The sequence below is a fragment of the Pseudophryne corroboree genome, unplaced genomic scaffold (assembly GCF_028390025.1).
Source record: "Pseudophryne corroboree isolate aPseCor3 unplaced genomic scaffold, aPseCor3.hap2 scaffold_1972, whole genome shotgun sequence".
In the NCBI taxonomy this organism is placed as follows: domain Eukaryota; kingdom Metazoa; phylum Chordata; class Amphibia; order Anura; family Myobatrachidae; genus Pseudophryne; species Pseudophryne corroboree.
In genome coordinates this window covers 929-73017 of record NW_026968613.1, presented here as the reverse complement: position 1 = coordinate 73017, position 72089 = coordinate 929, and the positions used below count along the sequence as shown (strand labels likewise).

At 48.8% G+C, this 72089-nt stretch overlaps 1 protein-coding gene across 2 annotated transcripts; it reads right to left on the bottom strand.

The window, feature by feature from the left end:
• Positions 1 to 28400: 28400 nt before the first annotated feature.
• On the bottom strand, positions 28401 to 67068 carry LOC135005155 (cytochrome P450 4B1-like). Of its 2 annotated transcripts, none has more exons than XM_063951907.1 (3): positions 67002 to 67068; positions 50159 to 50241; positions 28401 to 28669 (listed from the first exon to the last, which is right to left on the bottom strand). In XM_063951907.1, exons 1-3 carry the CDS (start codon positions 67017 to 67019, stop codon positions 28486 to 28488), a joined length of 285 nt encoding a protein of 94 aa, XP_063807977.1. In that variant the 5' UTR covers positions 67020 to 67068; the 3' UTR covers positions 28401 to 28485. The 2 variants fall into 2 exon arrangements, with proteins under 2 accessions (XP_063807977.1, XP_063807976.1); XM_063951906.1 differs by lacking the exon at positions 67002 to 67068 and adding an exon at positions 65175 to 65332.
• Between the last annotated feature and the right edge of the window lie 5021 nt (positions 67069 to 72089).

The following is a 72089-nucleotide window of genomic DNA, read 5'->3' as shown; positions in this document are numbered from 1 at the left end:
GACCTGCTGGCAACAGGCTCACTGCATCGAGGGACTAAGGGGAGAAGAAGCGAACTCACCTGCGTGCAGAGTGGATTGGGCTTCTTAGGCTACTGGACACCATTAGCTCCAGAGGGACCGAACACAGGCCCAGCCTCGGAGTCCGGTCCCAGAGCCGCGCCGCCGGCCCCCTTACAGAGCCAGAAGCAAGAAGAGGTCCGGAAAATCGGCGGCAGAAGACATCCTGTCTTCACCAAGGTAGCGCACAGCACTGCAGCTGTGCGCCATTGCTCCTCAGCACACTTCACACTTCGGTCACTGAGGGTGCAGGGCGCTAGGGGGGGGCGCCCTGAGCAGCAATAAAAACACCTTGGCTGGCGAAAATACATCACATATAGCCCCCAGGGCTATATGGATGAATTTTAACCCCTGCCAGATTCCACAGAAAAACGGGAGAAAAGGCCGCCGAGAAGGGGGCGGAGCCTATCTCCTCAGCACACTGGCGCCATTTTCTCTCACAGCTCCGTTGGAGGGAAGCTCCCTGGCTCTCCCCTGCAGTTACTACACTACAGAAAGGGGTTAAAAAAGAGAGGGGGGCACTAATTAGGCGCAGTATAACAATACAGCAGCTATAAGGGGAAAAACACTTATATAAGGTTATCCCCGTATATATATAGCGCTCTGGTGTGTGCTGGCATACTCTCCCTCTGTCTCCCCAAAGGGCTAGTGGGGTCCTGTCCTCTATCAGAGCATTCCCTGTGTGTGTGCTGTGTGTCGGTACGTTGTGTCGACATGTATGAGGAGGAAAATGATGTGGAGGCGGAGAAATTGCCTGTAACAGAGATGTCACCCCCTAGGGAGTCGACACCTGAGTGGATGAGCTTATGGAAGGAATATGTGACAGTGTCAGCTCTTTACAAAAGATTGATGACATGAGACAGCCGGCGACTCAGCCTGTGCCTGTCCAGGGGTCTCAAAAGCCATCAGGGGCTCTAAAACGCCCGTTACCGCAGATGGCAGATACAGACGCCGACACGGATACTGACTCCAGTGTCGACGATTAAGAGACGAATGTGACTTCCAATAGGGCCACACGTTACATGATTGAGGCTATGGAAAATGTTTTTACACATTTCTGATAATACCAGTACCACTAAAAAGGGTATTAGGTTGGGTGAGAAAAAACTGCCTGTAGTTTTTCCTGCATCTGAGGAATTAAATGAAGTGTGTGATGATGCGTGGGTTTCCCCCGATAAAAAGTTATTAGCATCATACCCCTTCCCGCCAGAGGATAGGGCACATTGGGAAACACCCCCTAGGGTGAATAAAGCGCTCACACGCTTGTCTAAACAGGTGGCACTACCGTCCCCGGATATGGCCGCCCTTAAGGAACCTGCTGACAGAAAGCAGTAAAATGTATATACACTCACACGGGTGTGATACTGCGACCAGCAATCGCCTCAGCCTGGATGTGCAGTGCTGGGGTGGCTTGGTCGGATTCCCTGACTGACAATATTGATACCCTAGATAGGGACAGTATATTACTGACTATAGAGCATTTAAAAGATGCATTTCTATATATGCGTGATGCACAGAGGGATATTTGCCGACTGGCATCAAGAGTAAGTGCGCTGTCCATTTCTGCCAGAAGAGGGTTATGGACAAGACAGTGGTCAGGTGATGCTGATTCCAAATGGCATATGGAAGTATCGCCTTATAAAAGGGAGGAGTTATTTGGGGTAGGTCTAACAGACCTGGTGGCCACGGCAACGGCTGGGAAATCCACATTTTTACCCCAGGTAGCCTCTCAACATAAGAAGACGCCGTATTATCAGGCGCAGTCCTTTGGGCCCCATAAGGGCAAGCGGGCAAAAGGCTCCTCATTTCTGCCCCGTGGCGGAGGGAGAGGAAACAGGCTGCAGCAAACAGCCAGTTCCCAGGAACAGAAGCCCTCTCCCGTTTTCTGCCAAGTCCTCAGCATGACGCTGGGGCTTTACAAGCGGACTCAGGCACGGTGGGGGCCCGTCTCAAAAATTTCAGCGTGCAGTGGGCTCACTCACAGGTGGACCCCTGGATCCTGCAGGTGGTATCTCAGGGGTACAAATTGGAATTCGAGACGTCTCCCCTTCGCCGTTTCCTAAAGTCTGCTTTACTGACGTCTCCCTCCGACAGGGAGGCGGTATGGGAAGCCATTCACAAGCTGTATTCCCAGCAGGTGATAATCAAGGTACCCCTCCTACAACAGGAAAAGGGGTATTATTCCACGCTGTTTGTGGTACCGAAGCCGGACGGCTCGGTGAGACCTAATTTAAATCTGAAATCCTTGAACACTTAAATACAAAGGTTCAAATTCAAGATGGAGTCACTCAGAGCGGTGATTACAAACCTGGAAGAAGGGGATTATATGGTGTCTCTGGACATCAAGGATGCTTATCTCCATGTCCCAATTTACCCTTCTCACAAAGAGTACCTCAGGTTTGTGGTACAGAACTGTCACTATCAGTTTCGGACGCTGCCGTTTGGATTGTCCACGGCACCCCGGGTCTTTACCAAGGTAATGGCCGAAATGATGATACTCCTTCGAAGGAAGGGAGTTTTAATTGTCCCTTACTTGGACGATCTCCGGATAAGGGCAAGATCCAGGGAACAGTTGGTAGTCGGGGTAGCACTATCTCAAGTAGTGTTGCGGCAGCACTGTTGGATTCTTAATATTCCAAAATCGCAGCTGATCCCGACGACACGTCTTCTATTCCTAAGGATGATCCTGGACACAGTCCAGAAAAAGGTGTTTCTCCAGGAGGAGAAAGCCAGGGAGTTATCCGAACTAGTCAGAAACCTCCTAAAACCAGGCCAAGTGTCAGTGCATCAGTGCACAAGGGTCCTGGGAAAAATGGTGGCTTCCTACGAAGCAATTCCATTCGGCAGATTCCACGCAAGAACTTTCCAGTGGGACCTGCTGGAAAAATGGTCCGTATCGCATCTTCAGATGCATCAGCGGATAACCCTGTCACCAAAGACAAGGGTGTCTCTCCTGTGGTGGTTGCAGAGTGCTCATCTTCTAGAGGGCGCAGATTAGGCATTCAGGACTGGGTCCTGGTGACCACGGATGCCAGCCTGCGAGGCTGGGGAGCAGTCACACAGGGAAGAAATTTCCAGGGCTTGTGGTCAAGCCTGGAGACATCACTTAACATAAATATCTTGGAACTAAGTGCCATTTACAATGCCCTAAGCCAAGAAAGACCTCTGCTTCAAGGTCAGCCGGTGCTGATCCAGTCGGACAACATCACGGCAGTCGCCCACGTAGACAGACAGGGCGGCACAAGAAGCAGGAGGGCAATGGCAGAAGCTGCAAGGATTTTTCGCTGGGCGGAAAATCATGTGATAGCATTGTCAGCAGTGTTCATTCCGGGAGTGGACAACTGGGAAACAGACTTCCTCAGAAGAAGTTTTCCACATGATTGTAAACCGTTGAGAAAAACCAAAGGTGGACATGATGGCGTCCCGCCTAAACAAAAAATTGGACAGGTATTGCGCCAGGTCAAGGGACCCTCAGGCAATAGCTGTGGACGCTCTGGTAACACCGTGGGTGTACCAGTCAGTGTATGTGTTCCCTCCTCTTCCTCTCTTACCAAAAGTACTGAGAATTATAAGACGGAGGGGAGTAAGAACTATACTCGTGGCTCTGGATTGGCCAAGAAGGACTTGGTACCCGGAACTTCAAGAGATGCTCACAGAGGACACGTGGCCTCTACCTCTAAGAAGGGACCTGCTCCATCAAGGACCCTGTCTATCCCAAGACTTACCGCGGCTGCGTTTGACGGCATGGCGGTTGAACGCCGGATCCTGAAGGAAAAAGGCATTCCGGATGAAGTCATCCCTACCCTGATCAAAGCCAGGAAGGATGTAACCGCAAAGCATTATCACCGCATTTGGCGAAAATATGTTGCGTGGTGCGAGGCCAGTAAGGCCCGATGGAGGAATTTCAACTAGGTCGATTCCTGCATTTCCTGCAAACAGGAGTGTCTATGGGCCTAAAATAGGGGTCCATTAAGATTCAAATTTCGGCCCTGTCAATTTTCTTCCAGAAAGAACTAGCTTCAGTTCCTGAAGTTCAGACGTTTGTAAAAGGGGTACTGCATATACAGCCTCCTTTTGTGCCTCCAGTGGCACCTTGGGATCTCAATGTAGTTTTGGGGTTCCTAAAGTCACAATGGTTTGAACCACTTGAATCTGTGGAGTTAAAATATCTCACATGGAAAGTGGTCATGCTGTTGGCCCTGGCCTCGGCCAGGCGCGTGTCAGAATTGGCGGTTTTATCCTGTAAAAGCCCTTATCTGATCTTCCATTCAGACAGGGCGGAATTGAGGACTCGTCCTCATTTTCTCCCTAAGGTGTTTTCAGTGTTTCATCTGAACCAACCTATTGTGGTACCTGCGGCTACTAGTGACTTGGAGGACTCCAAGTTGTTGGACGTAGTCAGGGCCCTGAAAATATATGTTTCCAGGACGGCTGGAGTCAGAAAATCTGACTCGCTGTTTATCCTGTATGCACCCAACAAGCTGGGTGCTCCTGCTTCTAAGCAGACTATTGCTCGTTGGATTTGTAATACAATTCAGCTTGCACATTCTGTGGCAGGCCTGCCACAGCCAAAATCTGTAAAAGCACATTCCACAAGGAAGGTGGGCTCATCTTGGGCGGCTGCCCGAGGGGTCTCGGCTTTACAACTTTGCCGAGCAGCTACTTGGTCAGGGGCAAACACGTTTGCTAAATTCTACAAATTTGATACCCTGGCTGAAGAGGACCTGGAGTTCTCTCATTCGGTGCTGCAGAGTCATCCGCACTCTCCCGCCCGTTTGGGAGCTTTGGTATAATCCCCATGGTCCTTACGGAGTTCCCAGCATCCACTAGGACGTCAGAGAAAATAAGATTTTACTCACCGGTAAATCTATTTCTCGTAGTCCGTAGTGGATGCTGGGCGCCCATCCAAAGTGCGGATTGTCTGCAATACTTGTACATAGTTATTGCCTAACTAAATCGGGTTATTGTTGTTGTGAGCCATCTATCCAGAGGCTCCTCTGTTATCATGCTGTTAACTGGGTTCAGATCACAGGTTGTACGGTGTGATTGGTGTGGCTGGTATGAGTCTTACCCGGGATTCATAAATCCTTCCTTATTGTGTACGCTCGTCCGGGCACAGTATCCTAACTGAGGCTTGGAGGAGGGTCATGGGGGGAGGAGCCAGTGCACACCAGGTAGTCCTAAAGCTTTACTTTTGTGCCCAGTCTCCTGCGGAGCCGCTATTCCCCATGGTCCTTACCGAGTTCCCAGCATCCACTACGGACTACGAGAAATAGATTTACCGGTGAGTAAAATCTTATTTTTTTACATATAGAAAGATTTCACATTCATGACATCGCTGAGTGACCTGTAACCTCTTTCGTTGAGAGGTTTCATATTTATGTCATCACTAAGTACCATTTTCTATATTACAGTCACGTTAACAAGAGATGTTTTCCTTTGGTCATTTTTAGATTGTCACATTACACTGTTGATATAATTGAAGAAGTGAGGGAGACTGAGGTTTTTCAAGGTAGGTGCTAGTCACACCCCCTGTGCAGACCACACCCTCACAACATCAACCACACCCCTAACATTACTAGTCACACACCCATGGTGTTTTCACATCCCCTGCCGTGGCATAAAATAGGCCCTTCATAAATTTCAGCTCCAGGCCCATATGGACCTTAATCTGGCACTGCTTGTTAGTGAGCTGGGGGAATCACGTAGTGCTCATATCTTATTGCTGGTACTTGTTAGTGAGCTGGGGGATTTATGTAGTGCTCATATCTTATTGCTGGAACTTGTTAGTGAGCTGGGGGAATTGTGTAGTGCTCATATCTTATTGCTGATACTTGTTAGTGAGCGAGGGAATCGTGTAGTGCTCATATATTATTGCTGGTACTTGTTAGTGAGCTGGGGGAATCGTGTAGTGCTCATATCTTATTGCTGGTACGTGTTAGTGAGCTGGGGGAATCGTGTAGTGCTCATATCTTATTGCTGGTACTTGTTAGTGAGCTGGGGGAATCGTGTAGTGCTCATATATTATTGCTGGTACTTGTTAGTGAGCTGGGGGAATCGTGTAGTGCTCATATCTTATTGCTGGTACTTGTTAGTAAGCTGGGGGAATCATGTAGTGCTCATATCTTATTGCTGGTACTTGTTAGTGAGCTGGGGGATTCATGTAGTGCTCATCAGTGCTGTAACTACGTGTGTGCAGGTGTGCCTGGCACACAGCGCAGTTGCCCTGAGGGCGCAATGGCCCCCATTCCCTAAAGTCAGCAGCTTGTAATGAGTCAAATTGACTCATTACAAGCCACCTGTGCCGGAGGATGAGAGGAGCAGCGGAGAAGGAAGAGGAGGAAGGAAGAGGAGGGAGGGAGGGAGCCGCAGCAGCGCTATGTAATTGGTGGCGGCACTACTGAAGCAGTCCCTCTCCTTCCGCATTGGCTGGCCGCTGCTGCTGTGAATGCTGGGATGAGGGAAGCACATTCCAGCATTCACAGCTGCGGCGGCCAGCCTATGTGGAAGGAGAGGGACAGCTGCAGCGGCACCGCCGGCAATTACATAGCGCTGCTGCGGCTCCCTCCTCCCACTCATTCCTCCTCCTTCTCCTCTGCCACCCGGAGCTGCCAACACCGAGGAGGCTGACTGCCGGAGAGATGGTAAGTATTCTATTCTATCTGTCTGTCTATCTATCTATCTATCTATCTATCTATCTATCGGTCTGTCTGCCGTAATGTGTAAAAAGGGGATGCTATCTGCCGTAATATGTAAAAAGGGAGACGCAGTCTGCCTTAATGTGTAAAAAGGGGAACTGTCTGCCATAATGTGTAAAAAGGGGGACACAGTCTGCCGTAATGTGTAAAAAGGGGAACTGTCTGCCGTAATGTGTAAAAAGGGGGACTGTCTGCCATAATGTGTAAAAAGGGGGACGCTGTCTGCCGTAATGTGTAAAAAGGGGGACGCTGTCTGCCGTAATGTGTAAAAAGGGGGATGCTGTCTGCCGTAATGTGTAAAAAGGGGACGTTGTCTGCCGTAAAGTGTAAAAAGGGGATGCTGCCTGCCGTAATGTGTAAAAAGGGAAACTGTCTGCCGTCATGTGTAAAAAGGGGGACGTTGTCTGCCGTAAAGTGTAAAAAGGGGATGCTGCCTGCCGTAATGTGTAAAAAGGGAAACTGTCTGCCATAATGTGTAAAAAGGGGGACGCTGTCTGCCGTAATGTGTAAAAAGGGGGACTGTCTGCCGTAATGTGTAAAAAGGGGGATGCTGTCTGCCGTAATGTGTAAAAAGGGGACGTTGTCTGCCGTAAAGTGTAAAAAGGGGATGCTGCCTGCCGTAATGTGTAAAAAGGGGACTCTGTCTGCTGTAATGTGTAAAAAGGGGACGTTGTCTGCCGTAATGTGAAAAGAAAGGGGGACTATCTGTCCGTAATGTGAAAAAAGGGGGACGCAGTCTGCCGTAATGTGTAAAAAGTGGATGCAGTCTGCAGTAATGTGTAAAAAGGGGACGCTGCCTGCTGTAATGTTTAAAAAGGGGGACACTGTCGTAATGTGTGAAAAGGGGGACTGTCTGCCGTAATGTGTAAAAAGGAGGACTATCTGCTGTAATGTGTAAAAAGGGAACGCTGGCTGCAGTAATGTATAAAAAGGGGGATGCTGTCTGCCGTAAATGTGTATAAAGGGGACACTGTCTGCCATAATGTGTAAAAAGGGGGACGGTGTCTGCCGTAATGTGTATAAAGGGGACACTACCTGCCATAATGTGTAAAAAGGGGGACTGTCTGCCGTAATGTGTAAAAAAGAGGACTGTCTGCTGTAATGTGTAAAAAGGGGGACTGTCTGCCGTAATGTGTAAAAAGGGAGATGCTGTCTGCTGTATTGTGTAAAAAGGGGGACTGTCTGCAGTAATGTATAAAAAGGGGGATGCTGTCTGCCGTAATGTGTATAAAGGGGACACTGTCTGCCGTAATGTGTATAAAGGGGACACTGTCTGCCGTAATGTGTAAAAAGGAGGACTGTCTGCTGTAATGTGTAAAAAGGGGGACTGTCTGCCGTAATGTGTAAAAAGGGGGATGCTGTCTGCTGTATTGTGTAAAAAGGGGGACTGTCTGCCGTAATGTGTAAAAAGGGGACTGTCTGCCGTAATGTGTAAAAAGGGGGACTGTCTGTCGTAATGTGTAAAAAGGGGGACTGTCTGCCGTAATATGTAAAAAGGGGGACGCTGTCTGCCATAATGTGTAAAAAGGGGACTGTCTGCCGTAATGTGTAAAAAGGGGGACTGTCTGCCGTAATGTGGAAAAAGGGGATGCTGTCTGCCGTAATGTGTAAAAAGGGGGACGCTGTCTGCCGTAATGTGTAAAAGGCGCTCTCACTAGTGTAGTGGCGCTACTGTGCTGCGTAACTTAAATAATGGAGACTACTGTAATATGTAATATGAATTGGTACTATTTTGTGGCCACATCCCTTCCCCTATATTTTTTGCACACGCCTACGGCGCGCACTGCCCATGTTTTACATAGAGGAGCGAGAGGAATGCTGATGCCATATCTTGCACACAGCGCTAAAATGTCTAGTTACGGCATTGGTGCTCATATCTTATTGCTGATACGTTAGTTAGCTGGGGGAATCATGTAGTGCTCATATATTATTGCTGGTTCTTGTTAGTGAGCTGGGGGAATCGTGTAGTGCTCATATCTTATTGCTGATACTTGTTAGTGAGCTGGGGGAATCATGTAGTGCTCATATCTTATTTCTGGTACGTGTTAGTGGGCTGGGGGAATCCTGTAGTGCTCATTTCTTATTGCTGGTACATGTTAGTGGGCTGGGGGAATCCTGTAGTGCTCATATCTTATTGCTGGTACATGTTAGTGAGCTGGGGGAATCCTGTAGTGCTCATATCTTATTGCTGATACTTGTTAGTGAGCTGGGTGAATCGTGCAGTGCTCATATCTTATTGTTGGTACTTGTTAGTGAGATGGGGGAATCGTGTAGTGCTCATATCTTATTGTTGGTACTTGTTAGTGAGATGGGGGAATCGTGTAGTGCTCATCTTATTGCTGGTACTTGTTAGTGGGCTGGGAAAATTGTGTAGTACACATCTTATTGCTGGTACTTGTTAGTGAGCTGGGGGAAACATGTAGTGCTCATGTCTTATTGCTGGTACTTGTTAGTGAGCTAGGAGAATCGTGTAGCGCTCATATCTTATTGCTGTTACTTGTTAGTGAGCTGGGGGAATCATTTAGTGCTCATGTCTTATTGCTGGTACTTGTTAGTGTGCTGGGGGAATCGTGTAGTGCTCATATCTTATTGCTGATACTTGTTAGTTAGCTGGGGGAATCATGTAGTACTCATATATTATTGCTGATACTTGTTAGTAAGCTGGGTGAATCGTGTAGTGCTCATATCTTATTGTTGGTACTTGTTAGTGAGATGGGGGAATCGTGTAGGGCTCATATCTTATTGCTGGTACTTGTTAGTGGGCTGGGGGAATCGTGTTGTGCTCATGTCTTATTGCTGATACTTGTTAGTGTGCTGGGGGAATCGTGTAGTGCTCATATCTTATTGCTGTTAATTGTTAGTGAGCTGGGGTAATCGTGTAATGCTCATATCTTATTGCTGGTACTTGTTAGTGAGCTGGGGGAATCATGTAGCGCTCATGTGTTATTGCTGGTACTTGTTAGTGAGCTGGGGGAATCGTGTAGTGCTCATGTCTTATTGCTGGTACTTCTTAGTAGTGATGAGCGGGTTCGGATCCTCGGGATCCGAACCCGCCCGAACTTCACATTTTTTTACACGGGTCCGAGCGCCTCGGATCCTCCCGCCTTGCTCGGTTAACCCGAGCGCGCCCGAACGTCATCATCCCGCTGTCGGATTCTCGCGAGATTCGGATTCTATATAAGGAGCCGCGCGTCGCCGCCATTTTCACACGTGCATTGAGATTGATAGGGAGAGGACGTGGCTGGCGTCCTCTCCGTTATATTATGTCAAAGTCAGAAAAATATCATGATGCACACTGCCATATTAGCACCTCATGCGTGTCCCCGCTGCGCGTACATGCGCTCTCCCGTGCGTATGCATACTCGCAGTCGCGTGCACCCGCAGGCGCACGGTATGCGGATTTACGGTAGAGTTTGTGTGCGTCTAGCGGGCGACTCAATCGTTACATATTTTTACCATATAATGTATTTTGTAGATTATGGTCCCCTTGATAGAATCTGAAAGTTTAGTTAATGTAGCATGTTCATAGACAAAGAGATCCCTCTTTGTTTGATACGAAGGGTCAGACAAGGGTTATACAGTGGTGTTTAGTATCCATCGGAAGAGTATTTAATTAGCAATATTCCGGTGTTGGTTTGAAGCGGATTAATCGCTCGTGCGAATAGTTATGGACATAAGAAGTTTATGGACTTTTACTATTATTTGCACTTTATTATCCATGCGGCGGGAAACCTAGTTTCCCACCCACCTGAGCAGTTGGAAATAGTCACAGCCCACCTGTATGAATCAACCTATGACCTTTTGTTATAATGCGAAGACGAATTCCTGTGTCCAATGAACAATGAGATTGTAGGGACCATTGTACTGTATTGTGTGTAGTGTATAAAAGGACAAGCCGATCTGATCCAGCTCTCTATTCTCTTCAACGGTTCTCACCACTGATAATCGGGAGCTGGATATCCAGAGGCGCATACGATTGTTTCCTTTGTGCGTAAGTTTTCTCCGCAATCATATTGTCTTTATTGTTATTGTGAGCCATATCTCTCTCTCTCCTCTCCTCTTTCTCTCTCATTTTCCCTCAAACGTAATTGTATTGTATTGTATTTCATGTGTAGTTATCTGGTTAGTTAGTCTATGTTATATTGGTAGTGTATGACTTGTATTGTATTATTCTCTTGCAAATAGAACGTTCATATAAGGTGTTAGAACCTAAGATCGGTATCTGTGTATTTCTTATATTTCTAAGTATTCTCAGAGCGTCGGAGACGCTCGTACAGCTTTTAAGTTAATAAGGTTACACTGTGTTACATTTACACCCTGTCACTACACCAAGGTTTACTGCATAATACATTGTTTTATGGTATAGTTATAAAGGTTTTACACTGTGAGCGTCAGCGCCGCTTGTGATCTCCTCGTGGTCCCGAGCGTCCGCTACGCTAATAGCGTATCATTACGTTAGTCGGCAGCCAATAGCGTGCCTGCCTGTGATCTCTTGGCCGTGAGCGAACGTGACGCTTGAGCGTCTCGACTACGGCTAAGCGATTGTTACGCAACGTGCGTACCCTTACGGTATTCCGTACGCCAATAGCGTACTGTGTTCTTTGACCTCTTAAAGGGTTTTAAGTAAGATAAATATTTAGCTTTATCAATTGGCGGCTCGTCCGTCCTTCACATATCTGTACTGGGTAATTTCAGCTGACATTATCCATCAGCAAAGGGCGGGAGATCATATTCCTCGTAGTGCTGCCTGGATAAGCGTCTGCTTCGCTTGGTAAGGGGTGCTGAAGGAATCCGGAACCGGAGGTAAGAACAACAATAGTGCTTTTTAAAACAGTTTTTTTCTGTTTTGCGTACGCACGCACGCATATATCTGCATTTCTTTTCATTCGTGTATTTTCATATCACTCTCCTGTCTGCCATTTTATAATTGATAAACGTGCTGAGAGAGATTTGTCGCTATTTAATAGTTAAAGAGTAAAAGTAATACATTAAGGGGTAAATTGTAAAGCACGCACACAGCTCTGCCTAAGGATACAAGGAGAGACCGGTGTGGTGCTCGGTAGATGATCGAGGGTCACCTACATTGATAAACGTGTTAATTGTGTTACGGTGGATATCTGCTTTGCGTACACGTGTCTCTAACAAAAGGCTGAGACCCGCGTGCGCAACCCAAAGGCCGACGCACGCAGCGTATATTACGCAACGGAGCGTCTGGGTACGCCCACGTAACAAATCACACGATAGTGTTATTTTAAACAGGCGAAAAGGTGGCAACGCGATAAATAGCGCAAATCGATTTTAGTGTCCGAAATTTAAGTTAATAGATCCTTCTCCAATTTACGACTCATCTGGTCTAAAGGGAAGAAATTTCTGCGCAGAAATAGAAAGAAATAGAAACAAAAGTAAAAGTGTACATGTGGTGAGTGAGTGTTTGCATATATAAGTTTCTACAATTTTTGGGATTGAACCACAGGAAATCATCGAGTTCTCGTGAGGTACATACGTGTAAGTGACATGCACGGTGGCTAGGGAGGCATCCCTTGTTAAACATATAAAATTTGAGCATTAGAGTGTAACAGACCAGGAGGTCATACTGTAGCAGACCAGGAGGTCAGACCAGGAGGTCTTATAGCAGACCAGGAGGTCTAGGTACAGCAGACAAAGAAGTCCGCTATAGAGACAAGTAGCACAACACCAGGAAGGGTGGGTGCGAGACCCATATAGGCCATAAAGCTCAGGCTGAAGGAATTCGCAGCTGCTGAATGTCGATTCCACTGGTCGCTCCGCACATAAGATTAGTTGCTTATGTGCTGAACGATTGTACCGCACGTAATTGTGTGCATTAGTTAGTAATTTGACCCAGTACCATTTGCGTACGGAAGGGGTCATAAACGCTATTTGTACATTCTAACGTGATTTGTGTAATTTTTTGTTTTAAGGGAAGTTCGCTGGTCACTAAGGAACTATCCAGCAACCAATAGTTACTGGAAAGAGTAAGTGCTCTTCGGATCACCCTCACATGTTCCAGTAAATAGAGGTTCAGGTCGCAGGGGCCCTGGGTCGAGTACGCCAGCGCTAAGGCAGTGTGTGGGCGTATTGGTCGGCGTGGGCGAGTGAGTGGGGTACTCGGTAAACCACCACCGTCAACCTATCTTGAACATCTTGGTTTTTGTAAGGGTTCGCTGAAGACCCTGATATAAAGGTCAGAGGTAGTGCAAGCAACACCTGCAAACTATGGGGGCCAGTTGTTCAGGTAGGGGGCGATCAACCTCGGTTCGGGTTGATTTAGTAAACCGACCAATCGGGTCGGCAAGGTATGTAATGTGTGAAAAATACGGTTCACACACAGAGGTTTTATGTGATGAATGGGAAAGAATGACTGTACATGACGGGGAGAAGTTCCCAAGAGTAGGCAGCTTTAGCCCAGATGTGTTACTGAATCTAAGGAGAAGGATAGGTCTTATTAAATCAGCAAAGAGACGGATCAAACATTATGATTGTTTAAAATTGTGGCAACAGGAAAGTGAAATGCAAAGAGAGTTAACTGACATATCTGACTCTCATCTTGGGAGGAGAGACATGGCAATGGAGAGGATTATGGTTGCGGAGAAAGGCACAAGGTTGTACAATAAAAATGCACTTAGCAACTGTATTATAGATGATAAGAATAATTGTAATAAACATAACCATGATAATTGTAATACTATTAAATGTACAACTATTAACCTATGCAAGTCGCACCCCATGTTAAACTTCCCTCAGGACTACAAGCAAGAGAGTGAGCCCAGCACGATGTCGGCACCTTTACCAGCAGCCATCACACAAGACATCCAGGTGGACGCGACCAAATCGGTAAAGGCAATAATCAAACCCCCTAACGGAGGGTCAGGTGAGGTCGTGTCCACAGGTACGTACAATGTTTTATATCACGCACAAACAAATGTACCCCATATTGTAAGACCAAAACAAGGTGATGTAATTGAGTTTAGTCCTGTCAGGGTGATCACAGTCCCCAATGGGAAGACTGACGATCAGGGAACCATTCCCGTCAAGGACAGTGCAATGCGCTGTCCCTGGTCCCGGACCGAATTGAGATCAATTATGTCTGAATTCCCTGATCCTAGGGAAGATCTAGTTACATGTCAAAGATTTATTAAACAACTAGGAAACTCCACAGAACCCACCAACAAAGAGTGGCGGACAGTGCTGAGGGCATGTTTGCCCTCCAGTGTTGACCCTGCGAAATTTATTGCTGATTGTAAATTAGACACGGAGGTACCTTGTACGGAGGAACACAATCAGGAATGCATTAAGCAGATCAACCGACAGTTAGAAATATATTTCCCAGCCATTGTCGAGTGGAACAAAATCTTCTCCATAAGACAAAGCAAAGGCGAAAGTACTTCTAATTATTTCCACCGGGCATTGCAGGACATGACTAGGTATACGGGTATAGAAAACATCGAAACAAGTGCACCGCACAGAGAAGTAGCAGTATCTGTGCTAATGGATGGTTTAAAGGAAGTGTTGAGAGCAAGGATACAGATCACCAATCCATACTGGAGAGATAAATCAGTAACTGCATTAAGGGACTCTGCTGTTGGGCATGAGCAAAACTGCATCAAGCACGGGGAAACAAAGAAGCCTCAGATCCCTGTGGGTAAGTTAAAGGTGAAAAGCTGTTACAACTGCTTAAGGGAAGGTCATGTTGCACGAGATTGTAGGTCTAAAAACACACACAAGGTATATACACCCCCTAGACAACAACATGACCATAATAGTCAAAGAACCAGAGAAACACAGAAAGAGCGGTTGATGGCGATGAGCATCCAAGCATTAGAGGAGACATCAAATCAACCAAAACCCCAGGCCATTGGCACATGGAGGAACTCAAGGATTTGTTATCGTTGTAAAAGAGAAGGGCATTATGCCAGCAACTGCAACAGCCCACATAAAGTCAGACCCCCTAGACATGAAAATGAGCAAAAGTTAGGACACACCAAATTGTAACCAGGGATCAGATAGGAAGAATTTTGGCCCACACTCATGATATGTAGCCAGGAAAGGTGATCATTAGGACTGATGGTAAGCCTGAGGTAACGGTTAATAAATTGGGAGGTCATTCCCTGAAGACACAGGAATGACCGGGTGAAACGTTGTAAATGTATCTGTGAAATGTTTCTTTTTCTCTCCCCATCTCTGACGATTATTGGTAGGACTCAAACATTGCATATCTGCTTGGTCTTTGCAGAAGTCTACCAAACCCCAGCATGACCTATCCGCATCAATGTATCCTGGCCAGATACAGAGGGTGGAGTATGGAGGTGCTGGTGGGAGGGACTGCGCAAGGAAACCATGGGACATGTAGATATGACAGCCTGATGATGATCTGACAATGTTTTAAAAATGTTTGAAAAATGTTTTTTTTCCTGTGGTTGTTTATTGTTGATTTATGTGATATATACATATATGAACGGTTCTCTCTCTCTCTTGTTGTTTTTTTTCTCCTCTCCCTCTTCTTTCTCATGTTTTCATGTTTTAAAGATGGTATGTCACACATCAGTTAGACAAATGGTAATGCAAGATTTTTGCTCCTTACAGAAAGATCGCTGGTTTGGAAGGAATATTGCATCACCGGAATGTTCGGTTGGAAGACTGAGAGACAGCACCTTTGAGATGACAGCAGAACAAGAAGAACAACAAGACTAGAGAACTAATTATCGTAACAAGTTTCTCTCCCCCTCAAACTGTTTTCCTGTACCCCCATTAAAAATTTCTCCTTTTCTCCTCCTGTAAGATGGACTTGCCCCAAGAGACTGTGATACGGATTTTCCTGTTGACCATGATGTTGACCAGAGCAGTCTGTTCCGGCGAGAGTACCAGTGAGGTCGAGAAAGGATCCAGAAAGGTTCTGATGACTGAGACGGAGGTGTAAATTTCCAATAGCAACACAACCACCAAGCAAAGGCGAGTACCGGAAACGATCTAGCAGCCATGTTATTTGTAAACATTGTGAAGGATTGTTAGCTGAAAAGAGAACTGTATCTGTAGACTCTGTGACAATGTAGTTGAGGATGGGTGCATCAAGAAATGTCAGTCCAGTTTTAATATCCACATGGACCGGCATCCATTGAGTGACTATCACTCCTTAGTGGGTAATGTGTTAAATCAGACAGATTGTTGGGTATGCTCTCAAGTACCTCAAGGCCATAGCAAATCAGGATTAGTACCATTCCCTTTAACGGTAGGGGAGGTACTTGAGCTAAAGGGTGGGAGACCGGTGGACAGGAGGTTTAATATCTCCAGTCCTCCTAGTTTGAAGCTCCACCAATATCATGTGGATAGGTCCCTAATATGTTTTAACATTTCCAATCCCCGAAAGCCGGGAAATTGGGAAGTGTCATGGAGTAACCTAACCATGACCTTTTCATATAGAGCAGATAGAATGCCTACAGATACAGAGCTTATACGCCACATAGCCGGTAAGGAAAAATCTTTCCGATATAGGTATACCCTAGGAAATAGGATCATGAGAGTTGGAGAGGTATCACCAGGATACTGTGCACATATCATACAAACAGATACGTGTACTAGACAGATGGGAGAATTAGGGTTAGGAGATTTCGCATGGAAGATGTGTAATATGGTTATGTCCTACTCCGTCCCATATGTTCTCCCCGATGATGCATATTTCATATGCGGGAGGAAGGCGTATAAGTGGCTTGCCCCAAACTCTGAAGGATTGTGTTATATTGGAAAAGTACTGCCTGAGGTAATGACTGTATCACATGCCAAAATGAAAGATATACACCGTGGTGCCCAAGCTCCTTATACTCACACTCATTACGAGCACGTAGTTAAAAGGCAACTGACAGAAAGGACAGAGCATTCGGCCTCTGACATGATCCACGAATCCACCGGGATTCAGGTTCTACTCGCGTTAAACTTCACTCGCACCGCTAGAGGAGTGTTGAACTATAGATACATATCTGCGCTTGCAAATTTGTTAGACAATATCGCTGAAATGTATGACGACACTTTTAGGTATACTGGAAGGGAGCTCCAAGCTTATAAAACAGAACTGGTTCAGCATAGGATGGTTCTTAATTATCTCACGGCAGTGACAGGTGGATATTGTGTCACACTGGCAACGCAGTACGGCGTGAAATGCTGCACTTATATTACGAATAGTACCGAGGACCCGGTCGAGGTCATAGACCAAAAGATGGACGACATTCTCCAATTAAAGTGGGAATTTCGCAGGAGACACAATCTCACCCTTGCTGCTGTGGGTAATGAGCTGACCGGTTGGGTGTCATGGTTGAACCCGCAAAATTGGTTCTCTGGTTTAGGAGAATGGGCTCAAGGAGTCATAATGGATGTAGGGAAGTTTCTTCTATGTATCTTAGGTGTCGTCATAACGATTGGCTTGATATTTAGATGCGTTCAGGCTTTAACGAAGTGCAAACGTAGTACCAGGGTAATGAGTCTAAGGAGTGAGGAAATTGTAATTCCAATGGATTTGATTTATGACCCAAAGATAGAGACAATGATGTGATGAAAATGCGATTCTACGGTCCGTTTCTTTCACCCGTTTCTCCTTTGTTTTTCTCCAAGGTAAAAAGACCCACTTGGAAGAGGAATTTGGCGATCCTGTATACAGACAACAGATGGATTAAAGAAGAAGTTTTGACAACCTTGTACACAGATAATTGATGAACTATGCCATAGACCCCCAGTTTCCCTAGAAATTTTAAATTTACGCTAGCCCAACACTTTTGTAAGTCTATGGACATTGACAAAGCTTTTGCTCGCATTTTTTTGCAAAATCCCAAAGAAGACTGCATTCAACAGACACCAGACAAGACTTCAACCGGCAAATGTTCATTAACCTGACATAGAATACCACTGCATTTACCATAATTGTTTCTTATCTTCATCTCTACAACCTTCAGGTAATAACACACATAGTCGATAGGGAATACAGGCACAGATATCAGCAATCACATATTCCCCCATTCATATATCATCAACTAAAATGTGCTCCCCCATTTTGTTGCAACCAAAAGCCGAAAAGAGCTTGGTAAAGTTTGACAGCCCATCCACAGACCCTTAATATGGGATAAGAAGGAATTCAAATGTATACTTCGCAATACCTCGGAGCTTGATTTAAAACACGTACGGCACGATGATACATGACCCCCCAAACATGGATTCATACACACATGCTTCTGCTATCTCACTAGGTCATACCCTTTTCTCACCTTCTTCTCTCCTCCCCTACCCAACCATGGAAATGTATTTACACATGACATATATTTTTCTCTTTTTGAAATGTTTTAGGAAGTGGCAGTTATTTGTGACTGCCAAAGGGTGGACTGTCAAAGTCAGAAAAATATCATGATGCACACTGCCATATTTGCACCTCATGCGTGTCCCCGCTGCGCGTACATGCGCTCTCCCGTGCGTACGCATACTCGCAGTCGCGTGCACCCGCAGGCGCTCGGTATGCGGATTTACGGTAGAGTTTGTGTGCGTCTAGCGGGCGACTCAATCGTTACATATTTTTACCATATAATGTATTTTGTAGATCATGGTCCCCTTGATAGAATCTGAAAGTTTAGTTAATGTAGCATGTTCATAGACAAAGAGATCCCTCTTTGTTTGATACGAAGGGTCAGACAAGGGTTATACAGTGGTGTTTAGTATCCATCGGAAGAGTATTTAATTAGCAATATTCCGGTGTTGGTTTGAAGCGGATTAATCGCTCGTGCGAATAGTTATGGACATAAGAAGTTTATGGACTTTTACTATTATTTGCACTTTATTATCCATGCGGCGGGAAACCTAGTTTCCCACCCACCTGAGCAGTTGGAAATAGTCACAGCCCACCTGTATGAATCAACCTATGACCTTTTGTTATAATGCGAAGACGAATTCCTGTGTCCAATGAACAATGAGATTGTAGGGACCATTGTACTGTATTGTGTGTAGTGTATAAAAGGACAAGCCGATCTGATCCAGCTCTCTATTCTCTTCAACGGTTCTCACCACTGATAATCGGGAGCTGGATATCCAGAGGCGCATGCGATTGTTTCCTTTGTGCGTAAGTTTTCTCCGCAATCATATTGTCTTTATTGTTATTGTGAGCCATATCTCTCTCTCTCCTCTCCTCTTTCTCTCTCATTTTCCCTCAAACGTAATTGTATTGTATTGTATTTCATGTGTAGTTATCTGGTTAGTTAGTCTATGTTATATTGGTAGTGTATGACTTGTATTGTATTATTCTCTTGCAAATAGAACGTTCATATAAGGTGTTAGAACCTAAGATCGGTATCTGTGTATTTCTTATATTTCTAAGTATTCTCAGAGCGTCGGAGACGCTCGTACAGCTTTTAAGTTAATAAGGTTACACTGTGTTACATTTACACCCTGTCACTACACCAAGGTTTACTGCATAATACATTGTTTTATGGTATAGTTATAAAGGTTTTACACTGTGAGCGTCAGCGCCGCTTGTGATCTCCTCGTGGTCCCGAGCGTCCGCTACGCTAATAGCGTATCATTACGTTAGTCGGCAGCCAATAGCGTGCCTGCCTGTGATCTCTTGGCCGCGAGCGAACGTGACGCTTGAGCGTCTCGACTACGGCTAAGCGATTGTTACGCAACGTGCGTACCCTTACGGTATTCCGTACGCCAATAGCGTACTGTGTTCTTTGACCTCTTAAAGGGTTTTAAGTAAGATAAATATTTAGCTTTATCAATTAGAAAAGAAAATAGTAAACTGACTCAGTGACTTAGTTATAATTGTGGGAAGGATTGGGGACGGGGAGCAGCTGTTAGGGACTCGGAGTACAGTGCAGTGAGTTTAATCCTTTGTTTCTCTGCCTGAAAAAAACGCTCCACCATATCTGTGCTCAGTGTGCTGCACTGCTGCATGATATATCTGTGCTGAGTGCACTGCTCACACTGCCTAATTGTGGGGACTGGGGAGCAGTTATAGCAGGAGTACAGTGCACAGTTTTGCTGACAGTGACCACCAGTCCAGTATACGTTTGTCTGCCTGAAAAACACTCCTGTGGTTTTTTTTTTCTTCTTCATACTAGTTTAGCAGTCTGCTGACAGTGTCCACCAGGTCCGTTATATACAGTATATTATATATATAAGCAGTACGGTAGGCCACGGCTGTACTTACCTCTGTGTCGTCAGTGCACTCGTCGTCCATAAGTAATATAATACTATACTATCCATCCATCTACATTGTATACCTGTGGTGTTTTTTTTTTTTTCTTCATACTAGTTTAGCAGTCTGCTGACATTGTCCACCAGGTCCGTTATACAGTATATTATATATATATATAAGCACTGCAGTACGGTAGGCCACGGCTGTACCTACCTCTGTGTCGTCAGTGCACTCGTCGTCCATAAGTAATATAATACTATGCTATCCATCCATCTACATTGTATACCTGTGGTGGTTTTTTTTTTTTCTTCATACTAGTTAAGCAGTCTGCTGACAGTGTCCACCAGGTCCGTTATATACAGTATATTATATATATAAGCAGTACGGTAGACCACGGCTGTACCTACCTCTGTGTCGTCAGTGCACTCGTCGTCCATAAGTAATATAATACTATACTATCCATCCATCTACATTGTATACCTGTGGTGGTTTTTTTTTTCTTCATACTAGTTTAGCAGTCTGCTGACAGTGTCCACCAGGTCCGTTATACAGTATATTATATATATAAGTACTGCAGTATGGTAGGCCACGGCTGTACCTACCTCTGTGTCGTCAGTGCACTCGTCGTCCATAAGTAATATATAATACTATACTATCCATCCATCTACATTGTATAACTGTGGTGGGTTTTTTTTTCTTCATACTAGTTTAGCAGTCTGCTGACAGTGTCCACCAGGTCCGTTATATACAGTATATTATATATATATAAGCAGTACGGTAGGCCACGGCTGTACCTACCTCTGTGTCGTCAGTGCACTCGTCGTCCATAAGTAATATAATACTATACTATCCATCCATCTACATTGTATACCTGTGGTTTTTTTTTTTCTTCATACTAGTTAAGCAGTCTGCTGACAGTGTCCACCAGGTCCGTTATATACAGTATATTATATATATAAGCAGTACGGTAGGCCACGGCTGTACCTACCTCTGTGTCGTCAGTGCACTCGTCGTCCATAAGTAATATAATACTATACTATCCATCCATCTACATTGTATACCTGTGGTGGTTTTTTTTTTCTTCATACTAGTTTAGCAGTCTGCTGACAGTGTCCACCAGGTCCGTTATACAGTATATTATATATATATAAGCACTGCAGTACGGTAGGCCACGGCTGTACCTACCTCTGTGTCGTCAGTGCACTCGTCGTCCATAAGTAATATATAATACTATACTATCCATCCATCTACATTGTATACCTGTGGTGGTTTTTTTTTCTTCCTCATACTAGTTTAGCAATCTGCTGACAGTGTCCACCAGGTCCATTATATACAGTATATTATATATATATAAGCAGTACGGTAGGCCACGGCTGTACCTACCTCTGTGTCATCAGTGCACTCGTCGTCCATAAGTAATATATAATACTATACTATCCATCCATCTACATTGTATACCTGTGGTGGCTTTTAGTTGTGCGCATTAAAATATGGAGAACAAAAATGTGGAGGTTAAAAAAATAGGGAAAGATCAAGATCCACTTCCACCTCGTGCTGAAGATGCTGCCACTAGTCATGGCCGAGACGATGAAATGCCATCAACGGCGTCTGCCAAGGCCGATGCCCAATGTCATAGTACAGAGCATGTAAAATCCAAAACACAAAAGATCAGTAAAAAAATTACCCAAAAATCAAAATTAAAAGCGTCTGAGGAGAAGCGTAAACTTGCCAATATGCCATTTACGACACGGAGTGGCAAGGAACGGCTGAGGCCCTGGCCTATGTTCATGGCTAGTGGTTCAGCTTCACATGAGGATGGAAGCACTCATCCTCTCGCTAGAAAAAAGAAAAGACTTAAGCTGGCAAAAGCACAGCAAAGAACTGTGCGTTCTTCGAAATCCCAAATCCCAAAGGAGAGTCCAATTGTGTCGGTTGCGATGCCTGACCTTCCCAACACTGGACGGGAAGAGCTTGCGCCTTCCACCATTTGCACGCCCCCTGCAAGTGTTGAAAGGAGCACCCGCAGTCCAGTTCCTGATAGTGAAATTGAAGATGTCAGTGTTGAAGTACACCAGGATGAGGATATGGGTGTTGCTGGCGCTGGGGAGGAAATTGACAAGGAGGATTCTGATGGTGAGGTGGTTTGTTTAAGTCAGGCACCCGGGGAGACACCTGTTGTCCGTGGGAGGAATATGGCCATTGACATGCCTGGTGAAAATACCAAAAAAATCAGCTCTTCAGTGTGGAAGTATTTCAACAGAAATGCGGACAACTGGTGTCAAGCCGTGTGTTGCCTTTGTCAAGCTGTAATAAGCAGGGGTAAGGACGTTAACCACCTCGGAACATCCTCCCTTTACGTCACCTGCAACGCATTCATAATAAGTCAGTGACAAGTTCAAAAACTTTGGGCGACAGCGGAAGCAGTCCACTGACCAGTAAATCCCTTCCTCTTGTAACCAAGCTCGCGCAAACCACACCACCAACTCCCTCAGTGTCAATTTCCTCCTTACCCAGGAAAGCCAATAGTCCTGCAGGCCATGTCACTGGCAAGTCTGACGAGTCCTCTCCTGCCTGGGATTCCTCCGATGCATCCTTGAGTGTAACGCCTACTGCTGCTGGTGCTGCTGTTGTTGCTGCTGGGAGTCGATCGGCATCCCAGAGGGGAAGTCGGAAGACCACTTGTACTACTTCCAGTAAGCAATTGACTGTCCAACAGTCCTTTGCGAGGAAGATGAAATATCACAGCAGTCATCCTGTTGCAAAGCGGATAACTGAGGCTTGATAACTATGTTGGTGTTAGACGTGCGTCCAGTATCCGCCGTTAGTTCACAGGGACCTAGACAATTGCTTGAGGTAGTGTGCCCCCATTACCAAATACCATCTAGGTTCCACTTCTCTAGGCAGGCGATACCGAGAATGTACACGGACGTCAGAAAAAGACTCACCAGTGTCCTAAAAAATGCAGTTGTACCCAATGTCCACTTAACCACGGACATGTGGACAAGTGGAGCAGGGCAGACTCAGGACTACATGACTGTGACAGCCCACTGGGTAGATGTATTGCCTCCCGCTGCAAGAACAGCAGCGGCGGCACCAGTAGCAGGATCTCGCAAACGCCAACTCGTTCCTAGGCAGGCTACGCTTTGTATCACCGCTTTCCAGAATACGCACACAACTGAAAACCTCTTACGGCAACTGAGTAAGATCATCGCAGAATGGCTTACCCTAATTGGACTCTCCTGGGGATTTGTGGCATCGGACAACGCCAGCAATATTGTGCGTGCATTACATCTGGGGAAATTCCAGCACGTCCCATGTTTTGCACATACCTTGAATTTGGTGGTGCAGAATTATTTAAAAAACGACAGGGGCGTGCAAGAGATGCTGTCGGTGGCCAGAAGAATTGCGGGCCACTTTCGGCGTACAGGCACCGCGTACAGAAGACTGGAGCACCACCAAAAACACCTGAACCTGCCCTGCCATCATCTGAAGCAAGAGGTGGTAACGAGGTGGAATTCAACCCTCTATATGCTTCAGAGGATGGAGGAGCAGCAAAAGGCCATTCAAGCCTATACATCTGCCCACGATATAGGCAAAGGAGGTGGAATGCACCTGTCTCAAGCGCAGTGGAGAATGATTTCAACGTTGTGCAAGGTTCTGCAACCCTTTGAACTTGCCACACGTGAAGTCAGTTCAGACACTGCCAGCCTGAGTCAGGTCATTCCCCTCATCAGGCTTTTGCAGAAGAAGCTGGAGGCATTGAAGGAGGAGCTAAAACAGAGCGATTCCGCTAGGCATGTGGGACTTGTGGATGGAGCCCTTCATTCGCTTAACCAGGATTCACGTGTGGTCAATCTGTTGAAATCAGAGCACTACATTTTGGCCCCCGTGCTCGATCCTAGATTTAAAACCTACGTTGGATCTCTCTTTCCGGCAGACACAAGTCTGCAGAGGTTCAAAGAACTGCTGGTGAGAAAATTGTCAAGTCAAGCGGAAAGCGACCCGTCAACATCTCCTCCTTCACATTCTCCCGCAACTGGGGGTGCGAGGAAAAGGCTACGAATTCTGAGCCCACCCGCTGGCGGTGATGCAGGGCAGTCTGGAGCGACTGCTGATGCTGACATCTGGTCCGGACTGAAGGACCTGCCAACGATTATTGACATGTCGTCTACTGTCACTGCATATGATTCTCTCACCATTGAAAGAATGGTGGAGGATTATATGAGTGACCGCATCCAAGTAGGCACGTCAGACAGTCCGTACGTATACTGGCAGGAAAAAGAGGCAATTTGGAGGCCCTTGCAGAAACTGGCTTTATTCTACCTAAGTTGCCCTCCCTCCAGTGTGTACTCCAAAAGAGTGTTTAGTGCCGCCGCTCACCTTGTCAGCAATCGGCGTACGAGGTTACTTCCAGAAAATGTGGAGAAGATGATGTTCATTAAAATGAATTATAATCAATTCCTCCATGGAGACATTCACCAGCAGCAATTGCCTCCAGAAAGTACACGGGGATCTGAGATGGTGGATTCCAGTGGGGACGAATTAATAATCTGTGAGGAGGGGGATGTACACAGTGAAAGGGGAGATGAATCGGAGGATGATGATGAGGTGGACATCTTGCCTCCGTAGAGCCAGTTTGTGCAAGGAGAGATTGATTGCTTCTTTTTTGGTGGGGGCCCAAACCAACCAGTCATTTCAGTCACAGTCGTGTGGCAGACCCTGTCGCTGAAATGATGGGTTCGTTAAAGTGTGCATGTCCTGTTTTTACAACATAAGGGTGGGTGGGAGGGCCCAAGGACAATTCCATCTTGCACCTCTTTTTTCTTTCATTTTTCTTTGCGTCATGTGCTGTTTTTGGAGTATTTTTTGGAAGGGCCATCCTGCGTGAGATGGGCCATGTGTTTGTGTCGGCCACTAGGGTCGCTTAGCTTACTCACACAGCTACCTCATTGCGCCTCTTTTTTTCTTTGCGTCATGTGCTGTTTGGGGAGTATTTTTTGGAAGGGCCATCCTGCGTGACACTGCAGTGCCACTCCTAGATGGGCCAGGTGTTTGTGTCGGCCACTAGGGTCGCTTAGCTTACTCACACAGCTACCTCATTGCGCCTCTTTTTTTCTTTGCGTCATGTGCTGTTTGGGGAGTATTTTTTGGAAGGGCCATCCTGCGTGACACTGCAGTGCCACTCCTAGATGGGCCAGGTGTTTGTGTCGGCCACTAGGGTCGCTTAGCTTACTCACACAGCTACCTCATTGCGCCTTTTTTTTTCTTTGCGTCATGTGCTGTTTGGGGAGTATTTTTTGGAAGGGCCATCCTGCGTGACACTGCAGTGCCACTCCTAGATGGGCCAGGTGTTTGTGTCGGCCACTAGGGTCGCTTAGCTTACTCACACAGCTACCTCATTGCGCCTCTTTTTTTCTTTGCGTCATGTGCTGTTTGGGGAGTATTTTTTGAAAGGGCCATCCTGCGTGAGATGGGCCAGGTGTTTGTGTCGGCCACTAGGGTCGCTTAGCTTACTCACACAGCTACCCTTATTGCGCCTCTTTTTTTCTTTGTGTCATGTGCGGTTTTTGGAGTATTTTTTGGAAGGGCCATCCTGCGTGACACTGCAGTGCCACTCCTAGATGGGCCAGGTGTTTGTGTCGGCCACTAGGGTCGCTTAGCTTACTCACACAGCTACCTCATTGCGCCTCTTTTTTTCTTTGCGTCATGTGCTGTTTTTGGAGTATTTTTTGGAAGGGCCATCCTGCGTGACACTGCAGTGCCACTCCTAGATGGGCCAGGTGTTTGTGTCGGCCACTAGGGTCGCTTAGCTTACTCACACAGCTACCTCATTGCGCCTCTTTTTTTCTTTGCTTCATGTGCTGTTTGGGGAGTATTTTTTGGAAGGGCCATCCTGCGTGACACTGCAGTGCCACTCCTAGATGGGCCAGGTGTTTGTGTCGGCCTCTAGGGTCGCTTAGCTTACTCACACAGCTACCTCATTGCGCCTCTTTTTTTCTTTGCGTCATGTGCTGTTTGGGGAGTATTTTTTGGAAGGGCCATCCTGCGTGAGATGGGCCAGGTGTTTGTGTCGGCCACTAGGGTCGCTTAGCTTACTCACACAGCTACCTCATTGCGCCTCTTTTTTTCTTTGCGTCATGTGCTGTTTGGGGAGTATTTTTTGGAAGGGCCATCCTGCGTGACACTGCAGTGCCACTCCTAGATAGGCCAGGTGTTTGTGTCGGCCGCTTGTGTCGCTTAGCTTAGCCATCCAGCGACCTCGGTGCAAATTTTAGGACTAAAAATAATATTGTGAGGTGTGAGGTGTTCAGAATAGACTGGAAATGAGTGTAAATTATGGTTATTGAGGTTAATAATACTATGGGATCAAAATGACCCCCAAATTCTATGATTTAAGTTGTTTTTTAGGGTTTTTTGAAAAAAACACCCAAATCCAAAACACAACCGAATCCGACAAAAAAAATTCGGTGAGGTTTTGCCAAAACGCGTTCGAACCCAAAACACGGCCGCGGAACCGAACCCAAAACCATAACACAAAACCCGAAAAATTTCCGGTGCACATCACTACTTCTTAGTGAGCTGGGGGAATCGTGTAGTGCTCATATCTTATTGCTGGTACATGTTAGTGAGCTGGGGGAATCATGTAGTGCTCATATCTTATTGCTGGTACATGTTAGTGAGCTGGGGGAATCATGTAGTGCTCATATCTTATTGCTGGTACTTCTTAGTGAGCTGGGGGAATCGTGTAGTGCTCATATCTTATTGCTGGTACATGTTAGTGCTCTGGGGGAATCATGTAGTGCTCGTATCTTATTGCTGGTACTTGTTAGTGAGCTGGGGGAATCATGTAGTGCTCATATCTTATTGCTGGTACTTGTTAGTGAGCTGGGGGAATCATGTAGTGCTCATATCTTATTGCTGGTACTTCTTAGTGAGCTGGGGGAATCGTGTAGTGCTCATATCTTATTGCTGGTACATGTTAGTGCTCTGGGGGAATCATGTAGTGCTCGTATCTTATTGCTGGTACTTGTTAGTGAGCTGGGGGAATCATGTAGTGCTCATATCTTATTGCTGGTACTTCTTAGTGAGCTGGGGGAATCGTGTAGTGCTCATATCTTATTGCTGGTACATGTTAGTGCTCTGGGGGAATCATGTAGTGCTCGTATCTTATTGCTGGTACTTGTTAGTGAGCTGGGGGAATCATGTAGTGCTCGTATCTTATTGCTGGTACTTGTTAGTGAGCTGGGGGAATCATGTAGTGCTCATATCTTATTGCTGGTAATTGTTAGTGAGCTGGGGGAATCATGTAGTGCTCGTATCTTATTGCTGGTACTTGTTAGTGAGCTGGGGGAATCATGTAGTGCTCATATCTTATTGCTGGTACTTGTTAGTGAGCTGGGGGAATCATGTAGTGCTCATATCTTATTGCTGGTAATTGTTAGTGAGCTGGGGGAATCATGTAGTGCTCGTATCTTATTGCTGGTACTTGTTAGTGAGCTGGGGGAATCATGTAGTGCTCATATCTTATTGCTGGTAATTGTTAGTGAGCTGGGGGAATCATGTAGTGCTCATATCTTATTGCTGGTACTTGTTAGTGAGCTGGGGGAATCATGTAGTGCTCATATCTTATTGCTGGTACTTGTTAGTGAGCTGGGGGAATCGTGTAGTGCTCATATCTTATTGCTGGTAATTGTTAGTGAGCTGGGGGAATCATGTAGTGCTCATATCTTATTGCTGGTAATTGTTAGTGAGCTGGGGGAATCATGTAGTGCTCATATCTTATTGCTGGTAATTGTTAGTGAGCTGGGGGAATCATGTAGTGCTCATATCTTATTGCTGGTAATTGTTAGTGAGCTGGGGGAATCATGTAGTGCTCGTATCTTATTGCTGGTACTAGTTAGTGAGATGGGGACAACTTTTCTCTTTGTGTCTTGTTTAGAACACTATGCAGGACTGACCTATGAGCCTATTTCAGAGATTGACGCTACCCCGAGATTTTGCAATGTAGCGATCATCGGCGGTCTGCGCAGGCATCTTAAGTCACACTGCTCATGTGCTGCAATGGATTTGGGGACGGTGTTGAAAGAGACAATTTATTTGCAAAGTGATTGACAGTCAGGGACTGTGGGGAAATACGCAGGTGTGTCGCAGCCATCTTCAGCATGCGTTTGAGGCAGAGACTGCGATCTCCTGCAGCTGCAATGTGTCCAGCGTCTTACTTATTCCGGCCGTGTTGCGAGACCACAGGCGATAATGGTCTATTCCTCTACAGATGCTGCGTGTTTGTATGCAGCTGCTGGGACTCACAAAGCTGCCGGTGGCGCCTCAGTACAAGTCCAGGTGGCTGTGACGTTTGCATATATTCGCACAGTCGTTGCGTACACATTCCCCGCTGGAAATACATATTGGTTCCGTCCGTCAGGCCCGATGTTTCTGGTTACAGTAAATAAGGACATCAGGCATTGTTAGTACATCACATTCACATTTACTGATCTCTCTGACATAGAAGCAGAACATACAATAACAGCACAGAACAGCCTCCTGCGTTCACGATTTACTCTGCAGTTTCCTCAGATTCACGTGAATGCCGTTCAGAGAGCGCAGCACTATCAGAACGGCTTTCAGTGGCTCTTTGTCCTTGTCCAGATCTGGAGTCAGCTCAAATCTCTGTAACGTCAGAGCGACGGCGACTTTCATCTCGTGCATGGCAAAGTTCTGTCCAATGCAGTTTCTGGGAAATAGGATACAGAGGTTATATGTTATTCCGTGTAATTATGTACATTATATCCCCCATCACGCAGCACCGGGCAGCTACACGCAGCGCCGGCGGCCATTTTGTGAGCTCAGTCTGTGTTGATGAGGGTGTAGCCTAGCTTTCATTAGGAGCAGATTGGGTAACGATATCCCCCAGTAATGGTGCTGGTTACTAGTGACATCAGAGGCCGCAGTCACAGATACGCCTGCGTATCTTCCCAATGCTGCTGTGAGGATGAGAGCCCGGAAAGTGGAGCATTCCCAGAACTCCCGGGCAGTAGGGTGGTATCGGGGTCAGGGGGGAATAACACAAATGGCTTCCACCAATGAGTGCGTCAGTGCATAAATACCCCATTTCCAGACCGCGCTTATACTTAAGAAATATAAGTGAGGTTACTGAAATGAGATAAAGGTTTGTTGAGGACTATTATTTTGGGGTGTTCCTTGGTGCACAGAGGTCTATTTACCATCATCCGCAGGTGATAATCCCGACCAGACTCGCACTGCGATCATTGAGTACATCACATGGATGGATCGGTTATCGCATGGAGGGACAGAGCTAGCAGACAAGCCCTATCCCTGCGGGGCCTCATCACAGCATCATCCGGGTATTTTCCATAAAAATACCCGATGTCCTGCTGCGCATGCGCCACCGCCAGTCTCACCCACTGCCACCGGGTTCCCCCCTCTCCCGCACCGGAAAAACTTACCAGTCCCAGGAGCCGGTGTCCGCTGCTCCAGGAGGCTGCCGGGCGACGGAACCTTCTTCTGTGCTGTGACCCGCGGTATGTAAAGTGAGCTGCCGGTTTCAGCGTCACTTTACTGCAGCGGAGTCACAGCGCAGCACATTGGGGACCCGGCGCCCGGCAGCGCTCACCGGAGCAGCGCACACCGGCTCCTGGGACTGGTAAGTATGTTTTGGGGTTTTTATACTTTTTTGTTATTTTTTACACTGTGATCAGTTTGTGTGACCATCGGACACACATAGAGAAAGCCGGGCAAAGGGTGCACATCGCAGCGCTGCCCTGTGATCTCGCCAGCCTGAGCTGTTATTATCACAGGGCACAGGCCCTCATTCCGAGTTGATCGCTCGCAAGGCGATTTTAGCAGAGTTGCTCACGCTAAGCCGCCGCCTACTGGGAGTGTACAGATGTGTCCACTATTACCTTTCTGAAAAGAGTGCAATGGCAGTAAATTTGGCATGACATGAATTCCTTTTGTTGTTGGGCCATCATGTTGTGCAATGACAATTCATGACAATTCATAGTTTCACCACTGGGTGTCCAGTGCATCACGTAACGTAGCTTTCCACCAACATTGCTGTTAAATAGACACTGTAATCAGGTCGTTCTGATTTATGGCCAGCTTTAGAGTCTAATTGCTAATTGTGTAGGTGTGAAAATCTCAGTGTGAGAGGCCTTTGAAGTAGACTCCTTGGTGGGTACAGATTTTATCCTGGCTGGGGGATGTTACTATACAGTATGTTGCTCAGAGCACAGAGGTTAATTAAGTTTAAAGTGAAATTAAATAATAAGTTAAGAAAAACTTTAGTGCTATAGAGTAAAAGAACATATACGATTTTGCAATGATAAAATATTTCCAAATAAAGGGCCTCATTACGAGTTGATCGCACGAAGCTGCTTTTTGCAGCCCGTATCTCCGCCTATGAGGGTTGTTTTTTCCCCATAGCAAGGCTGCAATCGCTTGTGCAGGCCTGCTATGGTAAAAAATGTTGTGCAGTTTCTAAGTAGGTCTGGACTTAAGCTAGCCATACATCAGACCAACTTTTCTCCAACACTCCAAACTTCCAACCATCCAACTTGTCTGTTCAACTAAAACAGTGCCCCACACATCTCACCAACTTTTTACCAGTGCTCCACACATCTAACCAACTTTTCATCAGACCAACCAACCTTCCAACTTCTGTCCAACTTGTGATGTCACCGAAGTAGGCGGACAGTGCCTGCCTACAGTTCTTCAGTTTTGTTTTGTTTTTTCATTTCAAAACATGCAGAAGTGTCTTTTTTTCAGTGAAACTGGGCTTTTCTTTCACCACCATACATTTATTAGATTTACTTATTTTTATACTGAACTATGGATACCAGCATGGTTGGGCTGCCAAGGCAAATAAATATATATATATATATATACCAGATGTAGATATTTGGCACTCCCAATGTAGTAAAATGTACAGCTTGCCTGGTGCCCTCCTGAGCTTCAAAAAGCAAACATATCACAAACGATAGGCGGCACTCTAGGACTTTTCAAAAATCAAGAACATACGTGACCCTGTTCTGCCAGCTTAACGTTTCGGTTTCGGTCATTTTCAATCCGCCACACTTTGCTGGCGGAATCTAATAAAAAAATTTAAAAACATGTTTTTTTTGGTGTTTTTTTTTTTGGGTAATAGCATATCTATTTATATTAGAAGGGATTAGGTACTTGGTTTGTCTTTTTTGGAGGCACAAGTATTATTTATATATTTTTAAAAAGATTATTATTATTTTTTTTTGTTCAAATGGAATGGGAAAAACCCGAAAAAAAATTGCGTGGGGTCCCCCCTCCAAAGCATAACCAGCCTCGGGCTCTTCGAGCCGGTCCTGGTTCTAAAAATCCAGGGGAAAAATGGACAGGGGATCCCCCGTATTTTTAAAACCAGCACCGTGCTCTGCGCCTGGTGCTGGTGCAAAAAATACGGGGGACAAAAAGAGTAGGAGTCCCCCGTATTTTTTACACCAGCATCGGGCTCCACTAGCTGGACAGATAATGCCACAGCCGGGGGTCACTTTTATACAGTGCCCTGCGGCCGTGGCATTAAATATCCAACTAGTCACCCCTGGCCGGGGTACCCTGGGGGAGTGGGGACCCCTTCAATCAAGGGGTCCCCCCCCAGGCACCCAAGGGCCAGGGGTGAAGCCCAAGGCTGTCCCCCCCGTCCAAAGGCTGCGGATGGGGGGCTGATAGCCTTGAGAAAATTGAAAGAATATTGTTTTTTCCAGCAGTACTACAAGTCCCAGCAAGCCTCCCCGCAAGCTGGTACTTGGAGAACCACAAGTACCAGCATGCGGGAGAAAATCGGGCCCGCTGGTACCTGTAGTTCTAATGGAAAAAAAATACCCAAATAAAAACAGGAGACACACACCGTGACAGTAAAACTTTATTTCACACATGTCGACACACACATACTTACCAATGTTGACACAAAGCAGTCGGTCCTCTTCTCCAAGTAGAATCCACGGGTACCTGAAAATAAAAGATAATTATACTCACCTGATCCAGGGTCCAGATTATAATCCACGTACTTGGCAAAACAACAAACCGAACACCCGGACCAAACGGACTGAAAGGGGTCCCATGTTTACACATGGGACCCCTTTCCACGAATGCAGAGACACCCCCGTGACAGCTGTCACAGAAGTGTCTCTTCAGCCAATCAGGAAGCGCCACTCCGTGGCACTCACCTGATTAGCTCTGTGCGCGTCTGAAGTGACAGAAGGCTGGCGCGGGGGGGGGGGAATTAGCGATGTGGGAGCCGGTGCGGGCGGAGGTAGGCTGGCGGACGGGTTGGGGGGGTGAATTAGCGGTGCGGGAGCCGGTGCGGGCGGAGGGAGGCTGGCGGGCGCGGGGGGGGGGGGGTGAATTACCGGTGCGGGAGCCGGTGCGGGCTGGAGTTGGCCCTGGTGGTGGTGAGGGGGAAGGGGTGCCGCGATCTTGGGGGGGCAGTGACTGCAGGAGGGGAGCAGAGGTGCTGCGATCGTGGGTGATATGCGGGGGGTGCCGCGATCATGGGTGATATGCGGGGGGTGCCGCGATCGTGGGTGGGGTGCGGGGGTACCGCGATCATGGGTGGGGTGCGGGGGGTGCAGCGATTACGGGTGGGGTGCGGGGGGTTGCCGCGATCGCAGGTGGGGTGCGGGGAGTGCCGCAACCGCAGGTGGGGTGCCACTGCTGGGTGTCCTGCGATCGCGGGTGATATGCGGGGGGTGCCGCGATCGCGGGTGATATGCGGGGGGTGCCGCGATCGCAGGTGATATGCGGGGGGTGCCGCGATCGCGGATGATATGCGGGGGTACCACGATCGTGGGTGGGGTGCGGGGGTACCGCGATCGTGGGTGGGGCGCGGGGGGTGCAGCGATCGCGGGTGTGGTGCGGGGGGGGGGGGTGCAGCGATCGCGGGTGGGGTGCGGGGGGTGCAGCGATCGCGGGTGTGGTGCGGGGGGTGGGGGTGCCGCGATCGCGGGTGATATGCAGGGGGGTGCCGCGATCGTGGCTGATATGCGGGGGTGCCGCGATTGCGGGTAAACTGCGGGGGGTGGCGCGATTGCGGGTAAGCTGCTGGGGTGTGTGTGGCACGATTGCGGGTAAACTGCGGTGGTGTGCGGGGTTGCCGCAACCGCAGGTGGGGTGCCAGTGATCGGGGGTGGCGTGCGGGGGTGCAGCAATCATGGGTGGGGTGCGGGTGGTGCCGCGATCGTGGGGTATCGCGGGAGGGGTGCCACTGCTGGGTGTCCTGTGACAGCGGCAGCCCGGCAGCAGTGATGTGCTACCGTAGCTGCCCTTGGTCCTCCTCCCGCTCCTCCGCCGCCGCCACTCCACGGGGTCCCGCTGTGACCGGGGCAGCCCGGCAGCAGTGATGAACTGCCGCAGCTGCCCCTGCACCTCCCGGCTCGTGCTGCCCAGTAGGTAGTGATGGGGAAGAAGTAGTTGGACACTGCTGGTTAGTGTCCGCCTGCTTATCGTTCAGTTGGGGGGAAAGTTTCCCCTACACCTGAACGATTAGTTGGGAAAATCAAACAAGTTTGATTTTCCCAACTAGTTGGACAGACCGTTTCTGGACGTTTTTCAGCGTGTGGGAGCAAACGGCTGATAATCGTTTGCTCCCACACACTGCCAGATTATCGCTCCAACCAGCCAACTAGTTGGCTGGTTGGAACGATATCTTCCTGATGTATGGCCAGCATTAGGCGGACATTACTACTCGATCGCAGCAAGTTGTCGTGCACGCATGGCCATCGCCGGGCAACGACGCTGGGACCGAAAAAAAACGATCGCAGCGCCGATCGCATGAAGATCGACAGGCAGAGGGCGTTCCTGGGCAACTCACCGTTTGTAGCCGTTTTCGGGGAGTGGTAAGAAAAACGCAGGCGTGGTGAGAGAAACGCAGGTGTGTCCAGGGCGGGTGTTTGACGTCAGAGCTAGGACCGAACAGGTTGAAAACATTGCAGCAGGTAAGTAAGTCACCGGCACCCCTGCACTGAGCATACTGCCAGCACTGCCGACACCCCTGCACCGAGGACACTTCTGGCACTCGTACACTGCCGACACTCCTGCACTGAGGATACCGCCGGCACAACTGCACTGGGGATACTGCCAGCACTCCGCCGGCATCCGTGATTCTGCTGACCGGAAGTCGGACCCGGTCACATGCTCATTGCCAGGGGTTACATGCTCGTTGCCAGGGGTTACATATGCTTGTTGCTATAGGGGTTACATGCTCAGTGCCAGGGGGTTACATGCTCAGTGCCAGGGGGTTACATGCTCATTCCGGGTAGCGCTGGGTAATGGTCTAGTAATACCTCTAGTATATGTTTCCTAGAAGGCAGCTGCCATTTTTAAAGGGCCATCTTCCATGCTGTCTGCATGGAATCTGCAGCTTCCAGTAGTAGGTAGAGCCTAAGCATCTATTGTGCCGGTGCTGCGCCTCCCCCCAGAACTCAGACATCCAGGCTGATCAGGCCCTGGGTCTCATGTTTCTTCACCCGCTTGTATGGCAGACAGAGCACTGAGTGACTTATTATCGAGCACAGCTACAGCACTGGACTGATTTATGCAGACAGACGCAGCCCCCACTTGTATGGCAGACAGAGCACTCAGTGACTTATTATGGCAGCATAGCCCCAGCACTGGACTGATTTGTGGCAGACAGACACAGCACCCATGTGTATGGCACACAGAGCACCCAGTGACTTATTATGGAGCACAGCCACAGCACTGGACTGATTTATGGCAGACAGATGCAGCACCCACTTGTATGGCAGACAGAGCACCCAGTGACTTATTATGGCAGCATAGCCCAAGCACTGGACTGATTTGTTACAGCACAGGACAACAGCACCGACAGCAGAACCAGCACCCACCCCACGCCACCCTTCCCGCCACCCTCCCACAGACAGACAACAGACTTGTCCGTCCTGTTCCCTCTGCAATGCTGGAGTGATAATTGCAGCAAGAAGTGTGGAATAGCATATAGTCCAGATCTCGCGAGAATCCGACAGCGGGATGATGACGTTTTGACTTGTTCCGGGATCTGAGTCTGGAAGGAAAACCCGAGCCGGACTCTGATCCCGGCTCGGATCGGGAAGTTCGGATGGGCTCGGATCTTGTAGATCTGAGCCCGCTCATCCCTACCTACTATAAGTATGAACAGCATTTGATGATGAAAGAGGGAGAGAACGCAGTTATTTTTTTCTCAATTCAGTGTGTAATCCAGAGATTATTATGGGTTCATGAACAAAGCCTAAATTGTCTCAGTTACTGTATTGCTATAACCTATTGCTTCTCTTTAATCCAATGGATATATTATACTTTTCTTTTCTGCTGCTGAATAATGGGGCCTACACACGGGGTATTAGATTGCTCAGATCGCTCAGCACACAGCGCTGCACCAACAATGTGTGCTGAGCGATCTGTCACTGCACGAGTTCTCAATAGAGAAAACACGGGAGATGACTAGATCTTTCACACATGCTTGAACTAACTAGATGGGCGATAGTGAAGCGCGGGGATGCGCATCACTATTGCTATAGTCCACGCACAGAGCAATTTGTGCTGAATTTCTAAGCGATTCACTCAAATCACTTAGAAAAGCAGCCTAAATCGCTACGTGTGTAGGTCCCAGTAGTCAATTTTTCCAGGCACGTCGTATGGGTACAAAGCGGATCGTTGCTGTGCACTGGTTCTAGCGAAGAATCCATTCGCACAGCCGATCGCAAAGAGATTGATAGGAAGAGCGCGATTGTGGGTGTCAACTGACCATTTTCTGGGAGTGTCTGGAAAAACACAGGCGTGTTGAGGCATTTGCAGGGTGGGTGTCTGATGTCAATTCCGGGCTTGAATAGGCTGAAGGGATCGCTGCGGCTGAGTTAGGTCAGAGCAACTCAGAAACTGCACAAGCTGTTTTTGTACAGGGCGGATGCACACGCGTTCGCACACTTGCAAAGCTAAAGTACACTCCCCTATAGGTGGCGTCTATCTGTTCGCAGCGCTGCAAAAAATAGCTAGCAAGTGAATAGATCTGAATTAGAGAAAAAAAAACAATCGAGAGAGCGCTATTCACATCTGTTGTGGATATTTAAAAAATATTTTTATTTCTATCAATATTCCTTTTCACAATTATACTTAGTGCCGGCCGGCATCACATAAAAAATAAAAAAATTGAGGAAGCGGCCGATGCTATTGAGTAGGCTGGGAAACGCGTCTGTCACCATCTCCATACACAGACTGCAGCGGATCATTATCCATCAGCTGGCTGGCTGAATCACATCCCCAAAGCAGGGAAATGGCTGTGTAACCATCTGCCCATTGACTCCGGATAAGGCCAGGAGTGAAAGTACCGGCCGGGAGGACAAGCGGTCACATTGCGGTTAAAGCGAATAAGATGTCCACTCCAACTAAAAGGCTACCGGTAGGAGCATTAGCCAGGAGGATGACCGCAAATACTGTGACTTCAACAGAGGCATCTATATGGTATGCTTTTCAACATTATTCACAAAAGCAGCTCAAACAACCAAAAGGGAGCTGCTTTCAGCTCAAAATCGCTGGAGGAGAGAACACCGATACACAGAGCTAGATTAAAGGGGGGGGGGGGAGTACGTACCCCGGGCCCCCCTTTCCAAAGGGCCCCCTGCCACACCACAGATCGGATCTCTCTTCCGATCCAATGTGCGGTGCTGGGCTCCCGGCTCACGTCCTCGCTGCATAGGCGGCCGCACAGGTAGGACAGCTGAGCTGAGCGACAGCTCAGCTGTCCAATAATATATGAATGAAGCAGCCAGTCCCTGCAGCCTGCGTGCCCATCCAATGACTGGCTACTTCATTCATACATTATTGGACAGCTGAGCCGTCGCTCAGCTCAGCTGTCCTGTCTGTGTGGCCACTGCTGCAGTGGGGACGGTAGTGCAGGGCAGGTCAGCAGGTCCGCCGTGTGCTGCTTGGGGAGCTGCCTTCTTTTTATTAGAGGCTCCACAGTATTAAGAGCCACAGGCCCCCCATGGTCTTAATCCGGCTCTGCCGATACACATACAGTACGATACACCCTTGTCATTTGTGTTTATTTAAACTCTTTGACAATACTGTATTCTTGCTGAATTGGCATAGATATACTATAGATAGTACTTTACATTTTGATTATAATCTCTAATTTTTCATCGACTGTACTTTAGGAGAGTCAAGAAAATAGTAGATGAGCTGACTGCTGATAATGATGAGCTTACTGCCATAGAACTCCGTCGTATTCTGCAAGCTGAGTATGGCCTTGACATCTCCTGTAGTAGCATAAAAAGAATGCGGAGGCAACTTGGTTGGACTTATGCCGGTGCTAGGTACTGTACAGTAAATTGAAATTTCAATTACAATTATAATACAATTTCTATACAGTTTGTATACAGTGCGGTAAACTAATTACATCTCTGAAATCAGCATCTGATTTTTCTTTAACATTATCTTAGTTTGGACGCTCAATTATCCTATTTCCACTGTAAAATGTATCCCATTTTACATTCCTTTCACAGGATGACTCACATGATTAGAGATGTTAACAAGGAAAAGAGAGTTCAACAGGCTCGTCAATGGATTGCTATTGGAGAAAATTTTGACAATGTCATATTTACAGATGAAACTTCTGTAGCACTTGAGAGGTTTGCAAGGAGGTCCTTCCGCAAACGTGGCCATTTATCATTTAAGCCATCTCCAAAGCACCCATTAAAAGTACATGTGTGGGGTGGTATCTCCCGCAGAGGCCCAGGACCAATTTTAATTTTTGAAGGTACATATAAAGTACAGTAGTAATGTACATTACTATGTTGTTTTTCAATATTTTCTATTTAGAACTACTGTCCAGTGACTACTGTAAGTCTATGGACTACGAGAAAATGATTTACTGGTAGGTATATAAAATCCTGTTTTTTTTATTGTTCTACGTCAGGTATCATGGATAAAACATTCTTCCAGTCCATGATCATTAATGATACTTTAGTGCCGTATGTAAGAAAGTATTGGTCATCTGGACATCGAATGTTCCAGGACAATGATCCAAAACATAGTGCTTCGGCCAAATTCATAGAGGAAAAAGGCATCATTTGGCAACGCACACCACCAGAGTAAGTACAGTTTTGCCCTGTAGACTGATGCTTCCTGTAAAGCATGAAATGCCAAATATTCCATATTTAAATTCTCTCCCTTTATTGACTTTTCACAGATCACCGGACATGAATCCTATCGAGCTAGTGTGGTCTCAAATGAAAAGTTATATTCGTTCTCAATGTAAGCCAAGGACAAAAGAGCAACTGATTGATGGCATCAATACATTTTGGAAAAACGTACTTACATTGGAGACCTGTAATAATTATGTAGACCATTTATTTTCTGTGCTGCCAGTGATTATAGAAAGAAATGGACAAGCCAGCTGCATGTAATTGGAATGGATCATATTGTCGACAAAAAGAAGGTCAACAGTCATTAGGTCGACCAATATTGGTCGACAGGCCATATGTCGACACATCAAAAAAGACAGTACGCAAACGAATAATGCATATAATTTGCATAAAGGGCCCTTTACCTATCGTACTCATCCTTTCTGCAAATGCTTGAAATATCAAAATTAGACTACCTGCTTAAATTAATTAATTTATTATATTTTATCTGTAACATGTACTTCACCCTAGTATTACATTTGTTATGCAATCTTGAAAATTGTTTAAAAAAAAAAAGTAGTCACCTCTGCAACACTGTATTCTGTAATTGTGTATGGATTGTACAAAGCATCCAAGTGATTGCATTCAGTTTTGTCTAACTTACAGTATATTTATACTATTTAGTTGGAATTATTTTATCATTGCAAAGTCTTATAATATGTTCCGTTACCTTGTAGCACTATTAGGTTTTAATTAACTTATTCTTTAATGTCACTTTAGACTTCATTCACCTCTGTGCTCTGAGTAACAAATAACCCCAATTTTTGCATTAATAAACTGAGGCTCTGAATTGCTAAAAGTTCACTGTTTATTTCAAATTCCAGGACAGCAGCCCTTCCCCCACCCAGAATACACGTTACTGTGCTGTAACTCTATTCCCCAAGGAATCTACTTCAAAGGCCTCTCACACTGAGATTTTCACACCTACACAATTAAGAACTGGACTCTAAAGCTGGCAATACTGTACATCAGAATGACCTGAATACGATCACACACACATAGCGATTTGGGCTGCTTTTCTAATTGCCTCACAATTCCTTTCACATGTGGTATCCCATGTATTTCAGACAAATGGAATCCATATATAGGGAAGAACAAAATTCCAAATTTCCCTCACAATTCCTTTCACATGTGGTATCCCATGTATTTCAGACAAATGGAATCCATATATAGGGAAGAACAAAATTCCAAATATAGTGTAGTATGTTAAAAGACAATAACAAAATTTTTAATACAATCAAATGCAAAATCTCCAAAAAAACATTGTAACAATTGATATGGCGATCAAATGATGATGAATGGCAAATTACCAGAATATGGTGCAAAATAAGCCTTAAATGATGCCTATAGCAATGTGGTTTGCTGCTGAATTATCCACAAATAACTTGAAAACAGAAAAGTGAAGATGGAGGTTTACCAGAATTCAACAGGGTATGTGCCTTAAAGATGTCAATTTATGGAGGCAATGGCTCCGGAACCTGTCTCCAAAGATCACGCTACTCCGTCAGTCTGGTGAATCTCCCTTCAGCAGTAGTTCTCCTGTCAAACAGAGCCAACGCGTTTCGGGAAATCTCCCTTCCTCAGGACTGAAACGCCTCCATAAATTGACATCTTTAAGGCACATACCCTGTTGAATTCTGGTAAACCTCCATCTTCACTTTTCTGTTTTCAAGTTATTTGTGGATAATTCAGCAGCAAACCACATTGCTATAGGCATCATTTAAGGCTTATTTTGCACCATATTCTGGTAATTTGCCATTCATCATCATTTGATCGCCATATCAATTGTTACAATGGTTTTTTGGAGATTTTGCATTTGATTGTATTAAACATTTTGTTATTGTCTTTTAACATACTACACTATATTTGGAATTTTGTTCTTCCCTATATATGGATTCCATTTGTCTGAAATACATGGGATACCACATGTGAAAGGAATTGTGAGGGAAATTTGGAATTTTGTTCTTCCCTATATATGGATTCCATTTGTCTGAAATACATGGGATACCACATGTGAAAGGAATTGTGAGGGAAGTATCATTCTAATTATATTCTAATTATATTCTAATTATATTCTGATTAGCGCACTACATTTGGTCTAACCTTTATTTTGTCACGTTAATTACTTTGGTATTGGGGATACCGCTTGACCTATCTGTGTGCAGCTTATCTCTCTTTTTGGCGCTGAGGTACTTTTCTGTTACATATAGCATTTGCTTTTCTAATTGATTTGCTGAGTCACTTAGAAATACAGCACAAATCTCTATGTGTGTATGGACTATAGCGATAGTGATGTGCGTCCCTGCATGCTTGAAAGATCTAGTCATCACCCATGTTTTCTCTATTGCAAACACGGGCAGTGACAGATCGCTCAGCACACATCGCTGGTGCAGCTCTGTGTGCTGAGTGATCTTGCTGAGCCCGTGTGATCACCGATATCGCTGGGCAGAAAACAGTCAACATACAGTGGCGTAACTACTGCCCCCGCAGCCCTCGCGGTGGCTTGGGGGCGAGGGGCTGCGGGGGCGCCACTGATTTAGTGCAGACTGACATGCGGACGAGCGTCCGCATGTCAGTCTGCGGTCTCGTTTCCTCCCTGCTGTTAGGAGGGACACAGAGAGCACAGTGCGCGCCTCTCCTGTGTCCCTCCTGGGTCTCCGGCGGCCGCGGGTCTCATAAAGGAAGTGCCGTTCGTGAGCACTTCCTTTATTACAATGACCCGCGGCTGCCGGAGACACAGGAGGGACACAGGAGAGGCGCGCACTGTGCCCTCCGTGTCCCTCCTAACAGCAGGGGAGCGGTGGCGGCTGCGGCGGAGGAGGAAGGGGGGGGGGAACGATGCACTGAGGGGGCATATCTGGCACTGATGGGGCATATCTGGCAATGGGGGAATATCTGGCACTGGGGACATTTATGGCACTGGGGGGAATATCTGGCACTGGGGACATTTATGGCACTGGGGGGAATATCTGGCACTGGGGGCATATTTGGCAGGGAGGGGGGGGGGAATATCTGGCACTGGGGACATTTATGGCACTGGGGGGAATATCTGGCACTGGGGCATATGTGGCACGGGGGGGGATATCTGGCACTGGGGCATATGTGGCACTGGGGGGGGGCAATATGTGGCACTGGGGGGGAATATCTGGCACGGGGCATATGTGGCACTGGGGGGGAATATCTGGCACTGGGGCATATGTGGCACGGGGGGGGATATCTGGCACTGGGGCATATGTGGCACTGGGGGGGCAATATGTGGCACTGGGGGGGGAATATCTGGCACGGGGCATATGTGGCACTGGGGGGGAATATCTGGCACTGGGGCATATTTTGGCACTGGGGGCATATGTGGCACTGTGGGGGAATATTTGGCACTGGGGATAATGTGGCACTGGGGAGGTATATGTGTACCTGGCACATGGGGGGGGCTATATTTGGCACTGGGGGCATGTGAGTACCTGGCACCGTGGGGGAATATCTGGCACTGGAGACATATGTGGCACTGGGAGCACAGCCCTAGCAACAAGGACTACCTCCTAGCAACGAGCATGACACCCAGTGCATGAAACCCCTGGCAACAAGCATGACACCCAGTGCATGAAACCCCTGGCAACAAGCATGACACCCAGTGCATGAAACCCCTGGCAACGAGCATGACACCCAGTGCATGAAACCCCTGGCAACGAGCATGACACCCTGAGCATGAAAACCCCTGGCACCGTGCATGGAACCAAGAGCATGAAACCCCTGGCAATGAGCATGACACCCAGTGCATGAAACCCCTGAAAACGAGCAGGTAATTGAAAAGTAATTAGAAGCCTTACTGTAGGACTTAATGTGTAATGGGCATTACGGTGTGTGGCATAATGTATCACGGACATTGCGGTGTGTGTCATAATGTGTCACAGGCATTACGGTGTATGGTATACTATATCGCGGGCATTGTGATATGTGGTATAATGTCTCAGGGTCATTGCAGTGTGTGGCATAATGTATCACGGACATTGCGGTGTGTGTCATAATGTGTCAGGCATTACGGTGTGTGGTATACTATATCACGGGCATTGTGGTATGTGGTATAATGTCTCAGGGTCATTGCAGTGTGGCATAATATATAACGGACATTGCGGTGTGTGGCATAGGGTATAACGGGCATTGCGGTATGTGTCACAGGCATTACGGTGTATGGTATACTATATCACGGGCATTGTGGTATAATGTCTCAAGGTCATTGCAGTGTGTGGCATAATGTGTCACAGGCATTGTATGTGCTATAATGTATCGGGCATTGCAGTGTGTGGTATAATGTATCACGGACATTGCAGTGTGTGTCATAATGTGTCACAGACATTGTATGTGCTATAATGTATCAGGGGCAGTGCAGTGTGTAGCATAATGTATAACGGGCATTGCGATTCCTGTCATAATGTGTCACAGGCATTACGGTGTGTGGCATAATGTGTCGGGGGCATTATGGTGTGTACATACTGTGTCATGTGCATTATTGTGTGTGGCATACTGTCTAAGGGCCATTGCAGTATGTGGCATAATGTATACTGGGCATTACTATAAGGAGGAAAAATTACAAATAATGTAAGGGGCATGAATCAGGATTATTTTTCTTTCCTGTGGTGGCCAACGTCTGGGCGTGCAGGTTGCAAAACTGGGGTATAAGGTAGTCTTTTCCTGCAATGCCACGCCCATTCCAACGAAACCACGCCCATCCCAACGAATCCACGCCCCCTTTTTTGCTGGCGCGCGCATATTTACCCCTTTATTCCTCCCAATTATGGGGGATGGGGGGGGGGGCGCCGAAGAATTTTTTGGCTTGGGGGAGAAAAATTTCTAGTTACGCCACTGTCAACATAGGTAAGTATGTGTGTGTCGACATGTGTGAAATAAAGTTTTACTGTCACGGTGTGTGTCTCCTGTTTTTATTTGGGTATTTTTTTCCATTAGAACTACAGGTACCAGCGGGCACGTTTTTCTCCCGCATGCTGGTACTTGTGGTTCTCCAAGTACCAGCTTGCGGGGGAGGCTTGCTGGGACTTGTAGTACTACTGGAAAAAACAATATTCTTTCAATTTTCTCAAGGCTATCAGCCCCCCATCCGCAGCCTTTGGATGGGGGGACAGCCTCGGGCTTCACCCCTGGCCCTTGGGTGGCTGGGGGGTGGACCCCTTGATTGAAGGGGTCCCCACTCCCCCAGGGTACCCTGGCCAGGGGTGACTAGTTGGATATTTAATGCCATGGCCGCAGGGCACTGTATAAAAGTGACCCCTGGCTGTGGCATTATCTGTCCAGCTAGTGGAGCCCGATGCTGGTGTAAAAAATACGGGGGACCCCTACTCTTTTTGTCCCCCGCATTTTTTGCACCAACACCAGGCACAGAGCCCGGTGCTGGTTTTACAAATACAGGGGATGCCCTGTCCATTTTCCCCCCGGATTTTTAGAACCAGGACTGGCTCGAAGAGCCCGAGGCTGGTTATGCTTTGGAGGGGGGACCCCACGCAATTTTTTGGGGGGGTTTTTCCCATCCCATTAAAAAAAAAAAATATATATATATATATAATAATAATCTTTTTAAAAATATATAAATAATACTTGTGCCTCCAAAAAAGAGGGCAGTGGGGTGCTGGCAGTGCGGGAGTGCCAGAAGTGTCCACTGTACCATCAACCAAGTGCAAGGAGGACATCTCCCGCACTACTGACACTCCTGCACTGGGGATACTGCCAGACCTCCTGCACTGATTACACCACCTGCACCTCTGCACCGAGGACACTACTGGCACTCCCACATGTATTGGAGATATATTAATACTTCACAATTAGCTGCCACTGCTGATATTCCCGTGTGCCTGATGGATAAATTGCCCTGCACATACAGATGTCCATGTAGCTGCCCATGGTGCTGTTGGTGGCTAGAGGTGGGAGGAGAAGCCACCGGCATCCTTGACTCTGCTGACCGGAAGTCTGACCCGGTCACATGCTCGTGGCCAGGGGTTACATGCTCGTTGCCAGGGGTTACATATGCTTTTTGCCATAGGGGTTATATGCTTAGAGCCAGGGGGTTACATGCTCATTCTGGGTAGCGCTGGGTAATGGTCTAGTAATACCCCTGGCATCTGTCTCCTATAAGGGCCATCTTCCAATGCGATCTGCATGGAATCTGCAGCTTCCAGTAGTAGGTAGAGCCTAAGCATCTATTGTGCCAGTGCTGCGCCCCCCAGGACTCAGCTATCCAGGCTGCAGCCTTATGGCTGATCAGGCCCTGGGTCTCATGTTTCTTCACCCACTTGTATGGCAGACAGAGCACCCAGTGATTTATTATGGAGCACAGCCCAAGCACAGGACTGATTTGTGGCAGACAGGCACAGCACCCACTTGTATGGCAGACAGAGCACCCAGTGATTTATTATGGAGCACAGCCCAAGCACAGGACTGATTTGTGGCAGACAGGTGCAGCACCCACCTGTATGGCAGACAGAGCACCCGGTTCCTTATTATGGCAGCACAGCCCAAGCACAGGACTGATTTGTGGCAGACAGGTGCAGCACCCACGTGTATGGCACACAGAGCACCCGGTTCCTTATTATGGCAACACAGCCTCAGCGCTGGACCGATTTGTGGCAGACAGACGCAGCACCCACTTGTATGGCAGACACTGTCGATCTTCAGACCGGATCCCAATGAAATATATGTGGTATTGAAATACCAAAAATTCTCTCTACTCACACCTTAACCACCAAACAATTGCAAAAAATGACAAGTATTAATAGTGCCTTTTAGTTAGTATCATAATTTCTATATTGAATCTCTGTGTGGAGTTTGTATGAACTCTTCATCAGCACATTATCAATCACAAGGAAAAAGATTTTTTTAAACATATAGGCAACATTGAGCCAGGTACATGTTGGAAGTTAGTATGAGAGATGTATTTGAAAAATATTAATACTTCACAATTAGCTGCTGCAGCTGATATTCCCGTGTGCATGATGGATAAATTGCCCTGCACATATGGCTCATGGGGGTCATTCTGACCCGATCGCTGCTGCTGACCAGCCGCTGCGGGCCGTGTAGTAATGAGTAGCTCCCGGCCAGCACGCTAAAGCTGCGCTGGTCGGGAGCTACTCCTGAAGTACAAAAGCATCGCCGCTGTGCAATACTTTTGCACTTCTGCAGGGGGGGGGGGGCGTAACTGACCTGCGGGGCGGACTGGCCCTGTGCTGGACATCCCCCGCATGTCTCTGTTCCTGATTGTAGCCCTGCAAAATTTTGCAGGGCTACGATCAACTCGGAATGACACCCCATAGCTGCAATTTTGTTAGCAGATGGGCAAAACCATAGGGGTCATGCAGGCCTGATTGCACGCTAGGTTGTTTTGCTGAGCTGCGATCAGGACATAACTGCGCATGTGTGTGCCCCGCAATACGCAGGCGCGTCGCACAGGTACAAAGTGGATCATTGCTGAGCAATGGATTTAATGAATAATCCATTCGCACAGACAATCGCAAGGAGATTGACTGGAAGAAAACATTTGTGGATGTCAACTGACCATTTTCTGGGAGTGTTTGGAAAAACGCAGGTGTGCCAATGCGTTTGCAGGGTGGGTGTCTGATGTAAATTCGGGGCAAACACTTTAGCCTGTTCGTGTCCGGAATTGACGTCAGACACCTGCCCTGCAAACGCTTGGACACGCCTGCGTTTTTCCAAACACTCCCAGAAAGCGTTCAGTTGCCACCCACAAATGCCCTCTTCCTGTCAATCTCCTTGCGATCTGCTGTGCGAATCGATTCTTCGTTAAATCCATTGCTCAGCAATGATCCGCTTTGTACCCGTACGACGCACATGCGCATTGAGGTGCATACGCATGTGCAGTTTCGACCTGATCGCACCGCTGCAAAACAACCTAGCGTGCGATCATTTCGGAATGACCCCCATGGTTTTGCCCATTTGCAAATAAAATGCTGCTAGAATCAGGTCTGAACTACTCCCTCTAGAATCTCTTTATCAGACTTTCTGCTTGCTCAGTTTCTGAAAATGCCACCTGCTGTCTGAAAAGTGGTACTGCACTATATTTCAGAGGAGATACACATGGCTTGCCGTGTATATCTTAAGAGGAAATCTTATCTCGTGCCATGAACGGCAGGCCATGATACTTTTTTCAGAAAGGTAATAGTGGACACATCTGTATCTTAGCATCTTAAAATTGCGAACGATGTATTCGCAATATTGCGATTACAAACTACTTAGCAGTTTCAGAGTAGCTCCACACTTACTCGGCATCTGCGATCAGTTCAGTGCTTGTCGTTCCTGGTTTGACGTCACAAACACACCCAGCGTTCGCCCAGACACTCCCCCGTTTCCCCGGCCACTCCTGCGTTTTTTCCGGAAACGGTAGCGTTTTTTCCCGCACGCCCATAAAACGGCCTGTTTCCGCCCAGTAACACCCATTTCCTGTCAATCACACTACGATCGCCGGAGCGATGAAAAAGCCGTGAGTAAAAATACTATCTCCATTGTAAAATTACTTGGCGCAGTCGCAGTGCGAATATTGCGCATGCGTACTAAGCGGAATTTCACTGCGATGCAATGAAAAATACCGAGCGAACGACTCGGAATGAGGGCCCTACTGCGGTATTTAAAAAAGAATGTTTTAGTAAATTCAGTCACATCGTATTTCCCATTATAAGTATGAGGAATGCGATGTGGATTACTAAAAATATGACAAAGGGTTTGGAGGAGTTTTTCATGAAATCTGCCCAAATACCCTCTAATACATTCAGGTGATACTAAAATAATGTGAAAAGGGGGTGAAAACAGTGTAAAAATAATGTTAATAAATAGGCCCCTTATGGAGGTGCCGGAGATTGGGTCTCATTCTACACTTATATTGGGGCACATGTTGCGATATCCACAGCGAGGCGCACTTCTTAGGGCATTTTCACGTGTTTGAAGGTTTGTGCAATGTGCCACGTACAATAAGGGTGGTCCCATTGCCCCCCGAGGTACCGAACATCAGTACTATTACGACATGCGCCGCAGATCCAACGGACTCTGAATCAGGCGCAAGGTTTGATATGGCCGTGTTAGCGACACATGATACCGTTACATTACCCGATATGTACTCAGTAGAATAATGTCATGAAGTGTTATATACACGAGAGAGAACCGGGTGTGACAGTAACAAATTCATATATTCAGTATAAAATCTATGTACAAACACAAATGCCAAATACAGATCAAGGGGCATATGTACTAAGCCTGGTAGAGGGGCAGTGGCGTAACCAGAGCCGGCCCTAACCAATATGGTGCCCCCTAGCACCGCCGCTAGTTCTGCAGGAGATACCTGGCATGAGTCAGCTGGCAGCTCTGCTAACGTTGTGCGCCTTTTCTTTATGAAAATACATCTTATTTGCATTACTATATGGCTAGGATACACAAGCAGCATGCCTGTATTCTGTGTGTGACTGCGGCTGTATCTGCATACGAGATGCTACATTACAGTGATTTCCAGGAATACACTGCAACGTAGCATTTCGTATGCAGATAAAGCCGCAGTCACACACAGAATATAGGCATGCCGCATATCGGCCCTCATTCCGAGTTGTTCGCTCGCAAGCTGCTTTTAGCAGCATTGCACACGCTAAGCCACCGCCTACTGGGAGTGAATCTTAGCATAGTAAAATGGCGAACGAAAGATTATCTAAATTGCAAATAGACACTTCTTAGCAGTTTCTGAGTAGCTCCAGACTTACTCGGCATCTGCGATCAGTTCAGTGCTTGTCGTTCCTGGTTTGACGTCACAAACACACCCAGCGTTCGCCCAGACACTCCCCCGTTTCTCCAGCCACTCCCACGTTTTTACCGGAAACGGTAGCGTTTTTTCCCACACGCCCATAAAACGGCCAGCTTCCTCCCAAAAACACCCACTTCCTGTCAATCACATTACGATCACCAGAACGAAGAAAAAACCTTGTAATGCCGTGAGTAAAATACCTAACTGCATAGCAAATTTACTTGGCGCAGTCGCACTGCGGACATTGCGCATGCGCATTAGCGACTTATCGCTCTGTTGCGAGAAAAAAATAACGAGCGAACAACTCGGAATGACCACCATCATTTTAATCAGCAGAAGCTGCTGGTGCCCTAGGCATTTGCTTAGTTTGCCTATGCCTAAGGCCGGCTCTGGGCGTAACTATACATTGTGCACCCCCTGTCATACATGTTTCTGGCGTCCGCCCCCCCCCCCACCCCACCCCCCCACCCCACACGATGGCATTTTGGTAAAATAAGAAAGGAATTTTTTGGGGGGGATAAACAAAATATAATAATAGTTACCAAAATAACATTGTACTAATCCAGTTATATAATAGATAGAATTGCTTCCCTATAGAAAGTGTCTATTACATCTCAGTCTCACAATGTGATTGGATGAAATGCTAGTATGCACATAAAGGGTCTTATTCATGTTGTATCGATTGTTCGATCCTTTCCACAGTGTTCCGATGTTCGGGAAACTGGCGCACACACAGGAGCCATTCTGCGGTGGAAGGCTTCACTAGTTTTTGCGGGCTCACCTCAGTCTGCCCCTGGATTCGCCACCCACACGGTCTGTCCAGCCACATCCCCTCTCTATTCGCCGCTCCCGTCCTGACCCCATCCCCACCTCACCCCACTCACTGTGTATAGGAAGTCTGCGCCATCACTTAGCCCCTTACCACCGTCTGGCACCGCCCCGTACGCCCTCCTGGGAGAATCATGCACACTATGCCGGGATTGGCTGGGGCTGACCAGCTGCTCGCTCCCAGAGTTCTGTGCAAGCCACCAGCAGGAGAACGCTAATGTGCGCAATAGGGGGCGTGGGATTGTATGGCATGAGAATGCACCATATAAGTCCAGACTCTGCCCTCCTTCAGTGTTGGGCGATACGCTAAGCGCCATTTTCCTTTTTATCATATTATGGTTACTTTAAAAAGACGTGTTTCCCTTTTGACTTAGACGCCGCAAACAATGGCTCCACCGGGTGCGACATCGGCACGTCTGCGGCTCTCTGGCAGGTAATGGACTCTGGGGTAAGTGGACTATGACACGTATGTGGCTCTCCGGCAGGTAATGGACTCTGGGGTAAGTGGACTATGACATGTATGTGGCTCTCCGGCAGGTAATGGACTCTAGGGTAAGTGGACTATGACACGTATGTGGCTCTCCGGCAGGTAATGGACTCTGGGGTAAGTGGACTATGACACGTATGTGGCTCTCCGGCAGGTAATGGACTCTGGGGTAAGTAGACTATGACATGTATGTGGCTCTCCGGCAGGTAATGGACTCTGGGGTAAGTGGACTATGACACGTATGTGGCTCTCCGGCAGGGAATGGACTCTGGGGTAAGTGGACTATGACATGTATGTGGCTCTCCGGCAGGTAATGGACTCTGGGGTAAGTGGACTATGACATGTATGTGGCTCTCCGGCAGGTAATGGACTCTGGGGTAAGTGGACTATGACATGTATGTGGCTCTCCGGCAGGTAATGGACTCTGGGGTAAGTGGACTATGACACGTATGTGGCTCTCCGGCAGGGAATGGACTCTGGGGTAAGTGGACTATGACACGTATGTGGCTCTCTGGCAGGTAATGGACTCTGGGGTAAGTGGACTATGACACGTATGTGGCTCTCCGGCAGGTAATGGACTCTGGGGTAAGTGGACTATGACATGTATGTGGCTCTCCGGCAGGTAATGGACTCTGGGGTAAGTGGACTATGACATGTATGTGGCTCTCCGGCAGGTAATGGACTCTGGGGTAAGTGGACTATGACACGTATGTGGCCGTTTCTGCCGCTAGGTTACAGAAGCAATATTAAACACAAATCATTAGGGTATAATATTGTGGCCCCTTTAAATCCTGCGGTTGAATCTGCGGTGGCGTTGTATAGCTCCCCCTATTGGCCTACCAGAGCACATGCTGGGATTAGTGGTGCAGAAGCGTTATATACCTTGATCCGGCTGAGAAGGGAATGAAGCTGTACGCGTGTTTCTTGATTGGATTATCAGGCGAAAATCTCAGAGGGTCGAACACCTGAAAACATATAAATCACATGATTGTACCAAATGTAAATCTGCAAATAATCCCCGACCCCCCGTTCTCCTGGTTACAGCGCTGCGGCCATATGTGGTGCTTCTAACGCATTCCCACCGTACAGGTAATTGTATACGCAGCTTTCCATGGCTACACAAGGTAAATGTACAATTATACAACAGTGCGCCAGAGACGTAACACAAGTGAGAAGTGTGTGGTAAGACTAGGAGCGATGTCATATGTTTGTCTGCACTTTACATAAATGGAGCCCGGAGGGTTATGGCGGCTGAGGCAGCAGCACTGACTGAAGAGCACGGAGCAGCTGGGGCGTCACATCCGCCTGCTCAGTGTCATGGCTGCTGCAGTCACATGATACACTGCCAGGGGTCCCTGCGCTCCCTGTGCAGCAGCCGTAGAGAATTGGGGAAGTGGGGCACACTGGTGTTACGGGAAATGTCAGACAGAGAGGCATGTGTGACAGAAGCTGGATAGGGGCGTTTGGGAGAAAATATAATGGGCAGACGGTGGCATGTGAGAGAAATTACAGTGGGCAGCGGGCGACATATCAGGGAAGAGCAATGGGGCATGTGAGGAAAGCTTGCAGGAAGGGGGCATGTAAGGGCACAGCTGGTGGACAGGGCGGCATGTGAGGAAACCTGGTTGGCAGAGGGGTATGAGATGGTAAAGCTGGTTGGCAGGTGGCATGTAAGGGAAGTGATAGGGGACGAGGGGGCACTTTCTGTTATGGAATCTGCAACTGGAGCCCAAGTTTGTGTTCATGGTTTGTGTGCATGCGTCACCCGGCACTGCCGCATCCTGCATGTATGACACCTGTACAGACCTGGCACATGGTGAGCGTCACACATGTATCACACACGCAGAGGCTCCCTGCACAGACCTGGCACGTGGTGAGCGTCACACATGTATCACACACGCAGAGGCTCCCTGCACAGACCTGGCACGTGGTGAGCGTCACACATGTATCACACACGCAGAGGCTCCCTGCACAGGCCTGGCACGTGGTGAGCGTCACACATGTATCACACACACGCAGAGACTCCCTACACAGACCTGGCACGTGGTGAGCGTCATACATGTATCACACACACGCAGAGACTCCCTACACAGACCTGGCACGTGGTGAGCGTCACACATGTATCACACACGCAGAGGCTCCCTGCACAGACCTGGCACGTGGTGAGCGTCACACATGTATCATACACGCAGAGGCTCCCTGCACAGACCTGGCACGTGGTGAGCGTCACACATGTATCACACACACGCAGAGGCTCCCTGCACAGACCTGGCACGTGGTGAGCGTCACACATGTATCACACACATGCAGAGGCTCCCTGCACAGACCTGGCACGTGGTGAGCGTCACACATGTATCACACACGCAGAGGCTCCCTGCACAGACCTGGCACGTGGTGAGCGTCACACATGTATCACACACATGCAGAGGCTTCCTGCACAGGCCTGGCACGTGGTGAGCGTCACACATGTATCACACACGCAGAGGCTCCCTGCACAGACCTGGCACGTGGTGAGCGTCACACATGTATCACACACACGCAGAGGCTCCCTGCACAGACCTGGCACGTGGTGAGCGTCACACATGTATCACACACATGCAGAGGCTCCCTGCACAGACCTGGCACGTGGTGAGCGTCACACATGTATCACACACATGCAGAGGCTCCCTGCACAGACCTGGCACGTGGTGAGCGTCACACATGTATCACACACGCAGAGGCTCCCTGCACAGACCTGGCACGTGGTGAGCGTCACACATGTATCACACACATGCAGAGGCTTCCTGCACAGGCCTGGCACGTGGTGAGCGTCACACATGTATCATACACGCAGAGGCTCCCTGCACAGACCTGGCACGTGGTGAGCGTCACACATGTATCACACACACGCAGAGGCTCCCTGCACAGACCTGGCACGTGGTGAGCGTCACACATGTATCATACACGCAGAGGCTCCCTGCACAGACCTGGCACGTGGTGAGCGTCACACATGTATCACACACGCAGAGGCTCCCTGCACAGACCTGGCATGTAGTGAGCGTCATACATGTATCACACACACAGAGGCTCCCTGCACAGACCTGGCACGTGGTGAGCGTCACACATGTATCACATACACGCAGAGGCTCCCTGCACAGGCCTGGCACATGGTGAGCGTCACACATGTATCATACACGCAGAGGCTCCCTGCACAGGCCTGGCACGTGGTGAGCATCACACATGTATCACACACACGCAGAGGCTCCGTGCACAGGCCTGGCACGTGGTGAGCGTCACACATGTATCATACACACACAGAGGCTCCCTGCACAGACCTGGCATGTGGTGAGCGTCACACATGTATCACACACATGCAGAGGCTCCCTGCACAGACCTGGCACGTGGTGAGCGTCACACATGTATCACACACGCAGAGGCTCCCTGCACAGACATGGCACGTGGTGAGTTTCACACATGTATCACACACGGAGAGGCTCCCTGCACAGACCTGGCACATGTTGAGCGTCACACATGTATCACACACGCAGAGGCTCCCTGCACAGACCTGGCACGTGGTGAGCATCACACATGTATCACACACGCAGAGGCTCCCTGCACAGACCTGGCACGTGGTGAGCGTCACACATGTATCACACACATGCAGAGGCTCCCTGCACAGACCTGGCACGTGGTGAGCGTCACACATGTATCACACACGCAGAGGCTCCCTGCACAGACATGGCACGTGGTGAGTTTCACACATGTATCACACACGGAGAGGCTCCCTGCACAGACCTGGCACATGTTGAGCGTCACACATGTATCACACACGCAGAGGCTCCCTGCACAGACCTGGCACGTGGTGAGCATCACACATGTATCACACACGCAGAGGCTCCCTGCACAGACCTGGCACGTGGTGAGCGTCACACATCTATCACACACGCAGAGGCTCCCTGCACAGACCTGGCACGTGGTGAGCGTCACACATGTATCACACACGCAGAGGCTCCCAGCACAGACCTGGCACGTGGTGAGCGTCACACATGTATAACACACGCAGAGGCTTCCTGCACAGACCTGGCACGTGGTAAGCGTCACACATGTATCACACACACGCAGAGGCTCCCTGCACAGACCTGGCACGTGGTGAATGTCACACATGTATCACACACGCAGAGGCTCCCTGCACAGACCTGGCACGTAGTAAGCGTCACACATGTATCACACACACACAGAGGTTCCCTGCACAGACCTGGAACGTGGTGAGCGTCACACATGTATCACACATGCAGAGGCTCCCTGCACAGACCTGGCAAGTAGTGAGCGTTACATATGTATCACACACACGCAGAGGCTCCCTGCACAGACCTGGCACGTGGTGAGTGTCACATGTATCACACACGCAGAGGCTCCCTGCACAGACCTGGCACGTGGTGAGCATCACACATGTATCACACACGCAGAGGCTCCCTGCACAGACCTGGCACATGTTGAGCGTCACACATGTATCACACACGCAGAGGCTCCCTGCACAGACCTGGCACGTGGTGAGCATCACACATGTATCACACACGCAGAGGCTTCCTGCACAGACATGGCACGTGGTGAGCGTCACACATGTATCATACACGCAGAGGTTCCCTGCACAGACCTGGCACGTGGTGAGCATCACACATGTATCACACACGCAGAGGCTCCCTGCACAGACCTGGCACGTGGTGAGCATCACACATGTATCACACACGCAGAGGCTTCCTGCACAGACATGGCACGTGGTGAGCGTCACACATGTATCATACACGCAGAGGTTCCCTGCACAGACCTGGCACGTGGTGAGCATCACACATGTATCACACACGCAGAGGCTTCCTGCACAGACATGGCACGTGGTGAGCGTCACACATGTATCATACACGCAGAGGTTCCCTGCACAGACCTGGCACGTGGTGAGCGTCACACATGTATCACACATGCAGAGGCTCCCTGCACAGAACTGGCACGTGGTGAGCGTCACACATGTATAACACACGCAGAGGCTTCCTGCACAGACCTGGCACGTGGTAAGCGTCACACATGTATCACACACACGCAGAGGCTCCCTGCACAGACCTGGCACGTGGTGAGCATCACACATGTATCACACACACACAGAGGCTCCCTGCACAGACCTGGAACGTGGTGAGCGTCACACATGTATCACACATGCAGAGGCTCCCTGCACAGACCTGGCACGTGGTGAGTGTCACATGTATCACACACGCAGAGGCTCCCTGCACAGACCTGGCACGTGGTGAGCATCACACATGTATCACACACGCAGAGGCTCCCTGCACAGACCTGGCACGTGGTGAGCGTCACACATGTATCACACACGCAGAGGCTCCCTGCACAGACCTGGCACGTGGTGAGCATCACACATGTATCACACACGCAGAGGCTCCCTGCACAGACCTGGCACGTGGTGAGCATCACACATGTATCACACACGCAGATGCTCCCTGCACAGACATGGCACGTGGTGAGCGTCACACATGTATCATACACGCAGAGGCTCCCAGTACAGGCCTGGCACGTGCTGAGTGTCACACATGTATCACACACGCAGAGGCTCCCTGCACAGACCTGGCACGTGGTGAGCATCACACATGTATCACACACGCAGAGGCTTCCTGCACAGACATGGCACGTGGTGAGCGTCACACATGTATCATACACGCAGAGGCTCCCTGTACAGGCCTGGCACGTGCTGAGTGTCACACATGTATCACACACGCAGAGGTTCCCTGCACAGACCTGGCACGTGTTGAGCGTCACACATGTATCACACACGCAGAGACTCCCTGCACAGACCTGACATGTGGTGAGTGTCACACATGTATCACACACACGCAGTGGCTCCCTGCACAGACCTGGCACGTGGTAAGCGTCACACATGTATCATACACACGCAGAGGCTCCCTGCACAGACCTGGCACGTGGTAAGCGTCACACATGTATCATACACACGCAGAGGCTCCCTGCACAGACCTGGCACGTGGTGAGCATCACACATGTATCACACACGCAGAGGCTCCCTGCACAGACCTGGCACGTGGTGAGCGTCACACATCTATCACACACGCAGAGGCTCCCTGCACAGACCTGGCACGTGGTGAGCGTCACACATGTATCACACACGCAGAGGCTCCCAGCACAGACCTGGCACGTGGTGAGCGTCACACATGTATAACACACGCAGAGGCTCCCTGCACAGACCTGGCACGTGGTGAATGTCACACATGTATCACACACGCAGAGGCTCCCTGCACAGACCTGGCACGTAGTAAGCGTCACACATGTATCACACACACACAGAGGTTCCCTGCACAGACCTGGAACGTGGTGAGCGTCACACATGTATCACACATGCAGAGGCTCCCTGCACAGACCTGGCAAGTGGTGAGTGTCACATGTATCACACACGCAGAGGCTCCCTGCACAGACCTGGCACGTGGTGAGCATCACACATGTATCACACACGCAGAGGCTCCCTGCACAGACCTGGCACATGTTGAGCGTCACACATGTATCACACACGCAGAGGCTCCCTGCACAGACCTGGCACGTGGTGAGCATCACACATGTATCACACACGCAGAGGCTTCCTGCACAGACCTGGCACGTGGTAAGCGTCACACATGTATCACACACACGCAGAGGCTCCCTGCACAGACCTGGCACGTGGTGAATGTCACACATGTATCACACACGCAGAGGCTCCCTGCACAGACCTGGCACGTAGTAAGCGTCACACATGTATCACACACACACAGAGGCTCCCTGCACAGACCTGGCACGTGGTGAATGTCACACATGTATCACACACGCAGAGGCTCCCTGCACAGACCTGGCACGTAGTAAGCGTCACACATGTATAACACACGCAGAGGCTTCCTGCACAGACCTGGCACGTGGTAAGCGTCACACATGTATCACACACACGCAGAGGCTCCCTGCACAGACCTGGCACGTGGTGAATGTCACACATGTATCACACACGCAGAGGCTCCCTGCACAGACCTGGAACGTGGTGAGCGTCACACATGTATCACACACACAGAGGCTCCCTGCACAGACCTGGCAAGTAGTGAGCGTTACATATGTATCACACACACGCAGAGGCTCCCTGCACAGACCTGGCACGTGGTGAGTGTCACATGTATCACACACGCAGAGGCTCCCTGCACAGACCTGGCACGTGGTGAGCATCACACATGTATCACACACGCAGAGGCTCCCTGCACAGACCTGGCACGTGGTGAGCGTCACACATGTATCACACACGCAGAGGCTCCCTGCACAGACCTGGCACGTGGTGAGCATCACACATGTATCACACACGCAGAGGCTTCCTGCACAGACATGGCACGTGGTGAGCGTCACACATGTATCATACACGCAGAGGCTCCCAGTACAGGCCTGGCACGTGCTGAGTGTCACAAATGTATCACACACGCAGAGGCTCCCTGCACAGACCTGGCACGTGGTGAGCATCACACATGTATCACACACACAGAGACTCCCTGCACAGACCTGGCACGTGGTGAGCGTCACACATGTATCATACACGCAGAGGCTCCCTGTACAGGCCTGGCACGTGCTGAGTGTCACACATGTATCACACACGCAGAGGTTCCCTGCACAGACCTGGCACGTGTTGAGCGTCACACATGTATCACACACGCAGAGACTCCCTGCACAGACCTGACATGTGGTGAGTGTCACACATGTATCACACACACGCAGTGGCTCCCTGCACAGACCTGGCACGTGGTAAGCGTCACACATGTATCATACACACGCAGAGGCTCCCTGCACAGACCTGACACGTGGTAAGCGTCACACATGTATCACACACGCAGAGGCTCCCTGCACAAACCTGGCACGTGGTGAGCGTCACACATGTATCACACACGCAGAGGCTCCCTGCACAGACCTGGCACGTGCTGAGCGTCACACATGTATCACACACACGCAGAGACTCCCTGCACAGACCTGGCACGTGGTGAGCGTCACACATGTATCACACACGCAGAGGCTCCCTGCACAGACCTGGCACGTGGTGAGCATCACACATGTATCACACACACGCAGAGGCTCCCTGCACAGGCCTGGCACGTGGTGAGCGTCACACATATATCACACACATGCAGAGGCTCCCTGCACAGACCTGGCACGTGGTGAGCGTCACACATGTATCACACGCAGAGGCTCCCTGCACAGACCTGGCACGTGGTGAGTGTCACACATGTATCACACACGCAGAGGCTCCCTGCACAGACCTGGCACGTAGTGAGTGTCACACATGTATCACACACGCAGAGGCTCCCTGCACAGACCTGGCACGTAGTGAGCGTCACATGTATCACACACACAGAGGCCCCCTGCACAGGCCTGGCACGTGGTCAGCGTCACACATGTATGACACACACGCAGATGCTCCCTGCACAGACCTGGCACGTAGTGAGCGTCACACATGTATCACACACGCAGAGGCTCACTGCACAGGCCTGGCACGTGGTGAGTGTCACACATGTATCACACACGCAGAGGCTCCCTGCACAGACCTGGCACGTAGTGAGCGTCACATGTATCACACACACAGAGGCTCCCTGCACAGGCCTGGCACGTAGTGAGCGTCACATGTATCACACACGCAGAGGCTCCCTGCACAGACCTGGCACGTGGTCAGCGTCACACATGTATCACACACACGTAGAGGCTCCCTGCACAGACCTGGCACGTAGTGAGTGTCACACATGTATCACACACAAAGAGGCTCCCTGCACAGGCCTGACACGTGGTGAGCGTCACACATGTATCACACATGCATGCAGAGGCTCCCTGCACAGACCTGGCACGTGGTGAGCGTCACACATGTATCACACACGCAGAGGCTCCCTGCACAGACCTGACATGTGGTGAGTGTCACACATGTATCACACACACACGCAGAGGCTCCCTGCACAGACCTGGCACGTGGTCAGCGTCACACATGTATCACACACACGCAGGGGCTCCCTGCACAGGCCTGGCACGTGGTGAGCATCACACATGTATCACACACACGCAGAGGCTCCCTGCACAGACCTGGCACGTGGTCAGCGTCACACATGTATCACATACACGCAGAGGTTCCCTGCACAGACCTGGCACGTAGTGAGCGTCACACATGTATTACACACGCAGAGGCTCCCTGCACAGACCTGGCACGTGGTGAGCGTCACACATGTATCACACATGCAGAGGCTCCCTGCACAGACCTGGCACGTGGTGAGCGTCACACATGTATCACACACACGCAGAGGCTCCCTACACAGACCTGGCACGTGGTGAGTGTCACACATGTATCACACACGCAGAGGCTCCCTGCACAGACCTGGCACGTGGTGAGGGTCACACATGTATCACACACGCAGAGGCTCCGTGCACAGACCTGGCACGTGGTAAGCGTCACACATGTATCATACATACGCAGAGGCTCCCTGCACAGACCTGGCACGTGGTAAGCGTCACATGTATCACACACACGCAGAGGCTCCCTGCACAGACCTGGCACGTGGTGAGCGTCACACATGTATCATACACGCAGAGACTCCATGCACAGACCTGGCACGTGGTGAGCATCACACATGTATCACACACGCAGAGGCTCCCTGCACAGACCTGGCACGTGGTGAGCGTCACACATGTATCACACACGCAGAGCCTCCCTGCACAGGCCTGGCACGTGGTGAGCATCACACATGTATCACACACGCAGAGGTTCCCTGCACAGGCCTGGCACGTGGTGAGCGTCACACATGTATCACACACACGCAGAGGTTCCCTGCACAGACCTGGAACGTGGTGAGCGTCACACATGTATTACACACGCAGAGGCTCCCTGCACAGAGCTCGCACGTGGTAAGCGTCACACATGTATCACACACGCAGAGGCTTCCTGCACAGACCTGGCACGTGGTAAGCGTCACACATGTATCACACACACGCAGAGGCTCCCTGCACAGACCTGGCATGTGGTAAGCATCACACATGTATCATACACACGCAGAGGCTCCCTGCACAGGCCTGGCACGTGGTAAGCGTCACACATGTATCATACACACGCAGAGACTCCCTGCACAGACCTGACATGTGGTGAGCGTCACACATGTATCACACACACGCAGAGGCTCCCTGCACAGACCTGGCACGTGGTGAGCGTCACACATGTATCACACACACGCAGAGGCTCCCTGCACAGACCTGGCATGTGGTGAGCGTCACACATGTATCACACACATGCAGAGGCTCCCTGCACAGACCTCACGTGGTGGGCATCACACATGTATCACACACACGCAGAGACTCCCTGCACAGACCTGACATGTGGTGAGCGTCACACATGTATCACACACACGCAGAGGCTCCCTGCACAGACCTGGCACGTGGTGAGCGTCACACATGTATCATACACACACAGAGACTCACTGTACAGACCTGGCACGTGGTGAGCGTCACACATGTATCACACACGCAGAGGCTCCCTGCACAGAGCTCGCACGTGGTGAGCGTCACACATGTATCCCACACGCACAGAGACTCCCTGCACAGACCTCACGTGGTGGGCATCACACATGTATCACACACACGCAGAGGCTCCCTGCACAGACCTGGCACGTGGTCAGCGTCACACATGTATCACATACACGCAGAGACTCCCTGCACAGACCTGGCACGTGCTGAGCGTCACACATGTATCACACACACAGAGGCTCCCTGCACAGACCTGACACGTGGTCAGCGTCACACATGTATCACACACACGCAGAGGCTCCCTGCGCAGACCTGGCACGTGCTGAGCGTCACACATGTATCACATACACGCAGAGGCTCCCTGCACAGACCTGGCACGTGGTCAGCGTCACACATGTATCACATACACGCAGAGGCTCCCTGCACAGACTTGGCACGTGGTGAGCGTCACACATGTATCACACACACGCAGAGGCTCCCTGCACAGACCTGGCACGTAGTAAGCGTCACACATGTATCACACACACGCAGAGGCTCCCTGCACATACCTGGCACGTAGTGAGCGTCACACATGTATCACACATGCAGAGGCTCCCTGCACAGACCTGGCACGTGGTCAGCGTCACACATGTATCACACACACGCAGAGGCTCCCAGCACAGACCTGGCACGTGGTCAGCGTCACACATGTAACACACACACGCAGAGGCTCCCTGCGCAGACCTGGCACGTGCTGAGCGTCACACATGTATCACACACACGCAGAGGCTCCCTGCACAGATCTGGCACGTGGTCAGCGTCACACTTGTATCACACATGCAGAGTCTCCCTGCACAGACCTGGTACGTGGTGAGCGTCACACATGTATCACACACACACAGAGGCTTCCTGCACAGACCTGGCACGTGGTGAGCGTCATACATGTATCACACACGCAGAGGCTCCCTGCACAGACCTGGCACGTAGTAAGCGTCACACATGTATCACACACACGCAGAGGCTCCCTGCGCAGACCTGGCATGTGCTGAGCGTCACACATGTATCACACACACGCAGAGGCTCCCTGCACAAACCTGGCACGTGGTGAGTGTCACACATGTATCACACACGTAGAGGCTCCCTGCACAGACCTGGCACGTGGTGAGCATCACACATGTATCACACATGCAGAGGCTCCCTGTATAGGCCTGGCACGTGCTGAGTGTCACACATGTATCACACATGCAGAGGCTCCCTGCACAGACCTGGCACGTCACACATGTATCACACACGCAGAGGCTCCCTGCACAGACCTGGCACGTCACACATGTATCACACACGCAGAGGCTCCCTGCACAGACCTGGCACGTGTTGAGCGTCACACATGTAGCACAGACCTGGCATGTGTTGAGCGTCACACATGTATCCCACACGCAGAGGCTCCCTGTACAAGCCTGGCACGTGGTGAGCATCACACATGTATCACACACGCATATGCTCCCTGCACAGACCTGGCACGTGGTGAGCGTCACACATGTATCACACACGCAGAGGCTCCCTGCACAGGCCTGGCACGTGGTGAGCGTCACACATGTATCACACACGCAGAGGCTCCCTGCACAGGCCTGGCACATGGTGAGCGTCACACATGTATCACACATGCAGAGGCTCCCTGCACAGGCCTGGCACATGGTGAGCGTCACACATGTATCACACACGCAGAGGCTCCCTGCACAGACCTGGCACGTGGTGAGCGTCACACATGTATCACACACACGCAGATGCTCCCTGCACAGACCTGGCACATGATGAGCGTCACACATGTATCACACACACGCAGAGGCCCCCTGCACAGACCTGGCACGTGGTGAGCGTCACACATGTATCACACACGCAGAGGCTCCCTGCACAGACCTGGCATGTGGTGAGCGTCACACATGTATCACACACACGCAGAGGCTCCCTGCACAGAACTGGCATGTGGTGAGCGTCACACATGTATCACACACACGCAGAGGCTCCCTGCACAGACCTGGCACGTGGTGAGCGTCACACATGTATCATACACACGCAGAGGCTCCCTGCACAGACCTGGCACGCGGTGAGCGTCACACATGTATCACACACGCAGAGGCCCCCTGCACAGGCCTGGCACGTGGTGAGCGTCACACATGTATCACACACACGCAGATGCTCCCTGCACAGACCTGGCACATGATGAGCGTCACACATGTATCACACACACGCAGAGGCCCCCTGCACAGACCTGGCACGTGGTGAGCGTCACACATGTATCACACACGCAGAGGCTCCCTGCACAGACCTGGCATGTGGTGAGCGTCACACATGTATCACACACACGCAGAGGCTCCCTGCACAGAACTGGCATGTGGTGAGCGTCACACATGTATCACACACACGCAGATGCTCCCTGCACAGACCTGGCACATGATGAGCGTCACACATGTATCACACACACGCAGAGGCCCCCTGCACAGACCTGGCACGTGGTGAGCGTCACACATGTATCACACACGCAGAGGCTCCCTGCACAGACCTGGCATGTGGTGAGCGTCACACATGTATCACACACACGCAGAGGCTCCCTGCACAGGCCTGGCACGTGGTGAGCGTCACACATGTATCACACACACGCAGATGCTCCCTGCACAGACCTGGCACATGATGAGCGTCACACATGTATCACACACACGCAGAGGCCCCCTGCACAGACCTGGCACGTGGTGAGCGTCACACATGTATCACACACGCAGAGGCTCCCTGCACAGACCTGGCATGTGGTGAGCGTCACACATGTATCACACACACGCAGAGGCCCCCTGCACAGACCTGGCACGTGGTGAGCGTCACACATGTATCATACACACGCAGAGGCTCCCTGCACAGACCTGGCACGCGGTGAGCGTCACACATGTATCACACACGCAGAGGCTCCCTGCACAGACCTGGCACGTGGTGAGCGTCACACATGTATCACACACACGCAGAGGCTCCCTGCACAGACCTGGCACGTGGTGAGCGTCACACATGTATCACACACACGCAGAGGCTCCCTGCACAGACCTGGCACGTGGTGAGCGTCACACATGTATCACACACGCAGAGGCTCCCTGCCAGGGCCGGATTAAGCCTTCAGGGGGCCTGGGGTACTTTAGATAGGGGGGCCCTCTTATCAGAACTACCCCCCTGGTAATGTCCATTATGTGTGTGCCTGCTCCTCCCACTACAGCAATTCGCTGTACCCACATTCAGAGCCAGATTTAGACCATCAGTGTAGGTCCCCCCTCCCTCAACTGAATGCAGTTTCACACACACACACACACACACACACACACTGCCCCCATAGCTGAACACATACATACTGCCCCCATAGCTGCACACACACACTGCCTTACTGACATGGACACCTCTTACTGACAGATACCACTTACTGACATGTCACAGACGCATCTTACTGATACAAACACTGACACACATACACTTAATGACACAGACACCGCTTACTGACAGACACCCTTACTGACACAGACAAACACACCTTACTTACACACCACTTACTGGCATATGCATACTGAGAGCCACCCCTTAGTGATACAGATACAAGTTACTGATACAAACATTTACTGACACCCCTTACTGACACACTTACTGAAACACACACTTATTGACACAGAGTCCACTTACTGACAGATATCCCCTACTGACACTATATACTGACACATTATCATACATATCTACAGGCACACCTTACTGACAGAGAAAACTTACTAACACAGATACCCCTTACTGACACACACAACACACTTATTCACACAGATACGACTGACTGACTGTCTGACATAGACACCACTTATTGGCTGATACCTCTTACTGACACACAAACCTACTGACATGCACACACTAACACACTTACTGACACAAATACACACACTGACACACTTACTGACATACACACTTCATGGCATACATTCAGTAGCGGATCTTGCCACGGGCAAGCAGGACTTTTGCCCGGGGCGCCGCCTTCCGCTGGGAAGGGAAACTAGACGCGTACGCGTCTAGTTTCCCTTCGTGGAGAGGTCCTTTACTGTGCGGTGCGCGATGATGTCATCGCGCACCGCGCATCATTCCAGTCTGTACAGGGGGCGTAAATGCACGCCCCCTGTATGAAGCCACACACCCCCAATGCCGCCCGGGGCGCCAGAAGCCCCGGAACCGGCCCTGCATACATTCACACAGAAGATGACACTGTGTGGGATTGGCACTCGCCTTTTCAAAATCCAGATTTCTTTACTTGTTTGACCTTTGCCACTTTTTATCAGCTGCAGTCAGAGGTCTGTTCATTCTCTGCTTCAATCCGCTTGGTCTGTCTCTCCTCAGAGAGACGCTGGGAGGAGGTGTGGTCTGCTACTGGCTGCTACTGCTGTACAGTAGCTGCGTAACCCTTCGTGCTGCCACTCAGCGATGCAGAATGACTTCAGTGTGCAAGACAGCAGGGGGCGGTTGTGTCAGAGGCAGAACAGCTCTAGCTGGGGCAGTGGCAAACGCAGTATTTTCGTTGGGGGGTTTCCGTACATGTATGTACTGTAGGATAGATATATATATATATATATATATATATATATATATATATATAGTTACATACATATACAGATGCAGCAGTGCCCGGCACTCTCAACAATATTTACAATGGCCCATGAGGATTTAATAGCAGACATAGGGGAGGTGGCACTCAACGGACATCATGAGGCAAACAAAAATCACTGTACCAACCACATGTACAGCACTAACGTTTCGGAACATTAAGCCTTCATCAGTGAACTCTGATAAATGAATAAAGTTCTAATACGTTAGTATTTGCGTTATGAAGTCCATTGAGTGCCGCCCCCACTATATGATAGATAGATTTTTACTTTTTTTCCCCCTGGTAAAAAAAAGGCAGGGGCAATCAGATTTTATTTAAAAAAAAAAAAACTATATACAAGGTCACTGTATACCAATGTGTCGACGCTACGGGCTCCTGACTTTTTTAACCGGATTACAATTAATTAGAGAAGCACCTGAGTATCAGACCACTGCACACACACATACATTATCATACTTAAACACACGCAGCACACACAGCATACATACATACAGGAAGTATGTGGTACAGGAAATACATATATACATACACAGAGTATACTTGCACACACAGTAAACATACATACAGGAAGTATACACACACACATAGTACACATGCACACAGCATACATACATACTTATATTACATGCACATAGCATATATACATATATACACACACTGTGATGACACACACCATTAAGAGGAAGCATGCCACTCATTCAATCACATGCTACTCACCACACAAACTGCTGCAGTATATGGGACAGCATGCCACATGGCCTACTGGCCCTTTCTTCATCTGGCTGCTTGCATAGTCAGTGGAGACTGAGAGACAGCAGCAGCCGCTACCTGCTCTCACCCGGAGGGCTGTTTCAAAGAAGACTCAGTCAAGAGGAGTCAGGCACGTTCATGACATGTACAGCCTGTGAGGAGCTGCTCGTTATCGCTGCAGCTCCCCCTACAGGCAGCCAGCCGCCTGACAGTGTAGGGAGCTGGAGCAGCCGTGTATTGTATACACGCAATGGAAAAAAAAAAAAAAAAAAAAAAACATCTTTCAGCAGCGCTGATGATCGTCGGTCAGGGGGGCCCCCTAACAGAGCCGGCCCTAGCCAATATGATGCCCTAGGCAAGATTTTGGCTGGTGCCCCCTAGCACCACCGCTGGTTCCACCTCTGACCTTGCACTTCTTTCCCAGCACCATCACCCCTCATCCATAGCAGTCCTTATTTTGGTATGTGTACCCCCTATATTTTAAATAGGAACAGTTCGCACATTTGGCGCACAGTCCAAAAAGGGGTGTGTTTTTGCTGGCAAGGGGCATGGCCACACAATAGTAACCCCATTTCCAATTATGCCTCACAGTACTGCAACTTTATTCACATTTGATCATGCAATAGTTTCCATAATTCATATTACATCCCTCAGTAGTATCACTTTACCTTATAAACGTTACTCCTCACAGTAGAGCCCCTTATTCCCATTACATCACACTGAATTGCTCCTTATTCACATTACACCACACCCTATTGCTCTTTATTCACATTAGATGACACAGTAGTGCCCTTTCTATATGCAACGCCATAGTAGAGCACCTTATACACATAATGCCACACAGTAATGCCCCTTACACATATGAGGAACATTATTAAAGTCCTTATAAACATAATGCGCCTTACACATTATGACAACTTTTATTAATGCCCTTTTACACATAATGTCCCTTACACATATGCCACACATTATTAATGCCTTATACACATAATGACACACATAGTGCCCCCTACACATTTGCTGCACATTATTAGTGCCCCTATACACATAATGACACACATACAGTAGTACCCTGTTACACATATGCCGCACATTATTAATGCCCTTATACACATAATGACACACATAGTGCCTTTTACACATATGTTGAACATTATTAATGCATTTTTACATGACACACATAATGCTCCTTACACATATTCCGAACACTACTGCACAACCAACCTACTCACATGCACACAACACTCACACTGCCACTAACACTGTGACCTCTGCCTCTGCTTGAATACAGATGTGTCTTCATAAATCTTGCCTCAATGCTAACGCCGGGCACATTTTTTTAATGAAAATGTATCTCATTTGCATTGCTATGTGGCTAGGATGCACAAGCAGCTTCTGCTGATTAAAATGATAAGCAGCATGCCTATATACTGTGTGAGACTGTGGCTGTATCTGCATATGAAATGCTACACACAGAATATAGGCATGCCGCATATCATTTTAATCAGCAGAAGCTGCTGATGCCCCTAGGCATATCAAATGCCCTAGGCAATTGCCTAGTTTGCCTATGCCTATGGCCGGCTCTGCCCCCTAAGATTAGAGGGCCTGGGGTACTGACCCCCTGTGACCCCCCCTTAATCCGGCTCTGCTCCCTGCACAGACCTGGCACGTGGTAAGCGTCACTCAGGCCTTGCAATTAACGGTATTTATTTGTGATAAACAAGTAATACATTTTATCAAATTGTACAAATTAAAACATATTAAAATAAAGCTTTGATCTTGCTCCTAAGTTACCTCTGGATCTTCCCACATGTCGGGGTTTCTATTAATACTGAATATATTCAGAATAACATTTGTACCTGTAATATAAGGAGAATACAAACACTGCATTATTATATCACTGAATTATTATATTACTGCATTATTACATCACTGCATTATATCACTGTATTATTATATTACTGCATTATTACATCACTGCGTTATTATATCACTGCATTATTATATCACTGCATTATTACATCACTGTGTTATTATATTTCTGCGTTATTCTATCACTGCATTATATCACTGTATTATTCTATTACTGCATTATTACATCACTGTGTTATTATATTACTGCGTTTTTATATCACTGCTTTATTCTATCACTGCTTTATTATATCACTGCATTATTCTATCACTGCTTTATTATATCACTGCATTATTTTATCACTGCTGTATTATATCACTGCATTATTCTATCACTGCTTTATTCTATCACTGCTTTATTCTATCACTGCTTTATTCTATCACTGCATTATTCTATCACTGCTTTATTATATCACTGCATTATTATATTACTGCATTATTATATCACTGCTTTATTATATCACTGCATTATTCTATCACTGCTTTATTATATCACTGCATTATTATATCACTGCTTTATTATATCACTGCATTATTATATCACTGCTTTATTATATCACTGCTTTATTATATCACTGCTTTATTATATCACTGCATTATTATATCACTGCTTTAGATCACTGCATTGTTATATCACTGCTTTATTATATCACTGCATTATTATATCACTGCTTTAGATCACTGCATTATTATATCACTGCATTATTATATAAGGTCTGGGACAGAAGGTCGACTCGACACCAATTAGTTTGACACACCTTAGGTCGATACCAGAAATAGAAAAATAAATAAATAAAATAGAATAAAATTTGCACCGAGGTCACTGGATGGCTAAGCTAAGCAACACAAGTGGCCGACACAAACACCTGGCCCATCTAGGAGTGGCACTGCAGTTTTCTAGCGAGAGGATGAGTGCTTCCATCCTCATGTGAAGCTGAACCACTAGCCATGAACATAGGCCAGGGCCTCAGCCGTTCCTTGTCACTCCGTGTGGTAAATGGCATATTGGCAAGTTTACGCTTCTCCTCAGACGCTTTTGATTTAGATTTTTGGTCATTTTACTGAACTTTTGTAGTATACTTGACGACACAGAGGTAGAGCAGTGGACTACTGCACCGTACTGCTATATATATACTGGTGGTCACAGCAACATTCTGCACTGTCCCCTCCTACTATATACTGCGCACAACTAAAATGCACCACAGGTATGGATGCATAGTATACTTGACGACACAGAGCTAGAGCAGTGGCCTACTGTACCCAGTGGCGGATCTTGCCATGGGCAAGCAGGACTTTTGCCCGGGGCGCCGGCGCCATCCGGAGGGCGCCGCAGCATGGCAAGATCCACCACTGTGCCCCCCGCAGTGCCCCGCTGTGCCCCCCCCCCCCCCCGCTTTGAAGGGAACCAGACGCTACGGTCTAGTTTCCCTTCATGGAGAGGACCTTTGCTGTGCAGTGCGCAATGATGTCATCGCGCACCGCACAGCATAGTAGCACAGACACTAGGGGTCATAATTGACCTCTAGTGTCTATGCTGTTCTATGGGAGAGACGCAGCCACATCCTCTCGCTATCATCTCCAAAGCACGAGTGAAAATGGCGGTGACACGAGGCTTCTTATATAAAATACGAATCTCGCGAGAATCCGACAGCGAGATGATGACGTTCGGGCGCGCTCGGGTTTACTGAGCAAGGCGGGAAGATTCGAGTCTGCCTCGGAACCGTGTAAAATGGGTGAAGTTCGGGGGGGTTCGGATCCCGAGGAACCGAACCCGCTCATCACTAATTACAGTAAGAAGCTAAAACAGAGCACAGGTAACAATTAGCACCACGACTCTCAGTACACGCTACAGCCCAGATGTAATGAAGGAGTAATCGCCGTACTACTAGGGCCGGGCAGCCGTTGGAAGAGATGAAAGGTAACGAACGGAGATGCGGGTATTGACAGACGCTACGTAGGAGAGAGTTGTAATTGAAGTGTGAGGGAAAAGTGTTGTGAGAACATGAGGGAAGAAGGCCCTGCTCTTAGGAGCTTACAATCTAGGGGGCGTGGGGAGACAGAGAGGTGACATGGTGGCCTGACGGCAGGAAGTAAGCGAGGCAGAGATGGCCAAGGCATGAGGCAGAGGGATAGGAGAGCGGACTCGAGACCAGGTTATGCGGCAGAAGGGGTGGGCTTTAGTATGCCAAATGTCGGGATCCCGGCGCACAGTATACCGGCGCCGGGATCCCGACTCCCGGCATACCAACAGCTATTCTCCCTCGTGGGGGTCCACGACCGCCCTGGATGGAGAATAAATAGCGTGCCCGCAGCGTGGCGAGCGCAGCGAGCCTGCAAGGGGCTCCTTTGCGCTCGCCACACTGTCGGTATGCCGGCGGTCGGGCTCCCGGCGCCGGTATGCTGGTCGCCAGGAGCCCGGCCGCCAGCATACCATACTACACCCGGCAGAAGAGTACTCTTTGATGAATAGGTGGCCTTTCAGTGCCCGTTTGAAGCTTTGCAAGGTCGGGGAGAGTCTAATAGAGCGAGGGAGAACATTACAACGAAGAAGAGCAGCACGGGAAAAATCGCACAATGCTCCCATGCCGCTCCAGCAAGACACGGCGGTCCTGTGCCCTCGCCTTGTAGCCGTCCAGTTCTTGCCCAAGTTATAAACGACTCACAATAGGATGCCAAAGATATGTAATTCCCGTCTGTGATTGCACTGTGGCCTAATTCTGAGTTGATCGCAGCAGAAAATATTTTAGCAATTGGGCAAAAGCATGTGCACTGCAGGGAAGACAGATATAACATGTGCAGAGAGAGTTGGATTAGGGTGGAGTGTATTTAAACTGAAATCTAAATTGCAGTGTAAAAATAAAGCAGCCAGTATTTACCCTGCACAGAAACAAAATAACCCACCAAAATCTAACTCTCTCTGCACATGTTACATCTGCCCCCCCTGCAGTGCACATGGTTTTGCCCAATTGCTAACAAACTTGCTGCTGCGATCAACTTGGAATTACCCCCTGTATGCAGAAACTCACAATTTGCACCAGTGCACAGATTCACCCAACTCACAATCTGGCCAGTGTCATTAAACTCACTGAGGGCGCTGAATCTGAGAGAGAAAGCAAAAAATGCAGTAACTTTACACCTGCAACTAACCATACTTACCTACTTTGCTGCCAGCGTTGTAGGTGTATGGGGGGCGTGGCCGGCAGCAGGAGAGCCGGTTCGGGGGCGTGGCCGGCAGTTGAATGGGCAGTCCGGGGGTGTGGCTTCGTGTGAGCGTCATCGTGACTCCTCCCCCCCCCCCGCTGTGCTGTGCCGATAAACGAGGCGCTGCATAGCGGGGGCGGAGCTACGATGACGCGATTCAGCGCAAATCGCGTCATCGGACCCCCTCGGGCCGCCCGCACGTTCTCTGCTGCGGGCGGCTGAGGGGGAGAGCAGGAGGCTTGCCCACCTTTCCGGGGGGCCGGGAGGGTCACCCGATTTTCGGGAGCCTCCCGGCCATTCCGGGAGGGTAGGCAAGTATGAACTAACTACGCTGTTACACAATGGGGTGGGAGGGGGGGGGGGGATTCATTTATTATGTTTGCATGAGGGTAAATACTGGCTGCTTCTGCTTCTGCATGTAGCCCACACATGCTGGCAGCTTTATTCTCACACTGCAATGTAGGACACGCCCCTCCCACACCTAACTCTCTGCACATGTTACATCTGCCCTCTGGAGTGCAGCATGGTGTTACCCAGGTGCTCAGTTACTGGCTGCTTCTGCATGTAGCCCACACATGCTGGCAGCTTTATTATCACACTGCAATGTAGCTCTGAGCTAGGACACGTCCCTACTACACCTAACTCTCTGCACATGTTACATCTGCCCCCTGGAGTGCAGCATGGTGTTACCCAGGTGCTCAGTTATTGGCTGGTTCTGCATGTAGCCCACACATGCTGGCAGCTTTATTCTCACACTGCAATGTAGATCTGTGCTAGGACACACCCCTCCCACACCTAACTCTCTGCACATGTTACAACTGCCCCCTGCAGCACAGCATGGTGTTACCCAGGTGCTCAGTTACTGGCTGCTTCTGCATGTAGCCCACACATGCTGGCAGCTTTATTCTCACACTGCAATGTAGATCTGTGCTAGGACACACCCCTCCCATACATAACTCTCTGCACATGTTACATCTGCCTCCCCGTAGAAGTGACATATGGTCAGGGAATCAGGAGAGACAGACCCTCGCCTGTCATCCTTGTCACAGCTCACGGATAGATGAATGGACTTTTACCTGTACTAAGGTATTGATTAGCCCCAGAGCAGAGGCGCAGAGTCAAACTTGTGGGTCGTGTTCACCTGGGACTCCTGCAAAGAGGTTTGGGTTTCGCTGCGCCCGTTATACAGGTCGCAGTCCTCTGACTAGGGGCCTAATTCAGACCTTATAGCAGCAGCAGCACAATTTTTCTCTAATGGGCAAAACCATATGCACTGCAGGGGGAGCAGATGTAACATGTGCAGAGAGAGAGTTAGATTTGGGTGTGGTTGTGTTCAAACTGAAATCTAAATTGCAGTGTAACAATAAAGCAGCCAGTATTTACCCTGCACAGAAACAATATAACCCACCCAGATCTAACTCTCTCTGCACATGTTACATCTGCACCACCTGCAGTGCAGCATGGTTTCGCCCATTAAAAAAAGATTTTGATTTTGTGATCAGGTCTGAATTAGGCCCAAGGTCTCTTACTAGAGGAGCTGATATACACTGGAGACCAGACTGAAACTGGATGTTGGCCTGGAACCAACTACACAGGATACCGATCTGAAAGTGGCTATGCTTGACAATGGAGACACTACTTGAAGACTGTGACTGTACATGTGGTGCTTGCACTGAGGTTGAAGGCTGAGGAAATGCACACACAATAAGATATGTTTGCTGCAGGAGATCGCTGGAGACATCAGGAGAACTGGATGTTAGCAGCACAGAA

Excerpts from the sequence above, each read along its gene's own strand:
- LOC135005155 (XM_063951906.1), bottom strand. The coding sequence starts at position 65,213 with ATGTGGCATGCTGTCCCATATACTGCAGCAGTTTGTGTG. Across the intron at positions 50,242-65,174 it reads ATACTGCAGCAGTTTGTGTG|GTGTTCGACCCTCTGAGATT; the intron begins GTGAGTAGCATG and ends ATATGTTTTCAG. Across the intron at positions 28,670-50,158 it reads CCCTTCTCAGCCGGATCAAG|AAACTGCATTGGACAGAACT; the intron begins GTATATAACGCT and ends CCTATTTCCCAG.